The sequence below is a fragment of the Pongo abelii genome, chromosome 20 (genome assembly GCF_028885655.2).
Source record: "Pongo abelii isolate AG06213 chromosome 20, NHGRI_mPonAbe1-v2.0_pri, whole genome shotgun sequence".
In the NCBI taxonomy this organism is placed as follows: Eukaryota; Metazoa; Chordata; class Mammalia; order Primates; family Hominidae; genus Pongo; species Pongo abelii.
In genome coordinates, this window is record NC_072005.2 from 36,786,618 (window position 1) to 36,858,706 (window position 72,089).

The 72,089-nt window shown below is 45.7% G+C and overlaps 1 long non-coding RNA gene across 1 annotated transcript; it reads left to right on the plus strand.

Annotated features, from left to right (window-relative positions):
• The first annotated feature begins 20,113 nt into the window (after positions 1 to 20,113).
• LOC129052048 (uncharacterized) lies at positions 20,114 to 54,750 on the plus strand. Its single transcript, XR_008516768.2, has 3 exons — positions 20,114 to 20,312; positions 48,446 to 48,508; positions 54,537 to 54,750. It is a non-coding gene; the product is annotated as an uncharacterized LOC129052048 (long non-coding RNA).
• Positions 54,751 to 72,089: the final 17,339 nt, after the last annotated feature.

Sequence of the window (72,089 nt, forward strand, 5' to 3'; positions counted from 1 at the left end):
GTGCTGCTGTTGGCCTCTTCCTGCTGCACCACTTCCAGAGCCACCTGGGCCTGGCAGTTTGTCACCACTAAAAACCTCATATCCTGGCTCCCCCTGCACTATTAATCTCAGAAAAACGCATTGTCAAACCTAATGAAAAAGGGGAAGCCACCAAGGAGAAGGTGTCCACACCTCAGGCTGACAGTTGTCAGGCAGGCGGGCAGCAGCATCCTGCTGGGGACAGAGCTGGATGAACAGAAACAGTGGGAAGTGCCTGGGGAGATGGGCACGGGGACTCAGGACCCCGTGCACTGGGTGAGCTTGTGCTTGCCAACAGCAGAGGAGGGAGGACCAAGGACAGGAGGCCTGGGGCCTGGAGGGGACACTGTCAGGGACATGGGGCAGCACTCCCAAAGAGAAGTGCCACCTGACCAGGACTCCCAGAAAAGGAAGCCCCTGGCAGCTGCCAGCTGTGTCCCCAGCCCTGTCCTTTCCTCTGAGACCAAGCAAAGGGGGAAGGACTGAGCTCCAATCAGAGGCCATCAACGGAAGGGCCTCAGGCCTCACCTGGCCCATTAAAAGGTTTCATTTGGTCTGTTGAGTGTTGAAATTGTTTTCAATGATATAAAATTTTTAATTGGGATAGCCTATGTAAAGAGCGAGATTTGCAATTTCTCTTGAAAAATGAAAAAAAAAACTGACCATTTTGGGTTTGGGGGTGTGATGAGCTGTAGCTGCAGGGTTGTGATTGGTGGGCATGGGCTTGCCGGCCGCCCTGGACGCAGCACTCCTGGCGGCTGGCCACATCCCTTGCCACTCTCTGGGGCAGCCGTGGAAGTCTTGGTTATTCATAGATGCCAAGAATCTTCAGTGTCCTGCAGCTGCGTATGAATTTCTCTTTCTGCTCTCCCTCAGCCATGTGTTGGTGCTGTGGGGCAAGCCAGGGTTTTGCTAGCATGAAAATCAAAGGCAGTATATTTTAACCTTCCTATCACAGCCCCTCTCCTGTCCCCTTCTCATTCCGGGACTGGTTCTCTCTCTTATTCAGCCAGCATTGCAGTTCACAGGCCTCCCTCCAAAGGCTCCTATGAACCCAGAGATCATAAGTTAATCTCCCCCTGGACCCACCACACCCTTGTAGATTGCCCAGGCTGAAGACTGATAATTTGGAGCTCTTTCAACAGGCAGTGCATTCTGTTGGCAAGTGGGTTCTGAGCATCCCCTGCCATTGTATGCCCAGATGGGGGAACAAAGGGAAAGACAGCTCCTGTCACATCACAGGCCCAAGGCTGCCAGAGAGTGACCAAACTCAGAGAGGTAACATGTGTGTGACAGATGAGTGTGGAACAGGCTGGAGTCAATCAGGAGGGCTTCCTGCAGGAGGAGGAGCTTAAACTGGGCTAGTGAGTGAGTGGAACAGGGTGAAGAGCTTGCTTGCTGGCGCAGGCTAGGCCTGAGCTCCAGGATTTGATCTTTTGGGTATAACTACATGCTGTTGGGTGTGGCATTTAGGATCTCTAGACCTCAGCCTCAGTATCTGAAATGGGAATGGTTCTAGTGTCCACACCCTTTCCAGCCTCACCTACTGCAAGGCTCAGCCTCTGTCTTTCTGGAGTGGTTTGGTCATGTTTGCTGGAATGAGTCCTTCCTGATCTTCCTCAGGGCTGGTCCTGTCTGCTCTGTGTACCAGGACTCAGGATAAGCCACATGGGAGGTGACCAAGAATCACTTTTTATTTGGCCAAAGATGAGGGAGGCATTGTAGGGATTACTGATTACTGCGGGAGCCAAGGTCACTCCCAAGTAGGTGAGACAGAGAACAAACCCACGAGGTGTTTGCTGCAAGTTGAAAAGTGAAATACTTGGCCAAAGTGGTTTCATAACATTCCTCCTACCTGTCTATGCCCCTCAAGCCCTTTCCTACATTTGGGAGGGATGGCTGTGGTGACTGGGGAAAAAGAACTAGAGAACTCTACCAGTTGTCTATCAGACAAGAGCCTATGATAGACTGTGGGAAGCTGGGAAGAAAATAAGCTAAGGGTCACAGTGGTCCCCAAGAGCTCAATGAGAATTGGCAAAGCTGAATTATAATTTCAAATTATGTGTATGGTATAAAATAACTGTTGGCCTCATTGTTAACCTGGAATCCTTGGCCTCTGGGAAGGATGGTGTCTTCTTATGCCCTCTCCTTCAACTCTCAGGATGAGAAACTACAATTCTGAGTGGAGGGAAGGACGTTCCTTAGTTCATGGGGCCAGTGGGAGGCTTTCTCCCTGTGGGGCCTCTTTGGGTCTTCCCAATGATTGGAAGGGGCCCTTTATCCTTGCAGGCATAAGGGTGAGACCAAGGGAGAAGACCATTAGTGCCTGGCTAGATTTTAGGATGGCACCCACCGCAGATCACCCTCTGGAGGTCTGAGGCGCCCACTGCAGATCACCTTCTGCAGATCTGGGGCGTCCACAGCAGATCACCCTCTGCAGGTCCGGGACACCTACGACAGATCACCTCTACAGATCGGGGGCACTCACTCGCAGATCACCCTCTGCAGGTCCGAGGCATTCGCTGCAGATCACCCACCGCAGATCACCCTCCAGCAGATCACCCTCTGCAGGTCCAGGACACCTACCACAGATCACCTCTACAGATCGGGGGCACCCACCCGCAGATCACCCTCTGCAGGTCCGAGGCATTCGCTGCAGATCACCCACCACAGATCACCCTCCAGCAGATCACCCTCTGCAGGTCCGGGACACCTACCACAGATCACCTCTACAGATCGGGGGCACCCACCCGCAGATCACCCTTGGCAGGTCCGAGGCATTCGCTGCAGATCACCCACCACAGATCACCCTCCAGCAGATCACCCTCTGCAGGTCCGGGACACCTACGACAGATCACCTCTACAGATCGGGGGCACTGACTCGCAGATCACCCTCTGCAGGTCCGAGGCATTCGCTGCAGATCACCCACCGCAGATCACCCTCCAGCAGATCACTCTCTGCAGGTCCGGGACACCTACCACAGATCACCTCTACAGATCGGGGGCACCCACCCGCAGATCACCCTCTGCAGGTCCGAGGCATTCGCTGCAGATCACCCACCGCAGATCACCCTCCAGCAGATCACCCTCTGCAGGTCCGGGACACCTACCACAGATCACCTCTACAGATCGGGGGCATCCACCCACAGATCACCCTCTGCAGGTCCGAGGCATTCGCTGCAGATCACCCTCCAGCAGATCACTCTCTGCAGGTCTGGGGCACCCGCTGCAGATCACGCCCTGGAGGTCTGGGCAGTTCTTGAGCACAGGCACATTCATTTTCGTATCCTGAGGCGAATTCACTGGTGTCATTTCCCCAGCTTCTCCGAGTCTGCCCTTTCCACGAATGCAGAGAAATTTTCCATTTCAGTGACCTTCTCCACCTATATTCCACGAATGCAAAGAAATTTTCCATTTCAGTGACCTTCTCCACCTATATTTCATGACTCATGTGCCACCCACCCCTTGGAGCTCTGAGCTGAGGCCACATTTCCACCCCTGGCATCCCACCATGCCTCCACTCCAAGCTTTTTGCACCTGCCAGGTGAGACAGGGCTGATCAGAAGATGCTGTGATGAGATAAATCACTTTCCCCTCATTGCCCTGAGGACTCTCATAGCCTCCTGTTCTGTGAGATGTCTTCTAGAAAGTGAATTTTCCCAAGGCCCTGGGAGCAGGAGCACCCTGCCCCTTGGAGACCTCATTGGCCCCTCTTTAGGTGATTCTTACAAGGTGGCTTCCATGTTTGGTGCTGGTCCACACTGGAGGGCCAGGCACTATCTTATCGGTATTTGTGCCCCTCCGAGTGCCAGTTCAGAGCTGGCACAGGGGCATTCAACGACCGTTTGCAAAGAAAATGTGTGAGTTGCGGAGATTCCCTTAGACCCGTGCTACAAGCCTGTTCAGAGAATGAGCATTTGCGGGAGATAATAGGTGGGAGAAGTTGAGACTGTGACCTGCGGAGAGCTCATCAGCACTTCGGCAATCTTGGGTCTCCACATACGGCTCAGCCAGGCTGTGATTTACCTACTCATGTGCCTCAGCTACTCTACTAGGGCTGGGAGGCAGAGAGAGAAAAGGCAGGAGGAAAGGGAGGGAGGAGGAAAGGCGGCAAGGAGGAAGGGGGAAATGAAAGACTTATTTTGCATAATAGAGATGGAGACCATTGGTGGGGCGTGCTGGGTATGAAATTCATACTTTTGTAAACACACAAAAAGAGAAAAATAATAGGTGTGCAGGTAGGTTTGCTGTTCCGTTCATCACTGCCCCTCTAATGTCGACAGCCAACCCTAAAGTCCAAATGCCCCACCTGGGGTAGCCTGCAGGAATCCGTCCTGTGCTGCAATTCCTACAGGAGCCTGGGGACGGTGCACTGGTGAAAGCCATCCCGTGTGTCTCATTTTTAGCAGCAGGGGAATGTGGACACCTCTGGGTCAACCCTGGGATTCAAATCATGTAACTCAGGTCTCAAATTCTCTCTTGCTCTTCTCTTCACCTATGTGGACTGTAGAGTTACAAATCCCTCCTGGACAGTGGAGGTGGAGTGTGGCCAGTTGTCATTTTGACAGATTTTCCTTGCAGTTGTCCTCGGCTGTTCAGGTGACCCCCAGACGCATGTGGCTGACTGTGTGTGGCCTGTGTAGACCAGGGCACCTTGGTGGTTTCCTTAGTAACCTGAGCCTGCAGGAAAGGCATGGTTTTCATGTGGGCCAGGTAGGGGACAGCCACTTCAACTCACCAGGTAAATGGCAGTGGGACAGGGCACTGGCCTGACCACACTCAGGAAAACCTCACAGAGCACAGAAGAAGAGTGATGCATACACCATCTCCATATAGCCTGAGAGACCGCATCACTCTGTGTCTGCAGCGACACAGACTGTTGGATCTTCAGTCAATTCAGAAGACATCAACCCATCAGTCTGTTACTTACCTTCTTTCTTTCTTTCTTTCTTTCTTTCTTTCTTTCTTTCTTTCTTTCTTTCTTTCTTTTTTCTTTCTTTCCTTCCTTCCTTCCTTCCTTCCTTCCTTCCTTCCTTCCTTCCTTCCTTCTTTCTTTCTTTCTTTCTTTCTTTCTTTCTTTCTTTTTTCCTTCCTTCCTTCCTTCCTTCCTTCCTTCCTTCCTTCCTTCCTTCCTTCCTTCTTTCTTTCTTTCTTTCTTTCTTTCTTTCTTTCTTTCTTTCTTTCTTTCTTTCTTTCTTTCTTTCTTTCTTACTTTCTTACTTTCTTACTTTCTTTCTTTCTTTTTGAGACAGAATCTCACTCTGTTGCCCAGGCCGGAGTGCAGTGCCACAATCTCGGCTCACTGCATCCTCTGCTTCCCAGGTTCAAGCAATTCTACTGCCTTAGCCTCCCAAGTAGCTGGGACTACAGGTGCCCACCACCATGCCTGGCTAATATTTGCATTTTTAGTACAGACAGGGTTTCACCATGTTGGCCAGACTGCTCTCGAACTCCTGACCTCAGGTGATCCACCCACCTTCGCCTCCCAAAGTGCTGAGATTACAGGCGTGAGCCACTGTGCCAGGCTCATCTACTATCATTTAAACAACTCAAACTCATGTGCCTCCTTCTAACTCTAGGTCTGCTCAGGAGCAAAGGCCACTGGATGTAAGTTGGATCCCACTGTCCGTCTAGGGCCATGACTTCCACACTTTGGCATACCTCGGCATCACCTGGAGGGCTGTGGCCCCAGCCCTGAGGGTTCCTGTCCGAGGAGGTCTGGGGTGAGGCCTGAGAACCTGCATGTTTAACAAGATCCTAGGTGACGCCGATGCCGCTGGTCTGGGGACATCACTCACCATAGTCAGAGAACCGTGGTCCACTGGAAGAGTGTGAATCCTGGGCCAGGCTGGATTTCTCCAGGATTTTACTTCTCCTCCTGCTTTTCTTCCTTTCCTAGAGTTGGGCTGGGAGGACTGTGGGCAGCTGGGACAGAAGTGTTTGTAGGTAACACATTGTATATGTTCTCCTTGTTCTCCTGCCCTGCTCACCTCCATTCCCTTCCACAGCTGTAGGCTCGCTCCTCTGCTGTGGGCTTTCCTCTGTTCCTCAGTCACCCGCTGAATGAAAGTACCCTTTCAGGTGATGACACAGACACTCCATAGACATCTGCTGGCTGCCTGGTCTCCAGATGCCCTGCGGAGATGTGATTGGAAGAGTTTGGGGCAATTCCAAGGGAGTCAGTTGAGAGAATCATCCCAGTTGGTTGGAGGAGGGCAAAGAGGTAAGACTGAGAGGAGACGCTCTGTAAGATGAGCACGCAAGAGTATGCCAGGGGCAGAGCGGGCATAGGAGAGTGAGCAGGAGTGGGGAACAGGGACTTGTGTTATCCTCCCAGGCAGCTAGAGCCCAAAGCCATGCACAAAGGGAAAATCACCAAGAAGCAAAATGACCACTGAATAATCTCCCAGGATCTGCCAAGTCAATATTTTTGTCGTTGTTGTTGTTGTTTGACACAGGGTCTTGCTCTGTCACTCAAGCTGGAATGCAGTGGTGCCATCATAGCTCAATGCAACCTTCACCTTCCAGGCTCAAGTGATCCACTCATCTCAGCCTCCTGAGTAGTTGGGACTACAGACACACACCACCATGCTTGGCAAATTTTTTGTTGTTGTTGTTGTTGTAACACAAGGTCTCACTTTATTGCTCAAGCTGGTCTCAAACTGTTGGGCTCAAGTGATACCCCCACCTCGAACTCCCAAAGTGCTGGGATTACAGGTGTGAGCCAGCATACCCAGCCCCAAGTTAAGACTAAGGAAGCTTTCCAGTGACGCCTCCACCTCAGGCCCACTCCGAGACATAGATTCTGTCCACTGCAGTGGACCAGGGGGCAGAATCTGTGCTACTTCATTGTAATAGTAAGCTTTTGTTTGTTATTTTTAAACTTATTTTCTTTCATGTGAGTTATGTGGATGGTTGAATCCTCATGATTTCTTCTTGCACAGAATATAGCATCCCCAATTTCACCTTTGGAGCAGTGATCATATAGTTTATTGCACAAATCGGGCATTTTTTTTTCTTTTAACGAAGTTAAGATCAGAAAATGTTGTATCTTGCTTTTCACATGTTATAGGATATAAATACTTCCCATTTGACTGAAGTATCTAGTTAATCAAAAAGGCTGATGCTTGTGTAATATTCCATTTTATGAGTGTATCATAATTTATTTCATCATTTCCACATTATTGAACATTCAGTCTTTTATTCTTCTACTTGTCATTGCCGTTTTTATGTAAGGAGGACATCTTTGTGTGCACCTCTTTGTGGTCATTATGGATTGTTTCCTTAAAAGAGATTCCTGGAAAAGCATTATTAGGTGAATAAAATGGCTGTCTTTTAATCCCAAAGAGGGTAATGGTACCTCCTTCCTCAACTTACTAAAGAAGAAAAAATCAAGAAGTCGTGAAACTGGGTCCTGTCAACGTCTTACTCCAGGAACCTCTAGCAAGAGCACAGCCATGCCCCCCAGGAAGAGGTGGAAGGCCCTGCTTCCTCTCCATCCACACAGTCTTCTCCCTGGGAGCTAGATAGAAACTGCTGATGTAATTGGCATTCAGGCCTCCAAAACAAAATTAAAAGACTGGCCAGGAAAAAAAAAGAAAAAAAATTCTGTGTCTTCAGACACCAAGGCAGCCTTCAAAAGCATTCTGAGCACAGATGGCTGAGAGGTCAGAGAACAGGAAACCCAGGGACCCCCGTGCTAATGCTGGTGCCTAGTCTTGGAAGATCTGGGTCTCCTGACAGCTTCCCTCCTCACCTGTCCCAGAGTCAGAAGGTGAACATCTTTAGGCCTAATGGGGTGAATGCTTACTGTACTAGGAGCTCATTTGTAACATAAGGGGCCTACTACAATCCCACTCCTCATGCAAAATTGCCAATTTATGGCAATATTCCTTGTTTAGAAAACAAGGCTATCCAAACACTATAATTACAACGTGCACCAGAAGCCGAGAGTTCCCTATATTAATGCACAGGCTCCAGATACATTCGTCAAATAGAGTTTTTTTTTTTTTTTTCTCTTTGCCTTCTTCTCTGGGTACTTTTAAGTTCAGGGACAGAGAACATGTCTTCATTAGAAACATTAACATTCACAGGCTGTAGTAAATTTTGACAGTGAAAAGGTCTCTGTAACCTTTAGTTGTGCAGAAATTTACTTCCCAAGAAAATTACATCTGGCACTGTCTTAATTAATGCTAGCTTTCTTTTCTGAAAATTGTGGGCTTGTCAGTAAAAAAGGCAGAAAAACCTGAATTTAAAAGGCTGGACACAAAAGACGCCGAGAAATAAAGCTCTGTGAGATTTCATAATATTGCTCTGTTTTTGTTCTACAGTAAGAAGATGAAAAGATCTCATTTGATTTTGCCAAATGCAGCAACATACATGTAATGTAGAATTGATTTGCATTTTCTCTCTTTTGTCTCTGAGTTTTATCATGTAAAGTGTGCTTGGGAAGGTATTCTATTTTAAAAGCAATAGGTCAAATAAAATCCATACCTACGAGGAAAAAAAAATAATGTATGACTTCATTTTTTTAGCCTTTCTCTAACTGCTAGTATTAATCGCAGCTAACAGGAAGAACCGTGGCTGTTTTCGCATGTGAATTTTGATTATCTGACATTCTTTCTCCTGGTTTCCAGATATTTCTATTTTGCATGGCTCGGACTTCTATTCTGAAAATAAGATGCTTCGGCTTTCTTTGGGGTTTAGAGATTACCCTAGGTTTATTTTTTTCTTCTCTATTCAGCTTTGCATTTTGATGATCTAGCATTACCTTTCTCCAGTTTGAGAAAGGAGCCTCAAATACGTGGTCCTAAGTTGTTCTTTCTAACGTATGTTTTGTGTCACGTGACATGAAACTTTTTTTTTTAAAATTTACTTTAACTTCCAGGATACATGTGCAGAACGTGCAGGTTTATTACTTAGATATACATGTGCCATGGTGGTTTGCTGCACCTATCAAACCCTCATCTAGGTTTTAAGCCCTGCATGCATTAGCTATTTGTCCTAATGCTCTCCCTCTCCTTATCCCCCAGCCCTCAGACAGGCCCCGGTGTGTTTTGTTCCCCTTCCTTTGTCGACGTATTCTCATGTTCAACTCCTATTTATAAGTGAGAACACACGGTGCTTGGTTTTCTGTTCCTGTGTTAGTTTTCTGGGGATGATGGTTTCCAACTTCATCCATGTCCCTATGAAGGACACAATCGCCTTCCTTTTTTATGGCTGCATAGTATTCCACGGTGTATATGTACCACATTTTCTTTATCCAGTCTATCATTGATGGGCATTTGGGTTGGTTCCATGTCTTTGTTATTGTAAATGGTGCTGCAGTAAATATACATGTGCATGTGTCTTTATAGTAGAGTGATTTATATTCCTTTGAGTATATACCCAGTAATATGCTTTTAAAAATGTCTTAGTTTTGCTGTGTGTACAGGAAGCTGGAGAACTAGAAGGTGCGTGGTCTTGGAGAAGCTCTGTAGCCATCAAGGCCACCGTGGGGCCAGGCAGGGTGGCTCACGCCTGTAATCCCAGCACTTTGGGAGGCCGAGGCAGATGAATTACCTGAGGTCAGGAGTTCAAGATAAGCCTGGCGAACATGGTGAAACCCTGTCTCTACTAAAAATACAAAAATTAGCCAGGCTTGGCAGCAGGTGCCTGTAATCCCAGTTACTGGGGAGGCTGAGGCAGGAGAATCTCTTGAACCCGGGAGGTGGAGATCGCAGGCGAGATTGTGCCATTGCATTCCAGCCTGGGTGACACAGCGAGACTTTGTGTCAAGAAACAGACAAACAAACAAACAAACAAACCCACCCTGGATTCTGATGATGGGAGAGAGAAAGGGTGACTTGTCCAAAGTCACACTGCAGAGCTGGACTCAGCTCCCAGCCTCCTGGGTCCTGTCCTCACCACTCCACAATACCCTCTACAACAGCACACAGGAAGGAGGACTCACCTCTTCCACCTGCATTGTGAAGCCTAAGAGAACAGCGATGGGATCACTGATTTTGATTTGGGGCCAATACCTCCAAAAATGCCGGGCAGTCCTGCCTTGGAAACTCGAGGGGATTTTAATGGTATCCAGCCAGCATGGTGTCCAGCTAGGGCCTGCCTGGGCACTTTCTGTCCTCCCGAGGTCAGGCTGTCTTTGGCTCCAGCATATCTTGAATGTCTCTGTGACATTGGCTGGCCACCCCTTTTAATAGAAAGAGAAGGACTTAGGCTTCATCAAGCCTTCATATTGAGCTGAAATTTAATTACATGGTTTGTTTCCATTATAAGTTCTTTTTAATGGTTATTTCATATTTATGGTAAGTGCTATTAGTTTTCTATTCATAGTAATAATATAAAACTTCTTTTAAAAATTAAATCCATGTAAGTAAAAAAGAATGAATATAAATTAAATAAAAATATTAAGTAAAAGAGAATACCAATGGTTCCCCGGGTGTGGTCAAGAATGATGAGGGTGCTAGAGGAAGCTTAAGGTTCAAGTTGGGCAGAAGTTGCTTCAGAGGACAGAGAGAAGCAGGTGGAGGGGATGCTCTGTTCTGGACCCCCGGGTGGGATATGTCTTCCTCAATGTTCCAGGAGCTTTTTACATGAAGGTACCCATTATACATAATTTACGTGTGTTGATCAAATGATGAGTGGGTGCCTCTCGCTCATTTAATAACTCACCGTGGAGCCTGTTGGAGAGACGCCCCTTGTCTCCATGCTTAACAGACTCTCCTGCTGCTCCATGACAGCTGGATAGGAGGCAATATTTTAAGATAAAAGGATTATTAAAATAGTGCATGTGCTGTGTTCACACTCCCGTGTGCTTCCTCTTTATCTGAGTTGTTGTCGAGTGCCATGTAATTTAATAAATTGTAACATATTTATAAATAACACCTTGGATTAACGTGTCACGCATTTTTCACAACTTAGCATTGTACACAGAACGAGTGGGCAAGTTGGGGGAGAAGGGGTCTAAAATGCAAAGCGAAAGGAGGGTGCTCACAGCGCCAGGTGGGAGTGGGCTTCCCCCTAAAGACAACAGCTTTTTCAGGGTCAGTCATGTGCAGAGGGTGGCCTATAAGTCCATCGGGGGCTGAGGGATATGCTTGGGGCCTGTGGAAGAGCTTTGGAGGCTGCGGAAATATGGGGTCTGGGGTGAATCTATGGGGGGTCCGTAGGGACCACTGGGGGTCCTTGGTGGTCTGTGTGGGTCCATATGGGGAGTGGTAGGAGGGATCAGAGTCCAGATCTAGACTCTGCCTGAACCTCCTGCAAGCCTTTCACCCCTTCTCTCCCTTTCCAACCCAGGGCCTCAGTTTTCCCACAAGGAGCTTAAGCAAGAGGCTCCTGTCCTTATTCTAGGGTTCTAGTTTCCCATAGGAGACAGAACCATTAGCAGGTGGTTGCATTATGTTTAGATGTCTCAGACTTGTTGGGGGCTGTAGGAATGTGTGGGGGCAGTGGGAGTGTGTGCAGGGCTGTGGGGGTCCATGGCTTTGGGAAGGGGCTCAGGGCAGACAACGTCCAGGCAGGCTGCCTGCAACTGAACTGACCATCTACCTCTTCATATCCTACCTGCCTGGCTTGTAACTGCTCAGGAAATTAAACAGTGTCCATTTGAAAAATTAGAGATAAAACCAGAAGAGAGAAAATCAAAAGATCTGAGATGAGCCAATTCCTCCTCATGCGAGAGTTGGCTCCAAGTGTCCTGGGAGTGAAGACAGAAGAGAAACTTGAGACCACCACTCCCCACACTCTAGCACGTGTGCAGAGCACCCAGCAATCTTGTGGAAATGTGGATTGTGATTCGGGAGGCCTGGGCAGGTGTGTGAGGGTGGAACCACACTTTGAGAAGTGACTTTGGACAGTCTGGTGCTCAGAGCCTGCAAAACGAAGCCAACAAAGCCACAAGCAGAGATGAGCTTTGCACTGGAGATTAAGCAGCTCAAATCCATGCCCTGGACCACCAGGCACCCAGACCCAGAGGGCTGATTTTCACACAAGGTTGGGGCTCAGACGGTGCAAAGCCAAATGGAAAGATGCCACCCAGGAGGGATCATAGTCCAGGTCTAGACTCTGCCTGAACCTTCTGTAAGCTCTTCACCCTCTCTCTCCCTCTCTCACCCAGGGCCTCGGTTTTCCCACGAGGAGCTTAGGCAAGAGGCTCCTGTCACTATTCTAGGATTCTAGTTTCCCATAAGAGATAGAACCATTAGCAGGTGACTGTATTATGTTTAGATGTCTCAGACTTGGTGTGAATTGGGACTCCTGTCCTAAATTACCTTCCTCGCCTCCAGCCAAGTTGCCTGAAATGCTATCATTAGTGCATCATTCCTTTGAGGACAAAGAGGCTTATCACAAAATGTCACTGCACACAGGGAGGTGGCAAGCCCAGGCTTCTCCGAGTAGACCATCTTCTCTCGCAGCCGGGTAGGGGATGAGTGAGGCTGCCTGGGGAGAGAGGGCTGGCTTCAGAGACACACAGTGACTTGTCCCCCAGGCTGTCTCCATGAGCAGAGCACACAGGAAGCCTCAGGTGAGCTCTGATGTGCAAAGATAAAGGTGTCCAGCTCTTCGTGGCCCAGAGACAGTGTTGCTTCTCTAGGCAAACCCAAGTCTGAGAGATGACAAACCTTGGGAAGGTGGTCTCAGCTGCAGCATCCGGGAGTCCCAGAGACTGTGGGCATGCGTTTTCCAAGCAGTGTCCTCTTGTCCCTAGGCGGAGGTTGTTCTTTCTCGGCAGCTGTGCCAAGAATGCTATCCTGGGGCTTCCTAACCACTCCAGACCCTCTGTCCAGCCACCAGGTGCAGAGAGGGTACTGGGAATAGAAGACACCCACCTTGGACTCATGAGGGGCCTTGACTGGGTCCCTGGACTAGGAGAGCTCCCTTCCTTCCTGGGCATCCCCAGAGGGCTGTTGGGTTGATGTTCAAAATGGAGCAGAGAGCTCCAGAGATGCTCCCACGAATTAGGGATCTCTGGAAGCCAGAGCCTGGAAAGCCCCCTCTAGGAACGCATGGACCAGAGGTGTCCCTTTTTGTCTATTTTATTTTTTTTTATTTTATTTTTGACTTTTGAGTTCAGGGGTACATGTGCAGGTTTGCTACATAGGTGAACTTGTCTTACGGGGGTTTGTTGTACAGATTATTTTGTCACCCAGATATTAAGCCTAGTACCCATTAGTTGTTTTTCCTGATCCTCTCCCTCCTCCCACACCCCACCCTTCAATAAGCTCCAGTGTGTCTTGTTCCCCTCTATGTGTCCACGTGTTCTCATCATTTAGCTTCCACTTATAAGTGAGAACATGCAGTGTTTGGTTTTCTGTTCCTGTGTTACTTTGCTACGGATAATGGCCTCCAGTTCCATCCATGTCCCTGCAAAGGACATGATCTCATTCTTTTTATGACGGCATAGCTTTCCATGGTGTATATGTACCACATTTTCTTTATCCAGTCTACCACGGATGGGCATTTAGGTTGATTCCATGTTGTGGCTATTGGACCAAAGGTTTCTAAGTGGGAAACCCGTGACCTCAAAGGGCTGTTGGATGAACTAGAAGGGGGACTGTGAGCCCACAACAGTGACATGAAATATGTGCACCTATGCATTTCCATCCTAGTGACATTCTCAAAAAGGCTTTTGATGCTAAAATACCAAACAACAAATAAAACAGGACAAAACACTCTTCATTTGCAGACTTGCCTAGGGTTCAAGGGGTAAGGCTCTTTGGAATGTTTTTCTCCAAGCCAACTTCGCTCCTAACCCTCTTTTCTGACATGTAATGTCTCAGAAGAGAAAAGGCAAATCAGTTTCTTCTTAGGAAACTCTGGCCTCCTGAGTGAGAAATCAAATCCCTACACACTGAGCTAGCATTCTGGCTGCTGGGCCCTGTCCAAACCCTGGTGAAGAGGCAACCTGGGACTCTTTCTCACAGGGAAGGTCTGGTCCAGCTTTCTAGGTGGCCAGCCAGGCCTCGGAATACCTTCCTTTGCTGCATAGATGCTGCTGCATCTATTCCACGGTTCAACCGTTTCCTTGTGTTACAAGTCATAGGGCAGCCCTCTGCCCCCCATGCACCATGCCGGCATGATCTGGATGCTTGCACACACCGTGCACATCATTTCTGCCCTGTGCTGAGCTGTGCAGAGAGCCAGAGGGGAACAATATATTACCACGTTCTTTGCCTAACAATTGGTAACACATGACACTTGTATTTGCCCCAAGATAATGTACAAATATGTTTTACAGGGTTTCCTAATGATAATCATGATATTTCATTCTTCTTGCCCTTCTAATAATGATAACAGTCTAGCATTATTATTTTTTTTAACTGTTCTCAGCGAGTGTGACATTCAGTTCAGAGAATCGAATGTCAGCAAGAAATCCATATGCACTCCCTGAAGCTGGGAGAAGCCCCTTCCATTTATTTTTAGGTTGCAGGAGAATGAAGTGATCTCACCTCATTCTTTTTTTCCCCCCTTAGAAAGGTGTTTGGCATTCAGCGCCTCTCTGATGTTTATGAAGTCTGGTCTGAGGTGTAGGCATTCTAGGTCTTTTTGCAAGCTGTCCTAATGAGAAGGTGGGGGCTTGATCAACATAGGGTGGGGGCCACGGAGGGAGACAATTCCTCCCTTAGAAGAAAGGTTTCATTCAAAGCGGGCTTTGTATATTGAACGAGGAATGGCTTGGGCCCCTCAGCAAAAGACCCAACTAATTAGTAGGTAAAGCAGCCACTTTAAGGCTCCTTGTAGACACTAGGTAGAAACACCTAATTTTTTTTCCCAGCTACTTCACTGTTCTTCAGGGTGCATTTGACATGCCAATGTGTTTTTTCATCCTTGTCCTCCACCATTAGGGAGCCTTATCTTCAGGGTTAAATACCCAACAAATAGCATATATATATATATATACACTATTATTATAATAATAGTGTGTGTATACATATATATATATATACACACACACTATTATTAACCAGTAGCAGTTCTAGGCATGCTGAAAACTACATTTTAGCTGTTCACCAGAAACTGCATAAGAAATGAAGATTGATCAAAACCTAGAAAAAGAAAATAGAGAGCCAGCAATGATAAAATTAATATGATAGAGGCTTAAGTTAGGATAGCATTTGTGGCCTCTCTCCTCTGATTTCTTAGTTTTAAACTGATGCTTCATTGTTCAAATTATCTAAACTATTTTGACTTACTGGGTTTTTTTCCCTCTTTTTCTCTTCTTTTTTTTTTTTTTTTGTAGTGGCCAAACTTGACCAAAAGTGTCCTATTTTTGGCCAAGAAGTGGTGAGATTCTAGCATACACTAAGCCCTTTATAGCTGGCTGGCTGACAGCGCAGGAAATGGTGGCGGCCATAGGTAGGACACTACACTGAAGCCAGGCCTGGGATCCGATTACTTAGGGAGGCAAGTATTTTTGTTGATGAGCGAAATGAAATCCTCTGAGAGCAAAATCAATCTTCTGCAGAGACCCCAAAGCATTGATCCTGGTGCACATTGACAGGCTCAGGCTGTTTAGCTATTTGGAATGACCACAAAAAATGAGCAAGTTGTTAAGAGTTTTAGAATTTTGGTATTTATTGGCAACCGGTGCACTCATATGATTAATCACACATTCGAAATGTGTGTGCCGTGGAAATTGACTGCAACGCAGCAGAAACAAAGTTTTCAGTTATCCTCGTATAATAAATTGAAGCTATATCCCTAAGCAGAATTGTCTTCAAGATTCCAATTTGCCTTGTTAAAAGTGTTGTTTATACAGTAGTTAGCAAAAACGCAAGTAATTATGTGCAGAATTCATTCTAAGCAATTCTTTATTTTCCCCCATTCTGTATTGGTTTTCCATCTTCATTACTCAGTATTTCGGTCTATCTCAGCAGAAACCTGACTGGTGAGATGGCAGCCAGGACGGTGGCCTTGGTGGCTTTGGCCATGCGCAGAGTGCATCTGGTCACAGGCATCAGTGTGTTGGACTCGAACAGGCGGGGCTCCGGGACTCCAGCTCCAGGGCCGTGTTGACAGGGACAAGGCAGGAACGGCTTCGGTGCTATATTTCATTTCATAAAACAATATTTACTTCTGGAGAAGACGCCTCTTTATTTATTTATTTAGTTCGTTTTGAGCAGGAGCACAGTTTGGTATACACGTCGCGGTGGAGCAAGCCACATCTGTTTTGGTTGCGCAACCAGCAGGACTTCATTTCATAAATATCATCCGAGTCAAGAATACAGCTTTTGGAATGCAAATTATGTTTAAGTGAGTAAACATTGCAGCGACTGTGTACCCTCCTAAACCCCCCCGGCATAGGAGGGGATAGGGCAGCAGGCAGTGGGTGCAGGCTGTTTGCAGAGACCCCCAATCAGGGTCCCTGTGGAGGGTGGGCAGCCTGGAAGGGTTCCCGCTGGGGAGGGGAGAGAATGAGCGCAGTGCTTGGAGGGGAAGCCCACTCCGCAAAGCCCTGCTTCCCAGAGGCTCCTGCTTGCTCTCCCCGGAACAGAGACCTCATCCATATCTATCAGGAGAGGCCTAATTATAGAGCTCGGAGATTTTAATGGCACAGGGAAATTTAAATGCGGTGGAAAATATGAATATTCCTAAGCCAGCAGTCAAAATACGAAATGATTGGCTTCCGAATCAATGAATTATAATTTCACAGTGTATTCTCCAAGGTGGAGTCTCTCTCCCTTCCCAGGAAGAGTTTTGTGCAGGCAGACGTGTTTTAATGAACTGTACTTCAGTATTTTGTTCAGCAGAACCTTGCCTCCCTCCAACCCGGGATGCTGCAGCCTTCGTCAGTGCTCGGTCCCCCCAAACAGATTGCAGGGGACAACAGAAACAATCACAGCATCCTGGGGGCCACCAGGGGGCCAGTACCTGACAGGCACACTTGAGCCACAGCCCTGGCTTCCTGGGTGCCTGCAGGAAGGGTATCAGGGTGTCAAAAGTAGGGGACCAGGCTATTTGTCTAAAACAATCTGGCTCCTGCTCATGCACCCAAATCCCCCACCTCAAAGCCACAACGCCTTTGTAACTGAAGCCTTTTCCAGCTCCAGCAGCCAGTGGGTCTCCCACGCGGGACACACCCTTCTCAGCCTCAGGCACTGAGTGACTCCTTTCCTCCGTCTCCTATATCTTTACCTGTGGAGGAGATAAGGATGTGCCCCAGCTGCTGTCCACGCAACCCTCAAACTGGAGAGTCATGCCATAAATCCTGTTTTATTTTATGGACAAATAAATGCTGAGGTAAAATATTCCAGGATCGTCGCTTGAATACTTGCCATAGCAGCGGTACTGTAATAACCACCGTGACATTAATTTACTGCATTGTGCCGTGGGAAGAAGGAAGAAGGAGGGAGAGGGGCATTAAAAGAGAAAAATGACTTTCCTTCGAATTTATTGGGATTGGCCTCCCTCATTTTCAGCCATCATTAGTTGATTAGGCCCTGATGACAGTGTGGACAATCGTGCCGGAATAGTTGGCGGAGAGACGCCCTAAAGGTACTCTGTTAATTGAGATGATGTTCATCTTGTACTTACTGAACATAACTGCAGACCGTGGAATTGGTGGTTAGTGTGGTGGAACCAAGCAGGGGGGCCGGGCTGTGGCCAGAGGCCGCGGGCTGGGGTGGGAGCACCTGCTGCTCCCCGCTCCCCACCAGACCACGGCATCCACCCAGAGCCCTGGTCACTCCATCTCTATTCTGAGCACTGCCGATGAACCTGTCAAGAGAGGATAAAGCAAGCTTCCCTTTTATCCCAGGAGCGCTCCTGAGCTGCCGCTGCACAGAGACCACCAGGAAGATCCCTCCATAATCGCCGGCTTTGAGGACTGACTGCAGTCTGAAGGGTGTCATTCTGAGACCCGCAAGCCGGAGCCGAGACCAGGCTCCTCTTTTTCCCAGGCCTCCGGGGCTTGCCAGCCTCGATGCTGTAGACAGTCATTCCTAAAGGGAATACAGACAGAACTTCCATCCGCATCAATGGCTAGGGCTTGTCCACAAGGAGTTCCCAGCCGGGCAGAGTGAAAGCCTCTCCACCCTGGGATGAAGACCCAGTTTCATGTCCACAGGCTCCATTGGCAGAGGCGTTGGCCGCGTCTCCCCTGCAAGGAGGGCAGCTCCACTTCGTGATCTTTGCTTAAACATTTTCAAAGGCCCACACTCGCTGTCTGTCCCAAGGGCTAGAGAATTGCTTGCTAAAGGTATTTAGGAAAGAAAATGGAATCTGACATGTTTGAGTGATTTAGTAAGGGCCACATACCTTCCGAGGTGCTTGACATCCATTATCCCACTTAATCTCCTCCTACCCTATTTATCGTCATTTAGGGTCGGGGAACCGAAGCTCAGAGAAATGAGCCGGCCCAGTGCCCCATGGCCTGCAGGAGCCTGGAACAGGGAAGTGTGCAGGGGAGGTCTCTGCTTCCTGAGAGACAGTGGTTGCAGAAGCTCTAGGATCAGACTCCCTGAGCTGGAATCTGGCTGTGCTTCTCTCTTGCTCTGTGATCTTGGACATTGCTTCCTGTCTCTCAGCCTCTATTTAATCATTTCTAAAACAAAAATAAGTACACAGGACCATGATGTGGGCTCGGTATTTGTGAGTAATTTTGATTGCTGTAGTCGTTGTGGTTAAGGGACCATCAGCAGTTATCCTTCTTGGAATCCCGGTTCCTAGGAGAGGGAGGGAGCACAGGATTGCTCCAACCTCAGTCATGTGAAAAGGGAGTGCCTCACACACTCTCCCTACAGCCCACCACGCCTGTCATGTCTAGACAACCAGACAGATGCTCGGGCCTGAAGGGTGACAAATCCACTCACAAGATACAGCTTGCTAAGTGGCAGTGGCCTTTTATTCTCTGACATCTTTCCAGACCCTTGAAGGGATTAGAACTGGATTAGTTTGAGATGAGCCTGGCTCAGCCGTTATCACCTGTTTATAGGATAATGACATTATCTAGTTTGGCCCGTAAGGGCCTCCATACGTAGGAGCTTTATTCTCTTTGATCTGGAGGGTCGCAGACAACATATCTTTAAATCTAAACAAACTCACTGAAGCCTCAAGATAAGTGGTCAAAATACCCAGCGGGAAGAAAGGAGCCTCTCCTTTCCCTTCTTGCCCAATGCAAACAGCAATTTTAAAATCGTGTGCACTCACACGATTTTAAAACCTAAAACTCATCCTGCCACTTTGGACCCTAGCTTCCTTGTGTCTCCTTTCACGCGTGCACGGAATTCTGAAGTTTGTAGAGCTTTTTCAACCCGTCTCAACTTATATGGTGAGCACAGCCGTCTGTGAGCAGAGCAGGGTGAGCTCAATACACATGATACAGGCTGGGACACAAAACACAAGGCTCAGGGAAGACAAGGAGTTTGGCAACCTTCATGTCTTTTTCAAGAGAGGAGCTGAGGTTAAACCCAGCTCATCTGGAAAAACCCAGCACTCATTTCACTGCCTGAAGCCATCTATGACCCGACCTCTCTGCCCAGACAGCTTTCCTTAAAGAGGATCCTCATTACCCTTCACAGAAAACATCTGTTTAGACAGATGTTCCAGGAGGTCCTTGGCCCAAGTCCACTTTCTTGTCCCAAGGCTTCCCTAACACCCATCATCCCTTAAAAATTATTTTTATTAAAGGATAATTTACATGCAATATAGGCAATCTGCTTTAAGTGTACCAACCATTTGTTAAGTTTTGGAAAATGTGTACCGTTGTGGAAATGATGCAGGTCAGGAAAGCCCCAAAACTAGGGCTTAGCCTGGGAAGTTTCTTGGTTTTGCCCAGGAAAGAATTCAAGGGGGAGCCGGTGGTATTAGACAGCAGCTTCTATTGAAAAGGCCATGCGCAGCAGCAGAGGGACTGCTCCTTGCAAAGCAGGGCCACCCCACAGACTGTGTGCCTGGAGGAGCAACTCAGAGGCACCTCTGCAGACACATTTATACCCACTTTTAATTATATGCAAATTAAGTGGCAGATTATGCAGAAATTTCTAGGAAAAGAGTGGCAACTTCCGGATCACTGGGTCATGGCCATGGAAAGGGGCAGGGTGTTGCCATGGAGTGTTGCCATGGCAGTGGCAAACTGACATGGCACAATGATAGGTGTGTCTCAAGGAAAGTTGCTTCCACCCAACCCGTTTTGGCTAGTTCTCAGTTTGGTCCAGTGTTCAAGCCCCACCTTTGGAGTCGAGTCCCGCCTCCTACCTCAGAACCACCACCATAATCAGGATTTAGAATGTGTCACCCCAAAAAGTTTTTTCATGCCCCTGGCCCCTTGCTTTCAATCTCCTACAGCTCCTGTGAGTATTGATCTTTCAGTCGCTATAGTTTTTCTTTTTCTAGAATTTCACCTAAGTGGAATTATATAATATGTATCAGCTTCTTTCTTATGTCTGGCTTCTTTTACTTGGCATGATGTTTTTGAGAGTTAGGCATTTTGTTGTGTGTTTGATTAGTTTGATTTTATAGTGTGTTTGATTTGCTGTTTTTCTTTATATTGCAGGGCAGTATTCCACTGTATGTATACACCATAAAATGATTTATCAATGCTCCGGTTTTAGACATGCAAGTAGTTTCCAGCTTAAGGCCATTCTGAATAAAGCTGCTATGAACATTTAGGTACAAGTTTTTGTGTTAACATGTTCTCACTTATCTTGGACACATATCTAGGAGTGAGATTTTGGCCCATATGATAAACAGATATTTACATTATAAGAAACTTTCTATTTTTTAAAGTGGCTGTATTCCTGCCAGTAATGTTTAACATTCCAATTGCTCCACATCCTCACCAACACTTGGTATTGTCAATCTTTCTAATTTTACCATTCTTGTGTATGTATAGTAGTGTCTTGTTGTGGTAGTATTTGCATTTCCTTAGAAACTAATGATGTTGAACATTTGTTCATGTCCTTAATTGATATTCATAATATTTTCTTTGATGAAAGGCCAGTTCAAATCTTTTACCCATTTAGATTGATTATCTTCTTATATTTGAGTTGTGCCAGTTCCTTATATATTCTGGGTATATCTCCTTTTTCAGATATTTCTAGCAAATATATTCTCATAGTTTGTGGCTTGTCTTTTCATTTTCTTAGCCATGTCTTTCAAAGACTAAAAGTTCTAATTTTGATAAGTCATTTATTAGTTTTTTCTTTTATGGTTTGTGTTTTTTGTGTCTTATGTAAGCAATTTTTACTTAGACCAAGATCACAGGATTTTCTTGTCTATTTTCTTCTAGAAGTGTTAATTTTTATGTATAATGTGAGCTAAGAAATGAGTTTTATATTTTCCATGTGCATATATTGTTATTTCAGCATGTTATACTTCTCAATGTATGTAAGTCTTTTCTATTTTATCTCAGTAATAATTTGTAGTTTTCAGAATATGTCTCTCACATTGTTTATTTTATTACTATTAATATTTTTGATACTATTATAAAAGGTATTTTAAAACTTTTCTTTATAAAAACTTGTACATTTTTATTTTTATTCCTTTTTCAATTTTTAATTTTTGTGGGTACATAGTAGGTGTGTTTATTTATGGAGTACGTGAGATATTTTGATACAGGCATGTAGTTCGTAATAATCATGTCACAGAAAATGGGGTATCCATTCCCTCAAGTATTTATCCTTTGTGTTACAAACAACCCACTTATACTCTTTTAGTTATTTTTAAATTTAGAATCAAATTATTAGTTACTGTGGTCACACTGTTGTGCTATCAAATACTAGGTCTTTTTCATTGTTTCTGACTAATTTTTGTACACATTAATGATCCCCACTCTCCCATGTTGTATATTTTTATGTCTAGACCATATATTCTGTTACATTGCTAAATTGACTTATTAATTATATCTTATTATGTAGATTTCTTGGATTTCCTCCATAGATTATCGTATTATCTGTATGTCTTTTGTTTTTCTTGACTTACTGTCCTATACGGGACCTCTACTGTAAATTTTAATCAAAGTGGTGAAGCAGACTTCTTTGCCTTTTTCCTAATCGTAGGGGAAGATTTAATCTTTCATCATTAAATATGAACTTAGCTGTAGGTTTGTCATAGATACTCTTAATCTAGTTGAAGAAGTTCTCTATATTCTTAGTTTGCCAACAGTTTTTGTTCATGAATTGGTGCTCAATTTTGTTCAATGCTTTTTCAGTATCTATGATTGCAATTAGTTCCTGCTATGCTATTTAAAATCTTGCAAGAAAAACCTCAGTGCTTATGGAAAAATTGGGGTGACAGGCACCACACTAAAAAACTTTATCAGTGACACACACAAGAAAAGAAAAGATGAGAACCTAATAAAAATGGTACCACTGTTTTCCACATATTACTACATAGCTGATTTCAGCTCAGTGCAGTTTTTTGCATTCATCTAGTTTTCCTTGATAGCAAAATTGTGCATAAGCAAACACAAAATTCAAATTGTTCTTAACATGGAATTGCATTGAAACAAATTCACATTTCAAAACAAGTGTTACAGAAGAATTTATTGTAAATTTTTGTGTTTTATAGTTTATTAATAAGGTAAATTGCAATGATTAACTTTTGAATGTTAAACTAGTCTGCCGTTCCTTGGATAAGCCCATTTCGTCATGATATATTATTATATTTGTATTTTTCTGGATTTAATTTGTTAAAATTTGTTAGGGGTTTTTGGATGAATATTTATAAGGCACGTTAATGTGTAGTTCTGTTTTATAGTAATGTCTTCGTGTTATTTTCATATCAGATTAAGGCTGGCTATGTAAAATGATTGAGGATATATTTCTTCTCCTATAATTTCTGGAGTGTTTGTATAGAACTGATATTGTTTATTCTATAAATAAACAGTAGAATTCATCATTCAAGTAAACTAGGCCTGAGATTTTCTTTGTCAAAAGTTTTCAAATGATGAATTCCATTTCTTTAATAGATAAAAGGCTATTCCGGTTACTTACTCCTTCTCAAGTGTGATTTGATAATTTGTATCTCTCAAGAAATTTGACAATTTCTTACAAGTTATTGAATTTACTGACACAAAGTTATTTCTCATATCTCCTTATTATCCTTTCAAGGTCTGTGCAATATGTAGTGATGTCTGTTCTGTAACTCCTAATATTGGTAATTGCTGTGTTCCTTTTTCCCCTTCTTTTTTATTAATTAGTCTTTCTAAAATTTTCTTCATTTATTGATACTTTGAAGAACCAAATTTTGTTTTCATAGATTTACTCAATTATCTGTTTTTTATTTTATTAATATCCAATCTTCATAATGTTCTTTCTTTCTGCTCACTTTGGGTTTCAGTTGCTCTTTGTTTTCTAATTTCTTCGAGTAAAAATTCAATCATTGAGTTTAGTTTTTTCTTCTTTTCTAATGTAAGCTTTAAATATAACAAATTTCCTTAATTATCACTTTATCTACAACCCACACATTTTGATTTTTTAAAATTCAGTTCATACTATTTCCAGGCCATAATGTTGTTTTATTTTTCCTGTGATTTCTTTTTTCACTCATGGATTTTTAGAAGTATGTTTTTAATTTTCAAATGTTTGTGATTTTTCCAGATACCTTTCTGTTATTGATTTCCAGGTTATTTCCACTATGGTCAGAGACTATCCTTATTTTTCAATTTTTTAAAAATTTATTTAAACTTATTTTAAGACCTAGAATATGAGCTACCTTAGTGAATGACCCATACAGACTCGAAAAAATGTGCATTCTACTCTTTTAGGATTTTCTCTAAATGTCCCTAAAGGTCACTCAGTTTTGGTTAATTGACAGTGGTGTTCTGGTGAATGTTTAACTGAAATCTGGAAAGAAAAAGTCCTGATATGTAGTATTTGATAACTTCTGTGGTATATGCATTCTTATCATGGCTGATTTTAAGCTAACAATGTGCTGTCACCAAACGTGAAGTTGGGAAGAGAAGTATACAAATTGCTTTCACTAGCCAGTGCAAGCTAGTTCTAGCACACCACAGTGATTGTGGTATTCAAATCTTCTGTATCTTTGTTGCTTTTTGTCTGTATATTCTTTCAGTTACTGAGAGATGAATGTTGTAATCTCGAACAATGATCACTGATTTTTCCATTTCTCTTTTCAGTTCTTTCAGTTTTTGTTTTAATGTAATTTAAAGCTTTATGAAGTGTACATGCATTTAGCATTTAAGTGTGTTATAACTTCTTGATAAATTGATCCCTTTATCCTTATGAAATGTACTTCATTATCACTGGTAATTTTCTTTTCTTTGAAATATATTTCTCTGATACTAATATAGCTACCCCCACCTTACCTTTGATTAGTGTTTATATGGTGTAGAATTTTTCATCCTTTTACTTAAAATTTTTTGAATAGTTTTGGATTTACAGAAGAATGCAAAGATAGTACTGAGATTCTCTGCATAACTGTCACTCATCTCTCCCTAATGTTAACATCTTGAACAACTATGGCAGATTTGTCAACATTAAGAAATTAACATTCGTGCATTATTATGAACTAAAGCATATTCTTTACCTGGATTTCCCCAGGTTTGCTACTAATTTCCTTTCATGTTCCAGGAGTCTATCCAAGAGTCCACATTTGTATTCTGTTATTGTGTCACCTTAGTCTCCTCTGGTCCATGAAGATTTCTCAGTCTTTTTATTGTTTGTCTTTGCCTTTATGCGTCTAAAATGTACTAGCCAGGTATTTTGTAGACTGTTTCTCAATTTGGGTTTGTCTGACATATTCTCATGTTTATACTGGGATTATAGAATGTGAAATGTCCTCATTACATCTTTTAGGGGCGGAAATGATAAAAATGACACTATTACTGATGTTAACTTTGATCATTTGGTTAAGTCTGCCAGGTCTCTTCACTGTAAAGTTACTATTTTTTTCTCTATACTGTATTCATTGAAAGTGAGTCACCAACTTCCCAGAATTAAGGACTTAAGTTATACTTCCTGGAGGGGAGAGAGTATTTATATGTAAAGTTATAGAGATATAGGTATGTGTGTGTATACACATACACATACACACACATACCTATAATTTTATATCTAAATATGCATATATAAATATACATATTATACATGTATATACACATATATAATGTTTATTGTATAAAATTATTCAAACATTTGTCCCTTTTCCCAACTCCTTGCTTATTTGTAATTTCTTTCTCTAAAACAGTGAGAAACTTGGCTTCCTTTATTTATAAATTACTAATTTTTATAGGTAAAGTAGTTTTATAATTGCTAAATATATCCCTGTGAGAAACACATTTACCACCTAAGGTACTGTGTTTATATATAGTTTTTTGTTGTTGTTTTTATTTAGGTCGGCACATTTTTTCTTCATCCCAGTGGTGATATTTTGTCATATTTGTAATAGAGTTAGATTCATTTGTCAAGGTCTACATCCCATCCTGGGATCTTTCAATATCCTGGTTGACTTCTTAAAGAAAATTACATACTGTAAAGTTTTCTTTGTAGTGTACAGTTATGTTGATTTTGAGATAAAAAAGCAGTACCATCTATCTACCACCCAAGAACCATACAGAATAGTTTCATCCATTCTAAACATTTTCTTCTCTGTCTCGTTATAGTCAATGCCTCCCCACTCCCTAACCCCTGGCAATCCCTGATATGTTTTCTGTACCCATAATTTTGTCTTTTCTATAATATTATATAAATAGAATCAGAAAGTAAGTAAACTTTGTGTCTGACTTCTTTCATTCAGCAAAATGCACTTAAGATTTATTCATTTTGTGTAAATCAATAGCCCATTTCTTTTTATTGCTGAGTAGGGTTATTCCATTGGATAGCTATACTGCAGTTTGTTTATTCACTTATCTGTTGAAGAACACTTCAGCATTCTTTTTCTTTTGTCCTCTCTGTGCCCTATATTTAAAGTGCATTTCTTTTAGACAAGTCTTGTTTTTATATCCAAGCTGACATTTTTTTAATCAAAATATTTAGACCATTTACATTTAGTGTAATTTTTAATATGATTAAATTTATCACTTTGCTATTTGTTTTTTAATTTTCCCATTTGTTCTTTTTTTCTGTCTTCTTTTGGATTAGTTATTTTTAACTACATTTTATTTCCACTACCATTTTGTGTTTTAGTTTTCTAAAGTTTACAACATACATTTTTTAGCTTACCAATTTACTTTCAAATAATATCATGCTACTTAACATACTTTATAAGAATCTTAGAACAGTATACTTGCATTTCTTTCCTTACTTCTTGCAATTGTTCTTATATGTTTAATTACTTCTATTATTAACTTCTAATGTGAAGTTCCAAACTAAGAAAATGGCCTCTAACCATAGAGAACAGTATCAAATCCTGGCTTTCTTACTTACTCATTATGTAATCTTATGCAAATCACTTTACATGTCTGTTCCTCAGTGTCATGGTAAAGTTGTCTGTAAAATAACAAGCTTGATATGACGAATAAGTAAAATAAGGCATGATATGCATGCCACACCATAGCTGGCACACACGAAGCAAGGGAACACAGTCTCCCTTGTAGGCCAAACACCAGAAGAAGTTTGTCGGGAGTGGAGAGCTGAAAGTAAACAGTTTCCCATCTCCGAGCACACTCATTGCTTGCTACTCATAGTCTGGCCCTCTGTGACACCAGGAAACAACAGCAGATGCCAAAATGAACCACAGCAGCAAACCAAGGGTGCCCATCTGTGTCAACACCAACAGACATAACTGATTCTTTTTCAAGAAGGAAATTAAACTAAAAATCAGTTGTACTTTATGTGAGCTCCCCAAATCACAAAGACTAGGTTACTAAGGAAACTTGCTTCTGTAAACTTCAAGTGTTGAATTTAAGTGGTGAGTGGTTTTGTCTGCAGACACCAGGTAGGATGCCTGCTGGAGACTGGGGGCTTCAGAACTACCTTATTTTCTTACTTCCTGGCCCAGCTGGCTGCCTCTTCTCCTGAGCTGCTAGCTTTCTTCTGGAGGGATGGATAGGCTAATGCACTTTTGAAGTAAGCTCTGGGTTCAGACACACCTGGGTGTAAATCATGGCCCATAATTCACTAATCATAACCCTGCGGAAGTCACTTAGCCCCACCAACCCTCAGCTTCCTAATCTACAAAATGGGAATAAAAATGAAATTTAATGAGATAATGTGTTTTAGCTAAGAAGAGTAGTGGGATAATATTCTAAAATATTAACCAATCTTCCCTTCTCTTCCTTGCTTTCATTTATCCCTCAGTTCATTTTGTTTCTATCTCTTAGGCCCTGGGCAGAATATAGCAGCAGAAAGCAGGCAAAGAAAGGAGTCTTTTCTGACTGTAGATTTCCAGAAACCTAGGCCCTAGGGCAGGGGCAAGTCTCAGAGGACAGATTCAGGAGACAGAGAGATGATGAAGGACCAGGAGTGTGGGCTGTCAGACTGGAAGCTAGTCTGAGTTAAATCTGGGAGGAATGAAGGAAGGGAAACTGGAAGGGTGAGGGCTCTGATTCCAGGCCAAGTGCAAAGAGGCCCCAATCGGTTTTGTGGGATCCACCAATGGCTGTAGAAGGAAAGGGAAAGGAGACAGGGCCCGATTGCCTGGGCCAGCCTTTGAGTTACACTGGCTGGGTGGTGTGTCCATGCACACAGGCTCCAGGTCAGAGTGAAGCCCAGGATGAGGCAGGACCCACAGAGTGGCCCCTCCACACCCACGAGTTCAGAATGCCAAGCTTGATGGAGCTTGTGGGCAGGACCAAAACCTCCTTGGAGGTGACCTGCATGGACAAACCTCCAAGGACCAGATGAAGGGTGCACAATTTAGCAAAGAGATGCCACCAGAGAAGGGAGGGTGGGATGTGAAAATTTCTCTCTGCTCTTCTCCCTCTACAACTGCATTTTGCTGAATTCGTGCAGGTTAAATGAGCTTATTTCACAATCATGACACACAACCAAGGTCTCAGTTTTTGGCAGTGATTTAAGCTGTCCAGAGCTTTGTCGTGATCATGAGTACATTTAATATGCCCAACAATCTGCCAGGCACCAGGGCCTCGCTATCAGGGAAAGAACTCCTGCAACTGGGAGTCTCTCTCCTTCACTCAGCATCCTCACAAGACCTCGTGGAAGGAAGAAATCCTCTTTAAAAGCAGGGATATTCATGCTTCAGCATTTACTGAGCCCCTGCTGTATACTGGGACCAGGAAGAGACCCTGCCCTCATGAGGCTGTCAGTAGACGTACATTAATCAGTTAAAGACAAAAGTACCCTCACAGTGACCAGTTTCTAATGAGCAAACAGAACTTGTGGATGGCTGGCTTCCCCCCATGACCTCTTATAAGTGTTTAAAATAAATCAATTAATCAGTCAATTCATAGCTGTTCACTGAGTCCAGGCTGGTTGTCCAGGGCTCCCCTGGCCCAAGTGGTCTCTATGGAAGGTGCAGACACATAAGTCCCCTCCAGATGCCATAACGGATGTGAGAGCATTTGGCAAACAAGAAACTTCAATCAGACATGACAATTTCTGCTATGATGCTTATTGTTATTACTGCAGTCGTTGTTGCTATCACCGTCATTAATACAAGCAGCCCTTGTTTGGAGGAGACAGCCTGATTGGAAAACAGGACCAGGCTTGCACTCAGGATCAGGGTGTCTGCAGGGAGCAATGAGCGCAGGACGGAGCCGCAGCCTTCACTTGCTTTCTCGTCGTTCCTGGGTCTCTTCTTACCACATCCACCATGTCTCTGGGCCCTTTACTGCTCACAAATTATATTTTCATTGCATCCACTTACCTCTTTTACAGAACCAAGTGTGTTTTTTTGGTTAGTTTTTGTTCTGAGACAGGATCTTACTCTGTCGCCCAGGCTGGAGTGCAGTGGCGCCATCATAGCTCACTGCAGTCTTGAATTCCTGGGCTCAAGCGATCTTCCAGCCTCAGCCTCCCAAAGCGCTGGGATTACAGGCCTGAGGTACCATGCTGGACCTGTGTTGTTAAAAGAAACATTCTACAATTATCACGAATGGGAAGCCCCTATTATTAGACATAAATAGGAAACAACAGTTCAATAAATACAATGATTACACATTATTTGTAAATCGTAGCTAAATTCAGCCCCCATGCCCCAGCTCTGAGATAGGTATCACTTAACAGAGAGCCTCAGGATGGAATGAAAAATGTAGAGTGGTAATTTTCTCATCATGGAATCTACGTCATTTGCTACTTTGTGCCTCAGCCTTAAGTCTCTGGCCAGCCATTTTCTCCTGTTGTGTGCAAGTTGATCTAAAAATCCCCACCCAGTCCATCCCACATTCCTGCTTCCTGCCCTCAGGGCACCTTGCTCGGCTGCTGTTGAATCAGCCTTCTCTCCTTTCTGTTTTTTTTAATTAAAATAGAATTTATTTATTTTTATCGATATATAATAATTGTACATATTTATGAGGTACATGTGATACTCTAATACAGGCATACAATGTGTAATGATCAAATCAGGGTAATTAGCACAACCATCACCTTGAATCTTTATCATTTCTTTGTGTTAGGAACATTGCTAATCTTTTCTTCTAGCTATTTTGAAATACACAATATGTTCTTGTTAACTACAGTCACCCTACTGTGCTATCAAATGCTAGAACTTATTTCTTCTAACCGTATGTTTGTACCCATTTACCGACCTCTCTTCATTGCCCTGCCAACAGCCCCCACACCCTTCCCAGCCTCTGGTAACCATCGTTCTACCCTCTACTGCCATGCAATCAACTTTTTAGCTCCCACATATGAGTGAGAACATGTGATATTTGTCTTTCTGTACCTGGCTTATTTCACTTAACATAATGACCTCCAGTTCCATCCATGTTGCAGCAAAGGACAGAATTTCATTATTTTTACTGGCTGAGTACTATCCCTTTACCCATTCGTTCATGAGTGGACACAGGTTGATTTCATATTTTTGCAATTGTGAATAGTGCTGCAGTGAATATGGGGGTGCAGGTATCCCTTTGCCATACTCATATTCTTTCCTTTGGATAAATACCGAGTGGAATGATTTTATCTCCTTTAGTGCCTTACCCCTGTTCCATAGAGTCACCTCCCAAGTAGGCCACCTCCACATAACCCTGGGCTCCAGCTCTGCTTTCAGGAAAATGTAGGATAAAGCATGGTATCTTTCTAGCCCCTAAAACTGCCTTGTGCACCCCAAAGACATGAGTCCTATAACACCAGCTCCATTACCTGTTAACTGTGAAACCTGGAACAGGTCAGTTAGTGTTTCTGAGCCTGCTTGCTTGCATGAAATACTGGTAACTGTGCTTACCTTACAAATTAATAGGAGGACTAAATGAGCCGATGGCATACAGCAACAGTTTTAGGAAAAAGCAGTGGTTAGGCTGGGCATGGTGGTTCATGCCTATAATCCCAGCACTTTGGGAGGCTGAGGCAGGTGGATCACGTGAGGTCAGGAGTTCGAGATCAACCTGACCAACAGTGAGATCCCATCTCTACTAAAAATATGAAAATTAGCTGGTCGTGGTAATACATGCCTGAGGTTCCAGCTACGCAGGAGACTGAGGCATGAGAATTGCTTGAACTCAGGAGGCAGAGGTTGCAGTGAGCAGAGATCGCACCACTGCATGCCAGCCTGAAGGCCTGCAGGACAGCGCAAGACTCTATCTCAGAAAAAAAAAAAAAAAAAAGCAGTGGCACACTCAAGGAGCCCACCCAGGTACGTGGATACTGGCTTCTGGCCTGCAGGTGGTGGTGAGGCAGTGCAAGTGTGACAGCTGCTGACAATGAGATACTACCTGCTTTTGCAGAACACACAGATCTATAGGCCAGTGTTAGCCGTGGGCCGGTGCTCACCTGGCGTTTGTTGTGGTGCTGGCCCAGCTGTCTGCATTGTTGGGGATGTTAGAGTGGCCCCTTCTGGGTGGAAAGTCGAGGTCCGGGAGGTCTCTAGGTAGCTGTCCTCTGTCTGATAAAGGATCCTTGGGGCTCTCTGTCTGGCCACTCAGGAAACCATGGGCCATTGCAGCTACTAGCTCAGCCGTGATGGGGAGCCCCGCAGATCGGGCTTGAGTCCTTCCACTTACTCTTCTCTTTCTCTGCTTCATCTGTTACCACTCCCTGCTGGCGTCCTCTCCTACCTGCAGCCCCTCCCATGCATCTAGCTGGAGGTCTGGCCACACCAACAGCTGACCTGGTTCCCTAGACTTTCCAGCCCGTGTCTTGGACATGCAGTTCCCACCCTCTGCTTCTCTGCAAATTCATCGTCTTCCTTCTGAGACTCCTGTCCCTCAGATCTCCTGCAGAGACCTCATCTTGCCATCTGATGACTCTGGGATGCACCTGCCCCCTCAGCCTGTGGATTCCTAGAGGGCAGCACCTAGTCTGTGTCAACTGCCCCCTCAAGCCCAGATGCTGTGAACAGGAGTCAGCGTTGGCTGTGTACCTGGCTGCCTCTCTGCCCCCCTGCCCTCAACTACCTCGTCCCACTCTGCCCTGGGGGTGGCTTCAGATGAGTGAAGCTCAGCTCCGGACACACTGAACAGATTGCTGTTCCCCAACTGTGTCAGATCCGTTGCTGCCCTTTGCACATTCATTGGCTCTAATAATTACTGCAGGTCCTCACACATTTGTTGTTCAGGTCTCAGTTCACATGTTACCTCTTTAGAGAACTTCCCTGACTACCCACTGTAAGGTTCCACTCCCTCCGTCTGAAATGATCTGATGTGTTTTCTTAGTAATGCACGCTCTGCCTCCACTCTAGAGCATGAGGACAAAAATCCTGCTTATCCTGTTCCCCCTCTACCCCCAGGTTGCTGGCACAGGGCCTGGCCCATAGGAAGTATCTACATGTATTGAATGAATGAATGAATGAATGAATGAATGAATATATAAACCAATCAATGAAAAAACAAACCAATCCTACCAAAAGCCTCAAGACAGACACGGGTAGGAGGACTGGGTAGGCATTACTGTCTCCAGTAACAGATGAGGCACTAGAGTCAAAGAGGGCTCACCAGCGAGAGTGACAGCCTGGAGCCAGCAACACTGCTGTTTTTCCCCTGGGCTCCTTCTCTGACCCACCTCTACCCACCAGTGAACCTCCGCTGGACATCTGGAAAGGGCATCTTCTCCAGCCCTGACATCACTTTGGTCAGGACTGTGCTGGCCTCACTTTCTGATTCATAATTCAGCACCAGCAGCTCACTGCTCCAGTCAGGGGTGAAGCCTCCCATTCATTCAAGATGTTTCAGAACGTCTGCTACATCACCCCAGAGGCAGCACAGGGCTTGGTACAAAGGTGGATGCATCACAGGCCCTGCAATCCCCGGTTTTGATTTCTATACATATATCCTGCCTATTAGAGTACCAGAATTTATCAAGCAGAGACCAGGTCATTATTTCAGAATTTCTTTCTATTTCCCCCTTTCCCTAAAATCTGAGGGTGGGGTGCTTCTGGAAAAACAATGCGGGATTATAGGTAGACTTTTCTATAAAATAAACATGATGGCATGAAAATACTAAAGGAACCAAGATGACATCTTCAGAATGATTATTTTTAGAAAATAATTCATTCAAGAATTCATAAATAGCCCTAGTGTGATAGAGTGTTTGGGGGTGTTTTTTGTTTGTGTTTTGGGGGGCAGTTATTATAAATTGTCTTTTATTTTAAAAAATAGTATCAAATACTATAATTAGATAGAAATTTTTACAGTTTTATTGAAATATAATGGATACACAAAAAACAGCACATTTAAAAAATTTTTTACTTTAAGTTCTGGGATACACGTGCTGAACGTGCAGGTTTGTTACATGGGTATACACATGTGCCATGGTGGTTTGCTGCACCTATCGACCCATCATCTAGGTTTTAAGCCCCGCATGCATTAGGAAATTGTCCTAATGCTCTCCCTCCCCTTTCCCTCAACCTCCCGACAGGCCCCTGTGTGTGATGTTCTCCTCTCTGTGTCCGTGTTTAATGTGTACAATTTGATGAGTTTCAAATATGCAAACACCTGTGATACCATCCCCAAAATCAAGGTAGTAGGTACACTTAACACCTCCCGGAGTTGCCATGATGCTTTTTTCTTTATGGTAAGAACTCTTTGCTTGTTTGTTTGTTTTGAGACAGGATCTCGCTCTGTTGCCCAGGTTGGAGCACAGTGGCATGATCTCAACTCACTGCAGCCTCTGTCTCCCTAAACTCAAGCCATCCTCCCACCCCAGCTTCCTGATTAGCTGGGACTAGAGGCATGAGCCCCCATGCCCAGCTATTTATTTTTTTTTTTTTGTAGTTTTTGTAGAGACGGTGTCTCACCAAGTTGCCCAAGCTGGTCTCAAACTCCTGGGGTCAAATGATTCACCCGCCCTGGCCTCCCACAGTGCTGGGATTACAACTTAAGCCACTGTGCCTGACCTGTGATAAGAATCCTTGACATGAGATCCACCCTCTTAACAAATTTTGAGTGAACAACATTGTTAACCGTAGGCACTATGTTGTACAGCAAATCTCCATAATGTACTCATCTAGCATAACCAAAATTTTATACCCACTGATTTTTTTAAATATGGTGAATAGACAACTATTTTCTCCTTACTCCAAATCCAGAGCTTCTAAGTTGGGGTTCTTAACCTTGGGATTGAACCTGACCTGCAATCTGTGCTGGGATCCACAAAAATGTTTTTTTGTTTGTTTGTTTGTTTTTGTTTTTTTGTTTTGTTTTGTTTTGTTTTTGTTTTGAGACAGAGTCTCACTCTATGGCCCAGGCTGGAGTATGGTGGCACGATCTCAGCTCACTGCAACCTCTGCCTCTCGGGTTCAAGTGATTCTCCCGCCTCAGCTTCCAGAATAGCTGGGATTCTAGGCACGCATCACCATTCCAGGCTAATTTTTGTATTTTTAGTACAGACAGGGTTTCACCATGTTGGCCAGGCTGGTCTCGAATTCCTGACCTCAAGTGATCTGCCTGCCTAGGCCTCCCAAAGTGCTGGGATTACAAGTGAGAGCCACCGTGCCCTGTCCGAAAAATGCTCTTTCTATTGCTGCTGGAGGGGTAATAATACTGCTTTCCAAAGAGCTCTACAGTTTGTAACAAGTCCCCTCCTGGCTGTGGCATGAGAGGTACTTCCTGAGGGAGGGAGAATGCATGTGATGAGCAGATCACACTACAGTGTGTGACTTGCTCACTGATTCCAGCATTTGGTTTGGGCTAAACTGTGTTCTTTCCATTATCCTGGTTTAAAAATATAGTTTTTATTTCATTTTTTTAAAAATCGGGATTTTATACATACCTGGAAAATTAGGAAGTGGGGCCACACTGGGCCTATAGTTCTCCAACCAGAGCTGAGCCATGCTCTCCCCAGCAGATGGGCTCCTAGATCCTGCCTGCTCTGGTCCTCACCTGGCCTGCTTTGCTCTTTAGGCCTCTTTGTCTGTGACCCTGATTTATAAGAACCATGCTTCCCAACCTTCCCCCCTAAATACCCTAGAGCACAGATCACCCCTCCACAGTCAAGCAGCTCTGGGAATAGTCAAGGTTCCTGCATAAGCACATTATTTTGAAGGCTTAGGTTTCATCTTGAAAAAAATGTGTTTTCCATTTTATTATGTAACAGGGCTATGTATATTTTAATTAAAATTTATATGTTTTTCTTCCCAATGTATGGACTAAAAGTGTCCCTCCAGGAAGATGTGCCAGGCTGTTCCGAGGCTCTGAGTGTTCCAAAGGTGTTAGCTCAGGGTGCCTTCTCTCCAGTTTGAAAAATACAGGCTCTCCCAGTATTGTTGCTCATCATGTCTTTAGTTCTTTTTTGAAATCTTCCAAGTTCTCAACTTTTGGGCACTTTTTATAATCAGAAATTAAATGCCCTTAATTTGGGGGAGTTGATCTGGCCCTCAGAGCTACAAGCCCCTTTGGGCTGGCCCCAGTGCTTGTGTGGGGAAGGGGCCAGGCCCCACGTCCACATGCGGCCTGGCTGGCTGGTGCCTGGAGCTCCTGGGCATCACACACTCAGCTTGCATAGCACTGCCCTCGGAAACTTTTGCGGGTTATGGCTTATGAAGGGTTCTGGAGAGTTCAGACGCAAATCGATAGCATGCATTACAAGAGAGCGTGAGCTAACAAAGGTGCTGGTGGGCCATGCATCTTAAAACAGCTTCTTGGGGACTTTAATTGTCAGGATGTTCAGGAGAAGAATATGACCTTCCGGGGCATTTTCCAGAATAGAACAGTCTATATATTAAAAGGCAACAAATGATTCATAACTGGTTAGCGGCGGGGCCTATGGGTCCATGTTTCCCATGTGAATTTTTTTTTCTGCATTGCAAACTCTTACATTAAATTGTGATAAATGAAGAGTGGGGGCTACTCATACAAATCAATGACTCTAGTGTGTGTGTCATTAGCCTGAGAGATGCAGGCAGCGGTCAGTCCCATAAATCATGTGATGATCTGCTGTCTGCAACACGATGCAAGCAAGCAGGCACATTAGGGAGGTTAAGGAATGAAATTAATCTGTGCATTTTCCTCTCCCCCTGCCTCCTTCCCCATCACCTGGTCATACGGAAAGAATTAAAATCACATGATCCGAACTAAACCAGCTCCAGAACAGTAAATTGGTTAAGTTTGATTTCACCTTTCAACTCCAAGTTAATTATGTATTAGGGGATTAATTTATTCACAGGCACTGGGAAGGGAAATGGAGAATGGGAGAAACCTGCCAGGGCCTCTCACCCAGGTGCCAAAGTTATTAATTGCTCTGGCTGTGCCACAGGCTACCTGGACACACCCTGGGTTGGGGGGCTATGGGATCGGCCATGGATATGGCGGGGTCTGTCCTGCTCTGAGGATCAGCCAGCTTGGGTTGCAGAAGAGGCCCCAGTCTATGCTCCACAGGGATGCTTGTGATGCTTGCTTGCTGGAGTATCTTGGAAGCCTACACTAGAAGGAGCCTTTCCCCAGGGTGTGTAGCCAGATTACACTTCAGATGGTAACTGATACCTCTTCCAAGGCCACTCACCTTGCCTGGAACTCCTCCAGTGAGAGGCAGCTCTCCATTTGCAAAATTACCCATTTTACACATGCAACTCTGATTTGCACAACTCAAGGGTCCTACTCCACCCCCTTGGGATCATATGGAATACCAGGACTACGTCTCCCCCGCACACATGATGCCCTCTGTTCACCCGAGGACGGGGAGCATGTTCTCCTCAAACGTCCTCCAGGTTGCCTCTCCAATGGCAGCCTTTGCAGGCCTCTTGCCATTGTGGTCCTCCTGGGAGGTCAGTCTTGATCTCTCTTCTGTGGTGCGGTCCCAGCCAGGTAAGAACAGCTGCAGGTGCAGCAGTACCCAGTGGGGCTCCTGGAGATGAGACCTGGAGCAGATAGGGGAGCTCCTTTCTCAGTGCCGCTACCTGGTGGTGATTGGGCATCAGATCCAGCAGGAAACCCCAGGAAACTCCTGCTTATTTAAGGGTCATGTCTGACCACACCAGAAACAGCCTCTCAAAAGAGTCCAAACGCTAGCATCGTCTGCATGGAGCCATGCAAGAGAAATTGTTAGGCATATTTGTCCATTTGTTGTTAAGACACAAGGATGCTGAATGGATTTGACACAGACCCTTTGCTTATAAAAACTTACAACAACCAACATGAATGGTAGCATTAATGCTCTGTGTGTGAACAGCACTTCACAATGTTCTGAACATGTTCCCATGTGTATGGGATACTGTTTAATCTTCCCAGCAGTCCATGAGTTGTGTCCAATGATTCCCATTTGACTCCCTAAGGAAATGGAGGCTCTGAGAGTTTAAAAGACTTGGCTGAGTTCACATGCCTGGGAAATGGCTCAGCTACCATAAGATTCAGTTGCAGGAAGGATGGGACCATCTAGGGTCTTTCTTCCTATCAAATCTACAGACGGAAAGTTCTTAGAGTCCAAGCACCCATGACCATCTCTAGAGGCTCTATGCAGCTTCCAGATCTGTGTGCTGTGCTCCAATAGGGTTACAAAAACAAGTTGAGCTAACATCTAAAAATTAAAAGCTTTCATAGAAAGAAGGGATTTTGGCTTCTCTTGAAAACTTGGAATCTGGCCATTGGGATGACATTTCACTGTGGTGATACTGGGTTCATGATGAGTGATGGCTCCACTCAAAGGGGTCTGAGCTCTCACAGGCTCAAGAGACACATTTTGGCCAGTACACACACTGAGACACTGACCCCCCAAATCCTCACTCTGCTCAATGACCTAATGGCCCTCCTCTAACCCTCCCATAACCCAGTCTTACTGCTGCCCTCACCTCCTGGGGCATCTCTGTCCTGCCTATACACTTTCTCTCTCTGTCCAAGCCCTTCTTGGCTTCAAGTCAAGCTCTGGTCATTTCACTAGCTCCTCTGCCAGCCTTCTCCTTCCTAAGCTCCAAAAGGATTTTTCAGCTGGTTGATGCAGGTGAGCACACCAGAGCCAGATGCACCCTGGAGACATCTAAATCTAACCTTCTTGTCTGTAGTAATGAAATTAAGGTGAGACAGGTTGCCTGACCTTCTATGTCACCAACCCCATTCCCAGACCCTCTCCTGGCCCTAAGAAGCCACCCTGATCATGTTGCTATCTGAATGTTCACCTTACTTGCTCTTTTGGGGAAAAAATACCAAAAACATAGAGAAAAGGGAAATATCAAAATCCGCAACATTCAGAATTAACCAAAAATCAAAATATGCCATATTTGTTGCAGAAGTTTAAAAAAAATCAAAGAATTCGGAGTCCCATCCAGGAAGCTGGCTTCATTATACTCTTAAGTTCTCCACACATCTCTTCCTGATCCCCTTCCATTCTCTTCTTCCAGAAGGAAGCATTATTGTGACTTTTCCTCCAAATCCTTCTAATCTATGTTTATATACACACACACACACATGCACACACGTTTGTAAATTACATATGTTTTTTGGTTACATGCATGTGTTTAGATCTACATATATCATTTCTGCTTTTTTCCATCACCATTGCATTTTTTAGGTTGTTATGATTTGGCTGTGTCCCCCGACTCCAAATCTTATCTTGAATTGCAGTTCCCATAATCCCCACATGTCATGGGTGAGACCTGGTGGGAGGTAATTGAATCATGGGGGTGGGTTTTTCCTGTCCTATTCTCATGATAGTAAGTCTCACGAGATCTGATGGGACTTCCCCTGCACAGGCTCTCTTGCCTGCCACCATGTAAGATGTGCCTTTGCTTCTCCTTCACCTTCCACCATGATTGTGAGGCCTCCCCAGCCATGTGGAACTGTTAGGCCATTAAACCTCTTTCCTTTAAAAATTACCCAGCTTCAGGTATGTCTTTATTGGCAGCATGAAAACGAACTAATACAGAGGTCGACTCCCACCCTCACCTGTAAATCCAGCCTGGCCAAATCCCATCCTCTGAGGGATATAGGATTTTGTTTCCCAGATCCCCTTTATAATTACTTAATTAATATTTTTTAAACAGAGTCTCACTCTGTTGCCCAGGCTGGAGTGCAATGACATGATCTCGGCTCACTGTAACCTCCACCTCCCAGATTCAAGCGATTCTTCTGCCTCAGCCTCCCGAGGACCTGGGACTACAGGCATGCACAACCACGCCCAGCTAATCTTTGTATTTTTAGTAGAGGCAGGCTGGTCTCAAACTCCTGACCTCGTGATCCACCCGCCTTGGCCTCCCAAAGTTCTGGGATTACAGGCATGAGCCACCGTGCCCGGCCCCCTGATCCCTTTTCCATGGGCATGTGCATTGTGGATTTTTTACTATCACCAATGAAGCTGGAACAAAACTCTGCATCTTTTCTGGGGTTTGCTAATGAGATCTGCCTAGAGTTTTATTTACTCTCTAAATGTGTCATGGGTCCGTCTCCCCAGTGGGACTGAGACCTTCTGGGGGACCCTAGGGACCACATGTGAAGATACCCAGCACAGCCCCCAGTTGGTCCCTCAGTATTTTCCCTGGCATGTGTGGTCGCATCTCTCCCTTAGCTCTCCACTGAGGCTGCACGTGCTGGTCACACAGCCCTCCAGCTGGCTATGTCCCCACATGTAAGCCCCAGGGAGCCCCAGCCCACGGCCTGTGCGTCTCAGGCCCATTAAACCTCTCACTTTGTATTTCCTAATTCCTTTAAGAAATCCCAAACCTGTCTCCTTGGATAGAAATAAAATAAATGTAATATCTATTGCTATCGCTTAAACACAAATTATAGTATTTTTTATTAAATACTCTCTTGTCAAATGCTTGACATTCCTCATAATAGATAAAAAAAACAACTAAAACTAGTTATTTTCTGTTACCTTAGAGGCTTGCAACGTAGTTTGTATTGTATTTACTTGTTATGTTCTGCTTGTCGCATTTCATTATAAGCATGTGAATTATTTTCCCTATTAAATTAAAAGGCAATATCCCCGCCCCCAGCTACCCTTGAGCTTGTATAAAAGGTGAAGATCTGGAGCTATGGGCTCTGGGAAGCCACCTGGTGATCAGGGTTACAGATCCTCTGCCAGCTCACAGTCCTCCTCTGGCATAGGCTGGCCCAGCCCCCATGCTTGGTAATGGGGTCAGGGGAACCACCCCAATAAACTGTGTGGTGGGGAAAGGCTACATGTATCATTCCTCTGGCCTTACACGCTTTTCTACCCACTGTTTCTTATCGTCATCATAGCATCCCTATAAGGTAGCAGGTTGGGACTACTGTACCCATTTTACAGATGAGGCAACAATCCTGAAAGGAGCTTTTGAGTTATGGTCAGGCTTAGGGCTAGAGGCCTGCAGCTTCCACGGCTTCCACCAGCACTGTTGCTACACATATGTGCCAACTGGAGGTTACCGTGCACCAGGGGCTTGGGGAATCTTTTCATGTGCAGTGCCTTCTTTGATCCTAACAGTAGTTCCTTGAGGTAGAAGTACTGTTATCTCTCTTTTATAGTGTTTATGAAGCTGCAGCTCATGGAGGACAAAGAAGTGCCTCTGGTTGTATAAGTTTCACATGCAAGAGCAGAGGTTGGAGCCACATCTGTCTGACTTTAGAGCTCAGTTCAGAAGCAGTGAGAAGAAACATCTTCAGTTCTTTGGGGTCACCATCTCTTTTAAGAATGGGATGAAATCTGTGCCCCAACCCCCTTCCCTCAGGGAGTGCCTATTTCCCACATCACTGGCATTTTACCTATCATTTTATGAGCTGCTGGGACTAGCTGGAGCTCATGTCTGGACCCACACAAGTCCTGTGATCCAGGTCAGAAACTCCCTCATGAGAGCTTGGAATCAGATGCTTTTGTTGTGTACACAGCCTAAATCAATTGCAACCTCACCAAATGCTCTGTCTCCTGCCCTGCCTTTCCTTCATAAGCTCTTTCTGGCAGCTGAGATTTTCCAGACTCAGAATTTGAAATGGGTTCCAGTGGAACTTGGGAGAGTGGAGTTTCTTACAGTGCTGGGATTTGACCTGTTCTTCTCTGAGCCCATGGGGACTTGGAGAGTAATGAGCCTGTGCACCCCTGTCAGATCCTCCCGCTCTCTCAGTGCTACCCTCCCTCCCGTCATGGCACTTCTTTGAAAGAGGAGTTGATACCTGAGTAGTAATTCATGGTGCAGATGCACCGCGTTTTCCTTACCCACTCCTCCTTTGAGGAGCAGTTAGGTTGGGTCCATATCTTTGCCATCGTGAATTGCGCTGCAATCAACATACACCTGCAGGTGTCTTATTTATATAACGGTTGCTTTTCCTTTCAGTAGACACCCAGTATGGAATGGCTGGATCAAATGGTAACTCTACTTTTAGTTCTTTGAGAAATTTCCATACTGTTTTTCCATAGAAGCTGTGCTAGTTTAATTCCCATCAGCAGTGCCTGAACGATTCCTTTTCACCACATCCACCCACACATCTTTTTTTTTTTTTTCCTTTTAAAACATGGCCATTCTGACTAGGGTAAAGTGGTATCTCATTATGGTTCTAACTTGCATTTCCCTGATGACTAGCAATGTTGAACATGTTTTCATCTTTGTTGCCATTTGTATGTCATCTTTTGAGAAATGTCTACTCATGTCGTTCACTCACTTCATAATGGGATTATTTGTTTTTCTCTTGCTGATTTGTTTGAACTCCTTGTGGATTCTAGATATTAATCCTTTGTTGGGTGTACAGTTCCTTCAGATCACCTGCAAGCCTGGCAGGTTCTCCAGCCAAGAGCCCGGACAGGCTTGGTACCTGGCAGAAAGTCATGAAAGCTCAGTTTTCACATCTGTAAAATGCAGAACCCTTTCCGGGTACTTCCATGTCAATGAGAGAACTCTGACTCCTTTATTTCTAAGGACCATATACCTTACTATTTCTCCTCTCCCTACACATTTAGACAGTGGGCCTCTGATTTGAACTGTTCTTGCTGCTTAATCTTACAGAGAACATTCTCAGGATTCCCGCTATCTTGATGTGTCTCTCTGCACCAGCCACTCCATCACCTGAAAGCTTTGTAGTAACACAGCAGCTCTCAGCTGAGGCTCACTTCTCTAACACAAGTGCTTCCCAGCATGCACTGATAACACTCGGCCACGCAGGGAGAGAGGAGCTGATAAGGCCACATGCACATCAGAAAATGATGCCTTTTAAATGCAACAGCCACCTTACTCTGGAGCTAAATCACAGCACTGAAAAATATCTACAGGTACCTATGGAGGAGGAAGATAAAAGAAAAAATACCTTTTTTTGGATGGAAAATAAGAAGCCAAGAAGAATAAGGTTTTCATGTGTGGACTATGTGAAGGTCCCACGATTGCCATCAAGACCACCATTATGGAAGCATCTTCTTCACTGGCCAATGGACATCAGTGCAAGGACGGTTGTGCGTGGAAAAGAGGAGGCAGAAGGGCGGGAGGGACCTGGTCAGCCTTCAGAGTGAGCAGACTCTAAACTTGACTTCTGCCTGGCCCATCGGATCATACTGCTCATGCAGTCCGTTTGGGTTTTGTTTCCTTTGGGGACCTCTTTCACTCCCACAAATATCCTACAACCCTTGAGTAGTAATTCAAACTCATCAGAGATTAAAATAGTCAGAACTGGTTATGGTAAAAGGGAGCTGAAACAGTGAGAAAGGGAGGAGAAGGGAAGAAAGATTAAGGCAGACAAGGGAACCTGTGGAGAGAGTGAGAGCTAGAGACAGAAGGAGAGAAGAGGCAGGGCCATGGAAACAGACACACCATCTCTCCAAGTCCTTCTCAAAGATACTGGAAGAGTTCTGGAAGCCGAACAGGTATGGAACACGGCAAGCAGTGGAATGGATAGCTTAGCCTGTTTTCTGGATTTTTAGGGCCCCAGGTCACACACCCTGGAATTTCTCATGTTGTCCTTTTTATCTTTATTACCCATCCCAGGCCTAGATTTTCAGCCTGCAAAGGCACTCTTGCTTTCATCAAAACCAGAATTCCCACTGTGTTTTTGTCAAGCATCTTTGCCTTCCTCCTGGGATTCTCATCTGCCTTTTGTTTCAATTCCATATCTGTCTACCCTGTCTTCTTCTTCTTCTTTTTTTTTTTTTGTCTCACTCTGTCACATAGGCCAGAGTGCAGTGGTGTGATTTCAGCTCACTGCAACCTCCGCTTCCTGGGTTCAAACAATCCTCGTGCCTCAGCTTCCCAAGTAGCTGGGATTATAGGCATGCACCACCATGCCCAGCTAATTTTTTTATTTTTGGTAGAGATGGGGTTTCACCATGTTGGTCAGGCTGGTCTCCAACTCCTGGCCTCAAGTGATCCACCTCCCTCGGCCTCCCAAACTGCTGGGATTACAGGTGTGAGCCACTGCACCCAACCAGCTCTGTCTTCTTCTTTAGGTCAGAATTGTCTTGATGCCTTCCCAGACCACAGCTGGTCGGCTGCTTCTTCCACCACTTTGACGGAACTCAACTCAGTCCATCGTCTCCAGCCCATACAAGGAACCCCAGTTGGCCAGCAAGGTCTCCCTGACAGGGGAAGGGTTTCTCTAAGCTCAGAGGGGTTGACAAAGTGGAAACCGCCCACTCTGGAGGTGGCCTCTTCTCCCCAAGGCCAGCACAGAATTCTCCTGGGCGGTGGCATTCTCTTAGAGAGCATCTTGATGCAGATGAAGGGTGCTATATAAATCAATGGATCATAAGTCTGTTGGACAGCACTTATATAGGTAAATGCATGTATGTTATTCACTCAGTGAACCTTCTTAAAAAAGATAATATGCTCAATATCTCACCGTGCTGACATATTTCAACTCAATTGATAATGGGTCAGGATTGAGCAAAGCTTACAGAGTGAATTACCTTTTAGCCATCCCTTCCAGTTTAGGGTTGCAGTCACCAACAAAATCAATGTCGAAGGATTCTTGTTGTCTCAGGCAATACCAACAGTGACTCCTAATGAAATAAACCATTGAAGCCTTTTAATCAGACCACCTGCCTAAAAGGAGGAAGCCATCCAGAGGAGGCTGGGGCTCTAGGGACCTATTTTCCCCTTACCGGTCAACGCATGAGTGATTCTTTAATTGTAGTAATGATGTGCTTACCCTGGACCCAGACACTCGGGCAGCAAGAGGCAGCAATTCTCTGGGGCAGAGGGTTGGCGTGACCTCAGCTGGAGCTGCACAGGTCCCCGAGCAGGGCTGCATCACCAGGGGCCGTGCAAATGCCTCCAGGTTAGGGGCCTATTTGACTCCCAGACATGTGATAAATCTCTATTGAAAGAAAGCCCTGCAATAAATGAGCCCTGCTCTACATCTGAATTCTAGGGTCACTGTTAAAAAATAGGAGCTGGCTGCAAATGTGTGACTGTCAATGGGCTTCTGCCTCTACCCCTTGCTCTTCCCTCCTCCCCGACCTGCAAATTTCTGAAAAATTAGCTAACATCACCGTAAATATATTTAAGTATTAGGAAGCTGAAGGGAGTCCAAAAACACCAGAATTGACCTAGAAGCTCTCTGCAAGGCTCTCTTTTGTGTCCACTGATTCACTCTGAGGCACATTTATGGTTTCCTTCTTCTTTATGGATCATCGCTGGATTTTCTTTGGAAATTCATCTTTCCCTCATGCTCCTGTCTGAGTGTGCTCTTCTCTTAGCTCCGTGGTGGACCTAGGATTCAGGTCCATATTAGTCTGTTTTGCATTGCTATAAAGGAATATCTGAGGCTGGGTAATTTACAAAGAAAAAAGGTTTATTCGGCTCATGGTTCTGCAGGCTGTACAAGCATGGCACCATGAATTTTTTATGGAGAGGCCTCTAGAAGCTTTTACTCATGGCAGAAGGTGGAAGGGGCAGGCATGTCACATGGCAAGAGGGAGCAAGAGACATGCTCGGCTCTTTTAAACAACCAGCTCCCACGTGAACTAATAGAGTGAGGACTCACTCTTTACCATGGTGAGCTCACCAAGCCATTGATGAGGGATCCACGCCCATGACCCAGACATCTGCCATCAGGCCCCACTTCCAACACTGGGGATCACATTTCAGCATGAGATGAAGAGGGGACAAAACATTCCAATGATATCAAGGTCTAACTTGGTCAGTAGTTGATTCCCTAATGAATCTCATCCTGTCAACCAGAGTGTCAACTCAGGACTTCTAATGGGGTGACTAACAGAGAAAGGCCTGGTTCTCTCTTTCCGATCAGACATGGACCTGTGGAGTGTGTTTCTGGTTGGTCATTAGCTGGTGAAAAGCCCATCTGAAAATGTGACCCACACCAAGGAAGTTGAGATAAGAGGCTAAGGCAGTGATTCCAAGCCTCAGGATTCCTACCTGAAGTTCTGACCCCCAAGCAAGATCTTGGATTATTTGGTTTGTGAGCCAAGAAGTTCCCTCTTCACTCTGGCCACTTAGGCTTGGTTTTCTCTCCCTCTTTGTCCTCTTCCTCCCTCCTCCTCCTCCTCCCTCCTCCTCCTTCTCTTTCTCCTTCATCTCTTCTTCTTCTTCCTCCTCCCTCCTCCTACTTCTGTTTCTCCTTCATCTCTTCTTCTCCTTCTCCTTCTCCTTCTTCTTCCTCCTCCTCCTTCTCCTCCTTCTTCTTCCTCTTCTTCTTCTTCTCTTTCTTTTTCTCCTACTTTTCCTCTCTCTCTCTCTCTGTTGTCACAGGCAATCAAAGAATCCTAATGGATTTCACCCACCTACGAGGAAAAACCCATGAGCATTGGGAAATAAGGCTTCTTTCCAACTGAGGAAGAAGCCCTTCCTGGGAATCCACTGAGGAAGGGCTCCCGTGCTCCTGTGACCACAGCACCAATCCATGAGGCTACTGGTTTTGAGTACTAACCAATAAATTTACAAAAAGCCTTTTAAAAAGCCCTAGGAAAGAATTTAGGGCACAGATGGGAAGGGAACTGCCTTTCTTGGAAAACAAATTAAAATAAAAGCCACTATCTGTGTAGCTGGTCATACTCAGAGGCACATGATCCCTTGAAGTCCCATTTTTCTGATTGATGATGATGGCTACAGAGAGGAGCTCCTGCTGTGGATAACTTTGTTGAATCCCCAGGGTGTCTAGAATGGCCAAGAATGAGTCTCTCAGCAGCCAGCACCCCTTAACACTCCCCGTGAAAGATCTTTCGGGTCCCTAGAAAAGATCCGTTCATACTCTGGATAGCTGGATCAGTGGAGATGACAAATAAGGTAATCAGGCATGCCAGTAAGTTGGAAGAAACCAAAGTCAAATCAACAGCGTATGAGTTCTCCTTTCCCTTGGGTCTATGTAGAAGCTTCCTAGATGTCGGAGCACCCAGACCCCAATAACTTCCTCTCACCCCCAGCCCTCTTTTGGGGCCAGTGCCATGGGACCAGTTAGTGCAATGGAGGTCCAGCATTCCGCAGGATCCTTGAGTAGGAAGCTGGTGGAGCACCCACCGCCCTTTGTCTACCACGGTGATGAGTGGTTGTTGACACGGCTAAACAAAGGTATTATTAGTAGATTACATCTGAGAGGCTGGACTCGTGCAGAAACAGGGCAACAAGAGCCCTGGGCCCTGCTCAGCCCCCAATTAGTCCACAAAAGCCTAAACCACCAGGTCAGGGATAAAAGTGAATAAATGTTTCTAAATTCTTATCTTAAACACACTTAAGCTTGAAGCTATTTAACTGGGGCTTTAAAAGCATGTGAGCTTCCTGGAGCCCAGCTACCTGCCTCATTCTCTTGCTCTTATTTTTGCTTTTATCCTTTTAGTCTTGAAGAAGCCTAATTAGAAGCTTGAACAGGGCTCTCTCTCCCTGCCCTTAAATCAGTAATTGGCTTCAGTGCAGAGACTGTCAGGAAATTAACACATCACAACATGACAGCTGTTAATTTTTTCTCCTTATTTGTCATATGAATCACCGCTGATTTGCCGGAGTGCATAACAAATTAGTGGGCTGTAATCAGCGGCCTCTCTTCTGTGAGCTGCACCTTCCCTTTTTTTTCCCTTTTTCCCCCCTCTCTCTCTTTTTCTCTCTCCCCCTACAGTCCATTACTTCACTGCCTCAGCAGAGATGACTGTTCCTAGGTGTGTCATTGTCAATAAATCAGAATAAGCAAATGCTAAAAGCGCAAGAAGCTCTTTAAACTTTGATGAAGGCTTTTAGTTACATTTTTAAACTTACACTCATAACTTGAATCTTTTTTTTTAAAATTGTCACTCCCTGGTAGTGATAGACTGTCAGGTTTCCAGTCATTTCCTCATCCAACGTGCCAGGGAAGGTGGAACTCCAAGTGTCATTTGCACAAGTTCTGGCTGACGGAGGAGGTGGAAGAGGTGTTAAGGAAGGCAGGGGAAGGGAGAGATATCAGAGATTCCAACAGGGTCAGACCAAGGCACTTTCCCTTTTGAGTGAGAGATTTAGGGGAGGCCAGGTATGGTGGCTCACGCCAGTAATCCCAGCAATTTGGAGGCCGAGGTGGGTGGATCACTTGAGGTCAGGAACTCGAGACCAGCCTGACCAACATAGTGAAACCCCATCTCTATAAAAAAACACAAAAATTAGCCGGGCATGGTGGCATGCACCTGTTGTAGTGCCAGCTACTTAGGGAGGCTGAGGTGGGAGAATCACTTGAACCTGGGGGCAAAGGTTGCAGTGAGTCAAGATTGCGCCACTGCACTCCAGTCTGGGCAACAGAGTGAGACCCTGTCTCACAAAAAAAAAAAAAAAAAAGAGCGAGATTTAAGGGAGAGAGAAAAACAGGAGGAAGAACGGGAGGTGAACACACAGGGTGGGAGGAAGAGATATGGATTCTAGAATCTCATCCTCCTCAACCTTTCCAACTTGATTTATTGTCCACTATATCTGGGTCATTTGAGGAGTGTGGGCCTTTGTTTGAATGCCTTGGTAGGGACAGCCAGGACTACCAAACAGAGTCATGGGTTCTCAGACTTTATTCCTCATTCAGCCTGGCAGAAGACCTATTGGTGGGCCTTAAATTCAATACTTATCGCCTCCTGAAAGGAGGGAGCATAGGAAGGATGGTAGCACTGGAAGGCTTCACCATGTGGGTTTCCGTCCTAGACCCTAAGATTTGCCAAACAAATCTGTGTTCTCTGCATCCATACTATGGATGCAGAAGGGGAAGGCACTTCTTCCTTCTTCCTTCTCAGCCTGGACCTATTGTACTGACAAGCCCATGTCTTTCTAACCTGGGGCCAGTAGGGAGTTGGTGGTGGCTTCACATTGGGGCACCACCTCTCAGGGACCTATCAGCATGTTCTCTTGGCTATTACAGACTGATGTTAAACCTAGGGGTGAGAGTATTTCAGGGGTGAATTTCTTTTTTCCTTTCATTTACTACCCATCCATGCATCCACGCATGCACCCATCCACCAATTCATCCATTCATTAAATCACCAATTTGTCCATCAACCCATATATCCATTCATCCACCCACCTATCTATCCATCCATCCATCTACCCATCCACCCATCTATCCACTCATTCATCCATCTATTTACTCATCCATCCATCCACCCATCCATCCATCCATCCATCCATCCATCCATCCATCCATCCATCTCCATCCATTATCAGTGTACTTTGCATGCAGCAGCATGGCATGAGCCCAGTGCATGAACAGGAGGTCAGAGGAAGAGTGTGGGAAATGCTATCTATCTCAAGATAAGCCCCTCTCAAGGTACTCCAGGGTGTCCCCATGGTGGACATGGAGGAGGGTGAAAAAGCCTTGCATTCTTAAGCATAGCCATAAGCAGGTGGGTTATTCTATGTATCCATATTTGTCTTAAGTCACCCTTTTCCCAAGAGTTACACTAATGACTTTCTTGCACTGAATTCTAATTTGGCTACTTGAGAGTTGAGTTTAGTTCAGTTTATCGAGTACGTTGGCAGGACTATTATGCACTAGATACTAGTTTAGGAGAAAAAAATTCAATAAATTAGGGTCTATGCCCTTGAAAACTATACAGGTTTTAGAGAAGCTGTCATAATTTTAAAACTATGTTTTGTTTGTTTGTTTGTTTGTTTTTCAATTCTCAACACCCAGGACGTGGAATGTATGCCCTGCAGACTGGTCTTTTTCCTGAGAGCTGAGATGTCCTGTCCTAAGGTACCCAAAACAGTCTTCTAAACATCAACCATTTTAATAGATAGAGCCATGAGGTCTTGCTCATGTGAAAGCCACTGAAATCTTTTGGAAATATAATAATTGTCTTTTTTTTGCTTGTGATAATTTATGAATGTTCAATGTATTCAAATACAGTTTAATATGCTGCATCTTATAAAAATCACTGCTGAGAAGGTTTCTCTCTAATGTCATTTTTGTAAGCTCCAAGAAAGGGTTTTTGAGCAAAATACCAATTTTACAATTACTCCATTGAATCCTAATTTAAGAAAAGAATCATTTATTCATTATGTGAGGTGGAATGAATTTTCCAGGAGAGACTAAGATTGACAGTAATGAAGTAGGAGCTTTGCAGAAGAAGAGGTAGTGGGAGTTTTGAAATTCTGGGACCAGCGCCAGGCCCACCATAGGTACGGACACCTGGCTGGTTTTGAGGGCCCCCACAGGAGTGGGGCATATCAGGTTAGATGCCTCTAAAGACAATAGGGATGGATTCAATAAGTGTTTCCAACACTTGGTAGAATCCAGTGGACCAATGAATCCTGCTACCTGCTGGCTGGCCCTTGAGGGCAAGGGCGCTCTTCCTCCACCCACTAGTATCTCTCCAGCACAAGATGACTTCACTGTCCTCCCATTCCTGCTGTCTTCGACCTGTAGTCATCTTCTATTCCTGTGTTATACAGAGCTTGCTTTTCTCTGAGCACATCCTTTGTACTCCTCTCCCTTCTAAATTGCTGTATGGAAGCCATGTTTTTTGATAAACAAACCTCCTTAAATACACCTTCAACGTCCATGCTACAGTGAATGCTGTGGTCTTGGTGATACACTTTAGGAAGAAACTTTCCCTGCACCCCTCGAGGGTGGCATGTCAGGATCAGGAGTTTATGTCTTCTTTGTATCCCAAGCCTTTTGAAAACTATTTCTACTTCTGCCTCTGCACCTTTTAGATTAGCACCATCTGGCTTTGCTACCCTCTACTCCTTGTGATCCCCAGTATTTACCAATCTCCTGGGCACTTTTGCCATTCACCGGGAATCATGAGAACTGGGTCAACATCCTCCTCTACCACCAAATATTGTCATTATGAAGAGTGAACTCAGCTTTAACAAGGATGATCTGTAGCCTATCACTGTTGTGTTACAGATGACTGATCCACTTGTCCATCTCAGTGACCTTACCCTACTTTAGCCAGCCAGCCAGGTGCTGGACCATCTGTGCCCCTAGGTGCACCATACCTTCTCCCCAAAACTACAACTCTCTCAAATCTTGAATGCTAGAACCATCTCATTCTTAGGTCCAATGTCTTATCCTAGCTCTCTTAAAGATTTCCTCATTTTTGTACATTCACTTCTATTTTTCTGAGACTTCTGGGTCTTGGATGCTGATATGGTTTGTATTCCCACCCAAATTTTGACCTGTCGTCCCAAGATGTCAAGGGAGGGACCTGGAGGGAGGTAATTGGATCATGTGGGAGGTTTCTCACATGCTGTTCTCATGATAGTGAGGGAGCTCTCACAAGATCTGATGGTTTTATAAGGGGCTCTTCCCCCCTTCACTTGCTTGCTCTCTGTCTTGCTGCTTTGTAAAGAAGGTGCCTTGCTTCCCCTTCACCTTCTGCCATGATTGTAAGTTTCCTGAGGCCTCCCCAGCCATATGGAACTGTGAGTCGATTAAGCCTCTTGTATTAGTCTGTTCTCATGCTGCTATAAGGACATACCCGAGACTGGGAAATTTATAAAGGAAAGAGGTTTAATTGACTCACAGTTCTGCAGGGCTTGGGGGGCCTCCGGAAACTTACAATAATGGCAGAAGGGGAAGCAAACATGTCCTTCCTCACATGGTGGCAGCAAGGAGAAGTGCAGAGTGAAGAGAGTGAAGATGGTTATAAAACCATCAGATCTCATGAGAACTCACTCACTATCATAAGAACAGCATGGAGGTAACTGCCCCCATGATTCAATTACCTCCCATTGGATCCCTCTCATGACACGTGGGGATTATGGGAACTACAGTTCAAGGTGAGATTTGGGTAGAAACACAGCCAAACCCTATCACCTCTTTCCTTTATAAATTACCCAGTCTTGAGTATTTCTTTATAGCAGTGTGAAAACAAACTAATACAGATGCCAATACTATTTTCCTTCTGAGCCGTGCCTTCTCCCTTTGTTTCTCCATCTCATCTCCGTGGTCTTTTGTTTCAACCATTCTCATGCCACTGAGTCTCCTCTATGACACTCCTCCTTTGCTTGTTTATGCCTCACCCAGGCAAATTCTTATTCCTGAAGCAATCTCTTCATTCCCCGCCTCTATTTTCACTCTGAGTTGGCAAGGACTACTGGAGAAACATCAAGCAAACTTTGCAAAGTTTGCAAACTGGAGGCACCACAAACACAAGTTCTTTAGGTGCTGATGAGTCTTCTGCACTGATGACCACTCCTGCAAGGTTTCTCTCCAGGACAGTAAATCCTCTGAGTGGTTATTCCAAAACTCCTCAATGGTTTTCCAGTCTCTTACTGCCACCTCCCTCCCTCACCCTTCTCCTTCTCTCCCCTCTTGGTGGGAAACTTGTCCCCATGTTGAAAGTAGGTCTCCTACCCCCACCTCCCTCCCTCATCCTCCTCCTTCTCTCCCCTCTCGCAGCAGAAAGCCCATACCCTAGTGTTGGAGGTAGGGCCTCTCAATTTCCCTCTGCTCCAGTCTTCCCATTCCTGCCCCCTGAGCATCATGGCTGGGTCGATTTATTCATATATATATATATATATATATATATATATATATATATATACACACACACACACACACACACACACACACACACATATTACCCAGGCTGGAGTGCAGTGGCGTGGTCTCAGCTCACTGCAAAGTCTACCTCCTGGGTTCAAGCGATTGTCCTACCTCAGCCACCCAAGTAGCTGGGATTACAGAAATGCACCACCACACCCAGTTGATTTTTGTATTTTTAGTGGAAACGAAGTTTCACCGTGTTGCCCAGGCTGGTCTTGAACTCCTATCCTCAGATGATCCACTCATCTGGGCCTCCCAAAGTGCTGGGATTACAGGTGTGAGCCACTGTGCCCAGCTATCTTCTAGATTTTATCATCTCCCACTTTTTCTCTCTCTTTGCTTATTCCTTCCAACAATTAAGCATACTTAAACATCTCCCACCTTTATGAAGAAAGATATCTCCTACAGCCCTAAGGACCTTTTTGTCCTCACAACCAGCAAGTTTCTAAAGAGTTATCATCTCTTGCTGGACCCACTTCTCATAGCTCCATTCCCTCTTTAACATACTACTGTTTGACATTGGAGCCCTCCATCTCTCACCAAGATTGCTTAAATGCTTGCAGACAGATAACACTTTTCAATTTTTAGCTAACCTGTTTTATTTTTCTGCAAACATGAGGGCATAACTACCTCTTGAAAATTTGACTTACGAGACACCACAGCCTCTCTGGGTTCTTTCTTTGCTACCTTTCTGGCCATTCCTTTTTGGGCTCCTTCGGAGACTTACTTCTCATGATCTCCTCTCTCTTTCTCTCCCTCTCTCTCCCTCTCTCTTTCTCTCTCTCTCTCTCCCTCTCTCTTTCTCTCTCTCTCTCTCTCCATACAATATGTCATTTCCTTGGGGTTTTATTGTATTTTTTCTCTTTACCCTGCATACTCTGTAGGCAAGCTTGGCCTCTCCTTTTGGGCTTCTAATATGACTTTAAGCCTAAGCTTTCTGGGCATCTACTCTTGGATATCTCATGAGTATCTCCAAAGCGAACCTGCCATCTCTCTCCCCATCTTCAATGGACTTCTGTTATTTTCTAGGGATGAATGACAAGAGGTCATCCTGGGTTTCTTCCTCTCCAATACAGCCACTGTCTAATCAATCACCGAATTATATTGATTCCCCCATCTGTCCATTCTTGCCGTTCCCACTGCCATGACCCTGATCCACCACCACTACTTTCTGTCATTTGATTAATACAACGGCTTCCATCTTGCCAGCCTTCACTATACCCAACATATTCCACACTGCAGCCAGCATCCTTTTTCTCAATGCAATTTTATTTATTTATTTTGAAATAGAGTATTGGTCTGTTGCCCAGGCTGGAGTGCAGTAGTGCAATCATGGCTCACTGCAGGCTTGACCTCCTAAGCTCAAGCAATTCTCCCACCTCAGCCTTCTGAGTAGCTAGGACTACAGGTGTGCCCCACCATACCTAGATAATTTTTTAAATTTTTTGTAAAGACAGGGTCTTGCTATGTTGCCCAGGCTGGTCTTGAATTCCTGGGCTCAAGCGAAATTTGACCTCGTCGCTTGCACACTGAGACACTGCTGCAGACTGTCCTCATCCTTGACACGGTTTACAAAGACCTTTATGATGAGACATCAGCCTAGGGTGGGTCCTCATTTGCCCACCCACATCACAGGTTCTAATCCAGAAACACTGAATTCATTCAGTTTCCTGAAGTTCTGATTTTTCTCTCCTCTCTAGGCCTTTGTCCATGGTATTTTCTCTACCTAGAACACCGCTGTCTACCCATTTACTCCTCAGGTTTAAGCTTCACTGTTGCTTCCTCTGTGTAGCCCTCCCTAATGTCTGTCCCCACCTCCCAATCTCCCAACCCAGAGATTGGGGCCTGGGTTTCTGTTATTAGCATCACAGCCGGATGTGGCAGCTCACATCACGTGGCCTTGATGATATGTCTGTGCCACATCAGGCCCCACTCCGAGAAGACAGTACTCTGTGTCGGGGTAGAAGCTCCATTGTGTTCATTGCTGGAGCCCTGCCAAGCACCACGCCTTGCCCAAATAGTTTCCCTGGAGGTGTCAGTCGAGTTGGTCAGATGCCTTAGTCATCAGTATCCACAGGGACAGACCTGAAGGTGCCTTTTCATATCCTTGCCTGCAAGTCAGTCTGTGTCTTAGACTCTAAAGTTTGGAATTAAATTTATTATCTAAATATCTTTTGGATTTTATCTAATTTTCTAAGACAGCTGGGTCAATGAAAGTATTTCTATATCCCCAGATAAAAACTTACAAGCACTTAGATTCTGCACGAATCTAAGTAGCTGATGATTTCAATCTCCTAGCAGATGCTTGGCCCTGCAATAGGCCCAGCTGGGCTGTGCTGTAGGGCTACTGCCCCTCTCACATGTTGGAACCCACCCCTGGTATTCTGGAGAAGCCCTCTCAGATAGAATTATTTTCAGTTCAGCAGTTCCCGAAACCCTAGAGCCTGTAGAGGGAAAAACAGAAATGATTTCCAGTCCAGGGCAAAGTGAGGCTGGATGGAAAAAGAGAGAAAGTCAGTTGTTGGACGGCATCAAAAGTCAGCCTGTTCTATTAGGCAAAAATAAACAGAGGCAAGCAGAAACCAAACAAGACAAAAATGCTCATTAGCTGCTCCAACCCAGGCCACCCACTTCGTTGAACTGACCACATTACTTCAAGATTCCCTACACATGGCCCCACCCTTCCCTGCTCTCCCCAGGGGTAGACACGGCATCAGAGTGGAAAGGAAGAGACCAGCTCAAACCAGAGTAACCTCCATACCCCACTTCCAAAGCTGCCCAGAGATGGGCTTTGGCAGCAAATCCAACAAGACATCAGTTGTGGGGGAGTTCCCTGCCTGGCCACCTCAGTTTCTCCTTGATAGTACAGACTCATTGTTATCTGTTTACGGAAATGAGCCTAAAACAGGGGTCAGAACAGATCAGTATCTGTGGGGAAGGGCAGCATTCTTTGGAGAGGCATATTCAGGATTCATTATCTCTTTATAATTAAAAACAAACTATTTTTCCCCATTAAACTTTACAGAAAGTTAAGTCCAATTAAAGCATCTGGCCTCCTTAGGGAGTGCAGAGATAGCGTCCTCATTAGCTCTTGCAGTGACTCTTGGGGTTGGGGGAGGAAGGGCATGGAGATTTTACTTTGTTCACTGAGTTTTTTCCTCACTCCACCGGCATGTGAAGGTGGGGACCTGCACATTTTGCTCACCACTGTATTCTTGACTCCTAGAACAGAGCCTGGCACGTGTCGGACAACTGTGGAGGGAACTGATGAGTGAAAGAGAGAATGGAGAAATGAATGAATCAGCATAAGCCCCACAGGGACGAAGACTGTAACTGGAGCACGCTTTCATCCCCACTGCTGGACACAGGGTGGGGAACACTAAATGTGCACTATGCATTGTTTATCGAAACAGGCTCTACATCAAAATAAAAAACAAAACAAAAAAACAGGAAGCTTTTCTAGATCAAGGCTAGCGTTTTACAGTTGAGATACAGAAGCCCAGGGAAGAAGGGAGATTTGAGATTTGCTTGTAGCCTCTGAGCTGGTCAGCTGGGAGGCTCTGGACAAGGTGGGGTTGTTGAGCCCCAGGTAAAAGCCCCACCCAGCCCCTCTTCTTGCTGTCTGCAACAGGGCAGCCACACTCTGTGCTCACCAGGGAGTCTTATCTGGAGTTCGAGTCCCAAGACCGGACCTTCGGGTCCTCCCAATAGAAAGGCAGAGATCTTTCCTCACGAATACGTTGGGCCCTTGCGGCTCCCTCAACTCTCAGCAGCCGCCACAGATCCATTCTCCTCTCTGGCCCCAAGAGCACACCTGCTTGCAGGTTTCTGGATAGGGCTAAAATGAAACCAGGACAGGTATCAGGTGAAGGGCCGAGGTCTAGGCATAAGGGGTGCTGCTTTGCCCAGAGAGGCCCAGATGAGCCAGCCTTGATTTGCAGCACTTGGAAGAGCCCCTGCGGTTTTTGGCAACACAGGACAATAGGTGAACTCCCAGGAAAGTCACTCTCCTTCCAGGCCCAGCCCAAATGCTACCTCCTCCAGAAGGCTCTGCTGCCTCCAGCACTGGTGTGATGTACCCCTGCTTGGTGGGAGTCCCCTCCTCTGGGTCTCCAGTCACTTCTCAGTGGCCTCCCTCAGCTTGTTCATCTGTCTCTGCATAGGACTGTGTGCGTCAACACCAGGACAATGTTTCTGGTCTTCTTTGAAACTTCTGTGTCCAGCACAGTGCCTGACTCCAAGCAGGTACTCGGGAAATACTTCTGACAAGTAGACAAGGCTTCTCTGCATCTTTAGGACCAGAGAAGCCAAAAGAAACTGAAAAGATGCTCTATAAGAGGCTCAGGGGTTACAGGGGGAAAGGCTGTGAAGGAAAAGGACGCGGCCCTGGCCAACAAGCTGAGATCTCTGGCTGTCCTGTCGCCTTCCTGGGCCTCAGGGCCACAAGGCTGCCGGATGCAGTGGGACTGACCCCTGGTGTCCACCCTGGGACAGTCAGATCACATGATCCACATTAGATAAGAAGAGCAGATATACACCTTTGTTTAAGATGCCACATGCCTGATCAAAGTAAAGGCTGTTTACTCAACCACTTGTTAAACTCAGGAATAGCAGACTTGCTCATCTGAACCAAGCTTGCAGACAGCACTGGAGAGCAGAACTCATGCCCGAGGACTTTCCCCGGAGCAAAGTCAGGGCTGGAATGCTTGCCAGGATGGCTTGGGAGGAGGAAGGAAGTGGCAGTGCTCGTCCTCAGTTGTGTGTATGTGCTTCTTCTCACCTCTCTTCCCTTCCCCAGTCTCTCCTCTCTTTGCAGGCCATTTTTGGGGCACATACGCTGGGTTTCCTGGGAAGTAGACTCTTGGGAAGGAGATTAGTGTGCAGGAGCTTGCTAATGAGTGCTCCTGAGATCCCATGTATGGCAAGGAAGGAAAAGGAAGGAAACAGGATTGAGCAGAGGAGGAAGTCAGGCTGCCATGAAGTCTCGGCCGAACGCTGCAGCCAGTCCTGCAGAGAGTCCTGAAGATGAGATGCGCCTTCAGAGCTGCCCAGCTCAAGGGAGAGAGTGCCCACTGGGCATCTACATACCCTGTCCCCATCAATCAACACTGGGCGCCATTGACTGCGACAGCAGTAGAGCTTGGGCAAGGCAGTGGTCTTCAGCCAAGGCAATCCCGAAAGGGGCTGGCTGCTGCGGGCTGTCTGTCAGGGACTCTCTCGGCAGAGAGGAGAATGAGTCCCAAAAGGAGGTCTATGCAGCCCCTCTCAGTGGCCACTGCATAGGGGTTGACAGTGAAGGTGATCGGAGTGGCATCAGCCATGGTAGCCAGAGAGCTGTTCAGCTTGATGGGGAAAGGGAGTAAGGAATGAAGACCACAACCCATGTGAATTCTTCTAGTCATGCCTTCTCTAACCCCCAGCACATTAATTTTGCCTGGCTTAGGAGGGAGTCAAGTGTCAAATTTAAGGCTATTCTACTTTTTTTTCTTTTAATTCTATTTCCATAGGTTATTGGGGAACAGGTGGTGTTTGGTTACCTCAGTAAGTTCTTTATTAGTGATCTGTGCACCCATCACCCAAGCAGTATACACTGCACCCAATTTGTAGTCTTTTATCCTTCACCCCCATCCCACCCTTCCCCCTGAGTCTCCGAAGTCCATTGTGTCATTTTTATGCCTTTGCATCCTTATATCTTAGCTTCCACTTATGAGTGAGAACATACGATGTTGGTTTTCCATTCCTGAGTTACTTTACTTAGAATACTAGTCTCCAATCTCATCCAGGTTCCTGCAAATGCCATTAGTTTGTTCCTTTTATGGCTGAGTAGTATTCCATTATACATATATACCACAGTTTAGTTTCTTCATCCACAAGTTGATTGTTGGGCATTTGGGTTGGTTCTGCATTTTGCAACTGAGAATTGTGCTGGTATAAACAAACATGTGTGTGCAAGTATCTTTTTCATATAGTGACTTCTTTTCCTCTGGGATTGCTGGATCAAATGGTAGTTCTACTTTTAGTTCTTTAAGGAATCTCCACGCTGTTTTCCATAGTGGCTCTACTAGTTTCCATTCCCACCAGCAGTGTAGAAGTGTTCCCTGTTCATCGCATCCACACCAACATCTATTATTTCTTGGTTTTTTGTTATGGCCATTCTTTCAGGAGTAAGGTGATATCACATTGTGGTTTTGATTTACATTTCCCTGATCATTAGTGAGTTCAGTGAAGTTAGCTTTTTTTATTTTTTGTTTGGCCATTTGTATATATTCTACTTGAACGACCCGCATTCTACAAACTCAGACATCCAACCTGGAAGCCCTTCCTCTTCATTGATCAGAAGGGGAGGAGAGACCTGGAGAGGGGAAAGGAATGGCTCAGGGCCATGCAGCATATGGAGCCAGGAGTAGAGCCACTGATGCTGTCTCCCAGTCTAGGGTTGAGCTGAGAGCACCTTTTTGGCCTATGCCTTGCAGGTGACTATCTTTCTCTCCCATCAACACTGCACTGTAGATCCAACCTGGTGAAATTTTTGCACTTTCACAAAACCCAATTCAAATCAAAAGGATTTCGTGAGTTCTTATTGACTGCTCAGTAGTGTCCTCAGGCTACAAGAAGGCAAGAAATAGAGGAGTCAAGGTGCTGCCTTTGGTATAGAAGACAAGAACCATGGCCAGAGAGTGACCAGTTGTGGTGGCTCACGCCTGTAATCCCAGCACTTTGGGAGGCCTAGGCAGGCGAATCACTTGAGGTCAGGAGTTTCAGACCAGCCTGGCTAACATGATGAAACCCCATCTCTACTAAAAACACAAAAATTAGCCAGGTGGGGTGGTGCGTGCCTGTAATCCCAGATACTCGGGAGGCTGAGGCAGGAGAATTGCTTGAACCTAGGAGGCAGAGGTTGCAATGAGCTGAGATCGCACCACTGCACTCCAGTCTGGGCAACAGAGTGAGAGTTGGTCCAAAACAAAACAAAAGGCATGGCCAGAGAGTAAAAGGAAAGCATGGCCAGGCAGGCCAGAAGCAAACACCCTGCGAGCATATTCCGACCCGAGGGGCAGGTCTACACTGCTCAGGGTGGGCCAGGAGAGAGGCTGTGGAAGAGGCTTGGGAATGACTTTCTGTCCTGGCAGTAGTGTAAGGATGTCAAGAAAGATGTACAGGAGGACAAAGGCATTGGCTAGGGCAGGTGGTCCAGACAGGGCACCCCTACACCTCTTAGCAGAACTTGAGGTGAGCCAGGAAATCACATTGCAGAAGGACAGAATTGTGTCTGATGTTCACTGTGGAGGGCCCCTGTCCTGCCTGGGAAAAGACCACTCTCTTTGGAGTTCAGTCAATGAGTGGTCACAGTGGAGAACAGCGATCCTTGATGCTCTGGTGGCATCCAGAGTTCTGCAGAGGACCTGCCATGGTCAGAGGGTTGTAATTCATAAGGAGGCCACTCGCTGCAGGCAGGCCAAGGCTGCAGAAGGAGACACCAGGGAAACAGAGGGAAGACCACCAGCAGCGGGGACATCCACACGGTAAAGATCACAGCAGCTACAGCCCTGCAGGAATTAAAGCCATTAGAGATTAGAGTCAATGACAGCAAAGGAGAATTTTGGGGGCCTCACTGGGACATTGGGCCATCCCAGGCTTTTCCATGAAGGTGGGGACATCTGGTGCTTTTATGGTGAGGGCCACCCAAGCCAGGCAAGTGTCTTTCCCAGGCTGCTGCAGAGGTGGGTGGCATTGGGTGCTCACAGGCATGGAGTTGGCCAGCAGCAGCCCAGGGGTCATTGTACTTTGCAACATTGCACTTGCACTCCCAAAAAGCTGCATTCCTAGAGCTTCTTCCCAGTTATTTTGGAAAAGGTCAGAGCAACAACTGCAATATCTAGTACCACATCAGCAATCAAACTCCATGCCTGGATTGGCCTTGTTGAGGGGGTGATGTTTCTAAGTGGTTGAATGGTGGAACACAGGCCCATTAACGCTGGGGTGACAGGGACTATTGCTGGGTCCCTAGGCTCTCCTTCTACCAACACGTGCCCTATGTAATAGTCATTAGTGCCAGCAACAAGTATTTCTGAAGAAAGGCAAGCAAGCATTAATAGCTAGCTTTGTCAATGAAATGGGACAGACGTTACCTGTGTTGCTGTTGCTCCCAGGGTGGACACCTTTGAAAGAGTGCTTGATTTGCGATCTGCCCTTCTTCATGTTATGGGGACCAACAACATTCCAGGAGGCAGATTGTCTGTCAATCTGAGATTTCTGATGAAACCACAAGGAACAGATTTCCAACCCCATCCAACCCTGCCCTGCCAAGATGGAGAAATTTTTCTAAGTTCGTGAATTCTTAAAGTTGTTTGTTACTGCAGCACAACTTCTCCTATCCTGACTAATACAGCACATCTCTGCTTAAACTCTTCAATGGTTTCCCTGGAAACTACGGTATAATCCCAAATCCCCATCACAGCCTATAAGGCTTTATTTTTCTGCCTCTCTTCCAACTTCATCTTCCACTGGTCCTGCCTTGCTCACTTGGTTTCAGTCACAGTGAACTTTCTGTTTCTCAAATATGCCATGCTTATTCCAGTCCCAGAGTCCTGGCACTTGCTGTTATCTCTGCCTGGGATAATCTTCCTGACCCTCAGCTCTGACTGGATTCAGATCCTCTTAGATACCACCACCTTGAGCAGGCATTTATTTCCCTTACCACTCTGTCTAAAGTAGCCCAGTCACTGTCTATCATAGTAACCTCTTTTAAATTTTCTTTTGAGCATTCATTATTCTCTGAAGTTACTTAGGATTGTAAGTAAAATGCTTCTCTTTTCCCCTGGAATGTGAGACAGGAATCTTATCTCTTGACAGCACCTAGAATAAGGCCTGGTACACAATGAGAGTTCAGTGAACATTTCATGAGTGAATGAATGGATGTGTTATCCATGGAATTCATTGCCTCATGGACAACACACAAAGGAGAGACTAGATGAATGGTTCCATTTTTACAAACAGACAACTCAATGCATCCCAGAAATCCAGCACTGCTGGCCCTACCTAGTTCCTGGCAGGGAACTCAGCTCTGATTTGGAGCACTGACCATTTTCTCCCAGATTCAGGCACGAGATTCACTGTGATAAATGGCCTGAGCTCGTCTTTGCATTTAATGGCAAACCCTGATCCAAGTGGAACTGCAGCCAGGTGGCCCATGGGAGCCCTGGAATATGACTTCCAGGGAGACCACAAAACCTGGACAGGCGGATGCCATTCCAGATACATTAACTCATAATCCCCAGGAAGCGAGCACTTCTGATGAAGGAAGAGGAGGCTTCCCCTCTCACAAACACTAATAGCCGTGGTTAATCCTCATCCCAGGAAAAGGTTCTTGCCCAAGCGTCTGGAGAAGCTTCATCAACGTCAGCACAAGGGCCCAAAGCAGGGACAGATAATGGTTCCAGAAGGTGTCTGCTCAGTGGCCTTCTAGGATTATGGATTGTGTGGGGCCACTGCTGGGGTGGTCCCTGAACAGCAGGGAGACTGGTGCGACCCCAAGCAGCTGCCTGGCTGAGCTCACCTGCTTGTTCTTGGTGTCCAGAGGTGGCTGTGGCTGTTCCTGGAATTTCGGATGTGTGCTTTTATGCTCAGTAGGGATGCGGGAGCCTGTGTCTGGGCTCCTAAAATGAAAAGGGTGGGGCTCCAGTGATTTTGAATCAAGTTGGAAGTCCGAGATGCCCATGGAGCCAACCAGGCTGCCTCAGCCCTCCAAATGCATCTCGCTTGAGCTCCTCCTGCTGCCCTGCGACCCCGACATTCACCCCTTCCCCTTTGTCCCCTGCTCTTTTTCTTCTAGCCTTGGCTGAGAACATCCTCCAGGTCTTAAAACCCAGCCTCCTGATTTTTGTTTCTCTCCCCCAGGCTGCGTGGTGCTGGGGGGATCCTGTGTCCTCCCAAATTTCCCATCTTCCCTCTCGTGACTACTGCCAAACTCCACCCTAGGTCTTTTCCTCCCAGTTTCTTCTTGCGAGCCAGAACAGAGGCTCTCAAACAGCAGTTCACGCACCTGTGTCATTTGTGTTAAATGAAATAAAAAGAAAGGCCAAGAAGTAAGTTTTTTTAAAAAAAATAATTTTTGAAACAGGTTTTTTTTTCTTTCTTTTTGGAGATGGGATTTTGCTCTGTCATCCAGGGTGGGATACAGTGGTGCAATCATAGTTCACTGAAACCTCAACCTCCTGGGCTCAAGCAACCCTCCCACCTCAGCCTCCCGAGTAGCTGAGACTATAGGCACATGCCACCACACCCAGCTAATTTTTTCCTTTTTTTTTTTTTTGTTTTGTAGATATGGGGTTTTGCCATGTTGCCCAGGCCAGTCTTGAATGCCTGTCCTCAAGCAATATGCCCACCTCAGTCTCCCAAAGTGCTGGGATTACAGGCGTGAGCCACCATGCCCAGCCTTCCAAGGAGTAAGTTTTTCATAAAAAGCTAAATGTATTTTCTTTAAAGGATTATCTGTTATTTGGGGAGCATTTTCATTCCGAGATAACATAGAGATGGTAGCTATTTATGCTCACATTTTTATCATGTGGACTGCACCTGGTATCCCGAAGCCTGAGCACATCCAGGACATGGGACATTTCCTGTTGCTACCTGGAGTGTGTTAGGCTGAGACCTCATCATCCGCCTTTCTGGGTCCTGTGTCCCACAGGGAGGTCTCTGGGCTCGTCTGTCCTCTAACCTCTTGACCCAGGGATGTCCTGCAGGAACCATCATGAGCTCACCCCTCATTCAGTGGATCACATTCATTAGTTCTTTTTCCTCCACTTCTTTGGGCTCCTCCTCCATCTCTCCATGCCACTGCCACTCCCGAAATTCAGAGACCTGTCATCTCCCTCTCACATTGCAGCATAGCCTCCAACTATTCCCAAGCCAGTGCATTTTCAGCTCACCCTCATCCGCCAAGCAAAGGCCAGTGTGGCCATCTAGTTTAAACATGGCTTTAGTCTAGAAGTCACACACTGGAGGCCTTGGGGCTGTGCCCAATAAGGAGACATAGTAGCTACCCAGGGATGGTTTCTTCTTCTTCTCCTTTTCTTTTTGGTCAACATGTGTATGTCGAAATATCAGAAGGCCCTGGCAAGGCTGGGTTTGCATTCTCGCATGTCAGTAATTACCTGGGGCTAAGCTTCCCCTTTTAGGCAGCTGGCCCTGTCCAGTTTGCCCAGATCCTGCCACTGCATGTTGTCTCTCACATGGTGCACTCCATTCACGAAGGTCACCTACCCATCATCTGAAGGCCCTGGTGGCTGCAACCCCTACGTGATTTCCATCATCTGAAGGCCCTGGTGGCTGCAACCCCTACGTGGTTTCCATCACCCTTCTTTCCAAGAAAAGTAAACCCATAGATTCTGCACAGAACTGAAAGAAAACTATTCAGTTAGGAGGCTGCTGTTAAGTTCCTTCCATGGTTTGGTGAGCCAGCAATAGCTTTCTGCCTTGACTTCCCTTTCTGTGAAATGGGGACGCAATCAATCTTCATGTCTGGAATACAAAGAGATGCCATGAAGAAGCACATTTACTTTGAATGCTCTGAGCTCGTTGGAGAGCAGGTAACATAAAAATCCAAGGTGTTATTATTAGATAGTAAGAAATTTTGTTCCATGCTAATTAAACTCACACCTTACCCCTTCCACACGGGGAAGAGGCAGCATGACAGCCTGACATGTTAGGAGCGGGAAGAGTTCTGCATGCGAGCACAAGACAGGCTGCCTCCTCCTCACCGCGCCTGGCCGTGATGTGTGTGTAAATCTGCCTTCCAGCTCCTTCCTCTCATCCAACCGGGACTCCGACATTTGCAGAGAGGCTGATGGAGCTCTCAGCTCTGTACAGAGCATTGACTGTTCTCCGTGCGTGTTAAGAAGTTGTCAGGCTGGGGTCAGGCAGGTGAAGATTTAGTGAAGCAGCCAACAAAGTTATCCCGCCATTGGGTTGCCACCACTTATGGAAACGCCTGCAGAACGCAAGCGAGAAAACAGATATTTCTCCTGCGATGGCTTTAGCACTCCTTTGGGGATGGGGACATTAAGTCTTCCTCCACCACCAGGAGGCTGCTGACAGGGCTGCCTCCCGAAGACTTGGTAGGGGGCCCCTTGAAGGAGAGTGGGCGCCAGCTCTATCGATCCGATTGCCCTATTGCAAGGGACAATTGCAGGAGAAAACAGCGGGTTTTTTTTCTCCTCCTTATTCCAGGGCCAAAGAAAAGACTATCCATGGAAGGTAATGTAGCTGTCACCAAGGAGAGAGAAGTGGAAATTCACGGTTCTCTTGTGAGGCAAAGACATCTGTGTTATTGCACCCTAAGCCAATAGTTTTTAAAACAAAGTCATAAAACAAGCTACTGTATATAAAAGAGGTGGAAGCTATGCAGGGCTCCCCCCTACTCTGTGCAGGGATTTGAAAAGAAGCAAACCTTAAAAGAAAAAAAGCAGAATGAGGATGACTGACTACAGGAAGCCTGAGGGATACGGGTGGAGCTAAGAGGTGGTGGGGTGGCTTCCCTCCAACAGGAAGGACGCCTGCTTGCACTCAGGAGGGAGGGTTTGGGGGCACATGAAGAGTGAGGAGCTGGACAGAGGTGACACCCAGGCCTCCTTCAGCTCCAGCCTGGGAGGGGGTCAGGGCAGGTGCAGTCCCAGAGCTCTGTCACTGTCATGTACACACTCACCTGTGCTGAACACCCATGGGCATACTCAGCTTCCACAAACATCTACCCATGTGATTTCCAAAACCACCTGGGAGACAGGCCAGATGGAATCACCGTCCCCATTTTTTTTTTTTTAGATGAAAGAACAGCAGCTTGGAGAGATCCTCCTAGTTGGCCAATGCCATGGTGCAGGTCTTCTGACCTAAAATCCAGTGCCCTATTTTTTTTTTAAATAAAACCTTCTTTCTTCTTCTCTGTCAAGGTAGGTCCATCATCCTGAGTCTAAAACCCACTTCACTCCAGTGGATGGTGACATGCACCAGGTTGTTCTTGCCAATCCTATAGAAAGCCATGTGTTTGGCCCTCATGGCCATTGTAGATCACCGGGACCTGCTAGAATCCTAGCTACAACCTGTTGGCAGACTGTTTCTTGGATGGCTGGACTGGAAAGACTTCACCAAATGGGCCAATTATCTAAATGGTGAGTTGTTGTTCTGTTTATTTCTAAGGGATACAGTTTGGGCCCTAGAATTACAGAATTCAGAATGGGAGGGGGCCTTCAGTCAACCTCCCATCAGCATAAGAATCTTCTCCCAAAGTTCTTGACCAGTGATGCTCTGGTCTCCCTGCACTACGGGGGGCATGGAGCCTGTCCTATGCACAGACCTGGTGAAAGGCACCGGCCACCCTTTTGTACCAGATACTCCCACCCTGTGTCCTGGCCACGCCCTTCATTGCACTGGGATGATGCCCATGTGTACCAATCCCTATACTGGCCGGTGACCTCTGACCCAGCAGCAAAAGATAAGCTGAACCGCTGTCCTTCCAGGAATGGGAGCTAAGATCAGTGTCAGAGGGCAGGGGACTTCCAGGTTGTGGGTCAGTTTCAGGTAGACAGATCCAGTTAAAACCAGAGCCACATTGGCAAGCCAACAACCAATAAGAGCTGGGGTTTTGAGGAATGGAAACTGTGAGAAGGAAACAAGGCTAGTGGGATGCAGGGAAGGATGCAGTAGACCCATGCCACGTGGCCGGCCTATGCTAGCATTGATCATCCAGATCACCACCGGGGTCTGACCCTAGCTCAGGTCAGTATGAACAGGGGCAGACCTGCGGTATATGGCTGCACAAGCTGTACACTGCACAAATTATGACCTCTCCTGGTTGGCAACATTATGGGAGCATTTGCCTGGCTTCCAGAACCCAGGCTAGAGGTCACACACTGGAGGGTTGAGTTTGAGCTCAGCTCTGCCTCTGACTGGGTGGCTTCAGTGGAACCCTGCCTCTCTCAGGGCTCAGTGCTGGCTGCCTGTGAAATAGAATAGCAATGCCAGTCCCACCTGCCTCAATGTGCTCAGGAAATGAGAAGATTGTGATGAGAAGGGGCTTTTAACATAGAAGCCCCATGCAAATATAGAAGTTATATTTCTTTACAAAATGTTCTGTGATGTGAAGAGTGGACATGGATTCAGCAGTGGAAACAGGAAATGGGTGGATGGGTCAGCTGGGCCCGGGTGGACACAGTTCATAGGGGAAACACTTGCTCTCCGGCATTGGGAAAAAGAGTGTGGATGGCTCTTGGCAGCCAGTGCCCTCCTCCTCCAAGTGCAGCAAGTGTGGCCACAGCTCATAGGTGCCTTTTCTCTGGATAACCGCCTCTGCCATGGGAGCTGCCATGCCTGGGAAGCTATGTTCCTGTCACCCCCTCCTAGGGCAGCCGCAACCAGTGACCGGCTGAGATGAAAGGCCAGGCCCTTCCCGCCAGTTGCAGGCTGTGCTCCAGAACCCTCTCCCAGTGGAGCCAAGGTGAGGCTTTCCCTGAGACCATGTCCTGATGGGGTGTTTCTCAAGCCCTATCCTGCACCCTCTATCTCTTTTTTTATTTTTATTTTTTTAGCGACAAAGTCTAGTTCTGTTGCCCAGGCTGGAGTGCAGTAGCAGGATCATAGCTCACTGCAGCCTTGAACTCCTGGGCTCAAGTGATCCTCCCTCTTCAGTTTCCCAAAGTCCTGGGACTACAGGTACATACCACCTGTAGTGCCTGGCTCTCCCTCCATCTCTTAATAGGCCTTGCACAAAGATACTCCTTCAGAGGTCATCTCATAAAAATCCCTGGGGAAGGCCCTACTTCACCAGAGCCCAATGTACAGTGGCAGCCAGCAGAGAAGTGAGCACGGGAGCACTTGATTGAATCTTCATGTAGCCTGGCCCTCCACATGCCTGAGCCACTGTACTGGGACATAGGGTAGGGGAGCCTGGAAGCAAACTCTGCATCCTAGATTCACATGCAGACATGTCCTTAGGAGGGGTCCCTGAACCCAAATGTCCATCAGTGATAGACTGGATAAAGAAAATGTGGCACATATGCACCATGGAATACTATGCAGCCATAAAAAAGAATGAGTTCATGTCCTTTGCAGGGACATGGATGAAGCTGGAAACCATCATCCTCAGCAAACTAATACAGGAACAGAAAACTAAACACCACATGTTCTCACTCATAAGTGGGAGCTGAACAATGAGAACACATGGACACAGGCATGGGGGGCCTGCTGGGAGGAAAGGGGAGGGAGAGCATTAGGACAAATACCTAATGCCTGTGGAGCTTAAAACCTAGATGACAGGTTGACAGGTGCAGCAAACCGTGGCACATGTATACCTATGTAACAAACCTGCACTTTCAGCACATGTATTCCAAAACTTAAAGTAAAATTAAAAAAAGAAAAAAGAGGGAAGGAGGAAAGTACTGAGCAGAGGGAGAAGGTGAACCGGGATGCAGGCACATGTGAGGCCTTGGCCAGTCCCACAGGAAGCTCTGAACTGAATGTCTATGTCCTCTGCAAATTCTATGTTGAAATCCTAACCCCCAATATGACGGTACCAGGAGCTGGGGCCTTTAGGAGTGAGTAGAACATGAGGATGGAGTCCTCATGAGTGGGATTAGTGCCCTTATAAGAGGCCCCATGGCCAGGCACAGTGGCTCATGCCTGTACTCCCAGTACTTTGGGAGGCTGAGGAAGGAAGATCACTTGAGCCGAAGAGTCTGAGACCAGCCCGGGCAACATAGCAAGGCCTTGTCTCCACTAAAAATAAAAATATCAGCTGGGCATGGTGGTGAATGCCTGTTGTCCCAACTACTCAGGAGGCTGAGTTGGGAGAATCTCCTGAGCAGGGGAGATGGAGGTTGCAGTGAGCTATGATGGTGCCACTGCACTCCAGCCTGGGGGACAGAGCAAGATCCTGTCTCAAAAGAATAAATAAAATACAATAAGATACATAAGTAAAAGAGGCGTGGGAGAGCTCCCTCATCCCTTCTGCCACGAGAGGATTCGGAGAAGATGGTGGTCTATAAACCAGGAAAACTGTTCTTACTAGACACGGAATCTGTAAGAACCTTGGTGTTGGACTTCCCAGCCTTCAGAACTGTGAGAAATAAATTTCTGTTGTTTATCATCCACTCAGTTTAAACTATTTTTTTTAACAGCAGCTAAAATGGACTAAGACCTTTGGAAGGGCCCCATCTCTGCATCCTGTCTCAACCAGTAATTGGGTGTAGGCTGCCCCCAGGGCGTGGTGTGACCTTGGGGAGCCAGCTTTCTCTAGCAGAGGTCAATTCTTAGAAGGACTTCGGCTGAAAGCTGTCAGGGACCAGCCTTCTCAGGAGCCGGAGAATGCATCTATTGTTCCTAAAGGGGTCATCTGCATGGTGTAGCTATTATGTCCTTCCATCGTGGGGCAAGCAGAGCTTTCCCTGAGTCAGCTTATCTCAAGCATAAAGGATTCAGTTTTTCCAACGGAATTTCCAAAGCATTGCTGGGTGCCTAGCGCTGTACAAGTGAATCCATCAGGTACGTGGCATCTGCCTGTGAAGAGACCGCTTTGTGGGAGGAGAGGCAGGCAAGGCACAGCTTATACCTTGGCCACAGTGACTGCATGTCCGCCCAGGCCATTCCTCCCCATTCCGACCCCAAGCTCCGTGGACCTACCTGCCTTTATAGGTTGTGAACCCAGAAAATCTGAGATAGGTCTCGGTTAATTTAGAAAGCTTATTTGGCCAAGGTTGAGGACGTGCCCGTGACAGAGCCTCAGGAAGTCCTGATGACATGTTGCCCAAGGTGGTCGGGGCGCAGCTTGGTTTTATACATTTTAGGGAGACATGTTCAGTCTGGAAAGGTGGGACAACTTGAAGCAAAGGCAGGAAGACTGGAAGTGGGGAGCGAGCTTCCAGGTCACAGGTGAAACACAAACCCTTACATTCTTTTGAGTTTCTGATTAGCCTCTCCAAAGGAAGCAAATCAGATATGCATCTATCCCACAGAGCAGAGGGGTGACTTTGAATAGAATGAGAAGCAGGTTTGCCCCAAGCAGTTTCCAGCTTGAGTTTTCCTTAGCGATTTTTGGGGCCCAGGATATTTTCTTTTTCAAGGTGCTAAAGGGATCCCAAGAAGCGAGTGACTGATTTTTTTTTCTCAGCCCCATTGCAATGGAATTTTTCATTGTTTTCCTCATGTTCTACCTGCAGGAGTGTCCCCTGCACCCTTTCATGCAGGACATTCTGAAGAGTGTGAGAAGCAAAAAAAGAATCTTTGCAATGTATATTAGTAACATTTAATTAGCCTTGGATTACTTATTAAGTGACAATTATCCCTATTATGTCTGTCACAGATGAGCGACTACATACTGTCTATGGTTTATGGGCCCAAAGTTCTCCATGGAGTGTCACAAATTCCCATTATGTCCCCAGTGCTGGGCTTTGCATTTGGAATGTGAGCAGAGGTGAATCGTCCCCTTTGCACAGCCAGATGTATCCCTGTTGACTAGGCAATGAGGCGGGGTTGGGCCAGCCTTCCTTCTGGTAAATGCAGAAAATTCATTAGCAGACACACTGTTGATGGGGTGCCCTGGCTGGCGGAAGGGGATTGAGCCACTGGAACTGGACAGGTCTCCTCCCCAGGCATCGTCCTAAATTCTAGTCTCACAGATGTCACACTGGAGGGCCCCTGGAGATCACATCTTCAAACCTTTGAATTTGTTGCTGGGATATCAGAGTTGCAGAGAGCATGTATGGTGTATCTCTGGACCACAGCTGCATCCCTGAACCTTCCCACTATGCCAGAGGCATGGCCTAGACACAGAAGCCTGGACACCTCGCTACAGAAAGGTCCTTTTTGGCCAAATGTCCAAATGTCCCATAAGCCACGTTCCCTCTCTGTGACCTCTTTCTGACAACTCCCTTTCCATAGAAGCTGGAGATCTCAGGAATATGTAGACAGCTAATGACCTCCCCCATCATCACCACCCCAAAAGTCAGTGTGATACATGGAGAGATGGGCGCCATATTCCTCAAGTTCTATGGTGCATGAAATCCTGCCTTTAGACTTTTTATGTGGAATATGTCATACTCTTTTTTTTATATTTTTTTATTATACTGTAAGTTCAGGGTACATGTGCACAACATGCAGGTTTGTTAAATGCTCATCATCACTGGCCATCAGAGAAATGTAAATCAATACCACAGTGAGATATCATCTCACACCAGTTAGAATGGCGATCATTAAAAAGTCAGGAAACAACAGGTGCTAAAGAGGATCTGGAGAAATAGGAACACTTTTACACTGTTGGTGGGACTGTAAACTAGTTTAACTATTGTGGAAGACAGTGTGGTGATTCCTCAGGGATCTAGAACTAGAAATACCATTTGACCCAGCCATCCCATTACTGGGTATATACCCAAAGGAATATAAATCATGCTGCTATAAAGACACATGCACACGTATGTTTATTGCGGCACTACTCACAATAGCAAAGACTTGGAACCAACCCAAATGTCCAACAATGATAGACTGGATTAAGAAAACATGGCACATATACACCATGGAATACTATGCAGCCATAAAAAATGATGAGTTCATGTCCTTTGTAGGGACATGGAATATGTCATACTCTTTAAAGAATGTATACTGTCTCCAACACAAGCCATCAACTCTTCAGCATAAACGAGCTTTCGAATTTCCTCTGTAAAGTGCATTTTAAAACACCAAGGTCTAAGAAAAGTCAGACATGGGGCCAGATATTGTGGCTCACGCCTGTAATCCAGCACTTTGGGAGGCTGAAGCGAGTGTATCGCTTGAGCTCAGGAGTTAGAGACCAGCCTAGGCAACATGGCGAAACCCCATCTCTACTAAAAATACAAAAATTAGCCGGGCACGGTGGTGCATGCCTGTAGTCCAGCTACTTGGGGGGCCAAAGTGGGAGGATCGCTTGAGTCTCAGAGGCAGAGGTTGCAGCAGTGAGCCTGGATTATCTCTCTTGGATCTGTGAGCCAAGATCACACCACTACACTCCAGCCAGGGCAACAGAGCAAGACCCTGCCTTCAAAAAAAAAAAAAAAAAAAAAAAAGCCACACTTGGAGAGGGGACCCAAAGGTAAATCAGGGGCAGTCACACCCTGCGGGAGAAACTGACCAAGATGGGGAGTTTCTTGCAGGCTTCCAAAGGAGTGAAGCAGGTGGGCAAAACAAGGATGGAGAATGAGCAGCCTTAGAGGCCAAATGCCCCTGGTGGGAGGTGGGGGAGAAAAATATAAGCTGGGGAAGCATCCTGGTAGTTTCTTACCATCTGACCATTTTACACAACTGAAACTCAGAGCTTTTGTACAAGGGCAGCCAAAACAGATTTGCAAGTTAAATGTAAGCAAAACCACAAAACTATTACATTTAAATAGAAAGTATTACAAAACAATGGAATTTAAATCAGCAATATTAATTCAGCACAACGAATTTGTCCTGTTCTGACGTAAACGGCTGTTCACAATATGTGAGTGGCCATCAGGGCCACCCAGTGCACTGTGTCCTGTTTGGCCAGCCCGCCTTGGCGTGGGCTATGGGCTGATTCCCTCACTTAACACAGTGAAACCTTCACACATCCAGTCACTGTGTGCCAGGCGGCCTATCCTTGGACAGAACACATCACCTATTCATAGCAAGTCTCTCTCGGCAATTCTCATTAGTCTGCAACAACTGGGACTGTACTACTTTGCCAAACTGATCAAACCATAAAATCAAACACCAACTCTGACATCACATGGTGGCATTCAGGCTGGGCTTCCATAATCCTTGTAAACATAACATTATACAATTCACAAATAGTAAGAGCTTATGATCTACCAGTTAAAAGCTGAGACATAGAGATCAGGCTGAAACTCTTTTTCATCACTGCCATGAACTTCATACCATCTAAGTACAACCTTGTCCAAGGCAGAGGCAGATGTTGCAGGATTTTTGGGATGGAGTCTAGGGCCCAGAGGCCTGGGGTGGAGTCATCATTCTGCCGCTTTGTGCTGTGTGATCTTGGACAAGTGACTTCACCTCTCTGTGCTTCAACTCCCCATTCTGTAAAATAAAACTCAGATGGTAACTGCCCCCATAAAATTGCTGCGAGCATCACAGGCATGTTAATGTATGTGAAATATTTAGAACAGTGCCTGGCACTATGTTAGCACATGTAATGTAAACAAGCATTACTCTCAGGTTGATGTGGCTCTTTCTAGATCATTTGTACACATTTACTAATGTGCAAATATATTCAATATGTTTTGATGTTTTAAAAAATGTTTAAAGATGCAACCATACTTCCTGAATCATTCTGCAACTAGCCTTTGCTCTAAATAATCCATGAGCTTCAATATTTCCTCCCCAACACATCACTACACACGTGCCAAGCAGATCTGAAGCAGCATTTGAATGGGTGCGGCAGCCCACACCTGTAATGTCAGCACTTTGGGAGGCTAAGCTTGGAGGACTGCTTGAGTCCAGGAGTTTGAGTCCAGCCTGGGCAACATAGTGAGACTCTGTCTCTACCAAAAGATACAAAAATTAGCTGGCGTAGTGGCACGTGCCTGCAATCTCAGCACTTTGGGAGGCTGAGGCAGGGGGATTGCTTGAGACCAGAAGTTCAAGACTAGCATGGCAACATAGCAAGACCCTTTCTCTATAAAAAAATAAAAAATAAAATTATCCGGCCCTGATGGTGTGCACATGTGGTCCTATCTACTAAGGAGGCAGAGGCAGTAAGATTGCTTGAGCCCAGGAGTTCAAG